We start from the raw sequence: 72,089 nt of genomic DNA, 5'->3' as shown, positions 1-72,089 counted from the left end.
TAAAGAGAGACTTTACCAGCTGGTGTTTTGAAAAAGATTAAACTTGTTGCGTCATATCATATTATTTCGATCGCTGGAAATCACATTAGCTGATTAGCTGCAAATATTTGTTTAGTGCCAAAAGCAGATAAGATATCTAACATGTACCTATTTAAGTATAATTTATTACAGTTTTCAAATGAGATATGCCAGCATATCCTGCGGCGAGGGAAGTGATTTAAATATTTTAGCAAAAAATTGTCCGTCGGCCCGATTCGAAGAATGATTAAGACACGTTTAAGATCTTGAAAGGATCTTTAAAAGATAGATAGCTAAACGAAATTTCAAAATTGACGTTTAATTTCGATTCCGCTGTGATCCTAATAAGATCTATCGAGGATATTTCTAACGTCAAAATGACGAAAATCGAGCTGCTTCTATCAATTATACGACATACAAACGATATCTAAATGAGAACTTATCTAAACCAGAACTTACTGTTATCGCATCTCATTCTTCGAATCGGGCCGCGTGTTGCTGTCGAGTGCCTTGTATTAAAGCGACAACAAACATTTGTCTGAATAAGGCAATACGATAACTTTGTTTTTATTAAAATTTTGCTTCAAGAGGTTCCAATTCCAATTCCAATTCCAAATTATTTATTTGTTAAACATAGGTATGTACAACAGTAGGTCTTAAATTTATAATAAAGTATCACTATGCTACGCCACATGGCATACAAATAGCTACAGAGGACATGTAGCACGCATTTACAAACTAAATCTATGGTGAATAATGAAGACATGACATACAATATAACACTACATATTAAAGGGTAATAAAATTTCCTGAGTCTGACAAAAAATCTTGTATTGAGTAGTACGCTTTAGTTATTAAGAAATCATACAACATTTTTTAAATTTCTTTAAATCATTAATTTTTAAAATCTCTTTTGTCAGTTTATTGTAAATTCTTGGTGCCATTCCAAAAAAGCTTTTTGCTAGTAATGCTGTTTTACATGACCTAGAGTTTATTTTATATTGTTGGCGATAACTATTGAAATAGGAGAACTGGTTAGGGTTATACTTAATGTATAATGCGACTTCGTATATATAAAGACAGGGAAGGGTGAGAATATTTAACTTAATGAAGTAGGGTTTACATGATTCTGTGTTTTGTATACCACATACTGATCGTAAGCATTTTTTTTGAGCTCTAAATACTAATTCTCTATCAGTACCATTACCCCAAAATATAACCCCGTACCTCAAAGTTGATGTAACGTGAGCGTTATAAGAGATTAAAACAGTCGACTGATTTACTACTTTTCGTAAATTATGCAAGGCAAATGAATATTTGTTTAACTTTTTACAAACGTTATCTATATGGTTGTTCCAACTTAAAGTACGATCTAAACTTAGCCCTAAAAAAGTTGTTGCATCCGTCTCCTCAATGTCTTGGTCTTTGTATGTAATTTTTAAATCAGAAATAAGTTCTTTTCGCTGTTTAAAGGTCATTATTTTGGTTTTATTTAAATTGATAGATAGATTATTTTTCTGTAGCCAATCAATTATTAGTTCTATTGTTTTGTTGACGTGTGGTTCAAATGATGATGGGTTTTCGCTAGTAAAAATCACTGTACTATCATCTGCAAATAGAACTATCTTATCTGTGATTGCTTCTGGCAGATCATTAATGTAGATTAAAAAGAGGAGCGGGCCTAAGACACTTCCTTGGGGGACGCCAGAATTTATTTGTTTTAAGTCTGAAGAAAACGTGACTTCTTTCTTAGACTTAACACAAATTCGAGTTATCTGTGTGACTTGCTCTCGATTCATCAAGTAGGATTGTAGTAGATTGTAGGTATTTCCGCGGATACCATAATTATATAGTTTTGATAATAAGATTTTATGATCTACAAAATCAAAAGCTTTTGTTAAATCCATATACAATGCTGTAACAGGCACTTTTTTATCTAACTGTGTCGTAATTGTATTGAGTAGATCATAAATGGCCATATTTATGGATTTATTTTTGCGGAAACCTTTTTGCTCGTCAGCAAAAAGGTTATGTGTTTCAAAAAAGCTACTTAAATTGAGATAGATTACTTTTTCTATTATCTTGGAGAAAATAGGAATCAATGCCACTGGTCTGTAATTATTTATATCTTGTTTGTCTCCTTTTTTATACATAGGTCGAACGATGGTCGTTTTTAATTTGTCCGGAAATATTCCATGTTCGATACACATGTTAATAATATAACTAAGCGGTGTTGCAATAATTTCTGAAACTGTTTTAATTATTTTTGTGCTTATCCCGTCGTTTCCTGTACTATTGGTGTTTTTCAGAGAGTTGATAATTATTCTTATGTCATCTGGATTTGTTGGCTTCATAAAAATCGAATTAATAGAAGTGTACGTCAATGTCGTGTTACTTATGGTAGTTGAATCAACACCTATTGTATTGAGATGAACATAGTGGTTATTGAATGCCTGTGCTATATCTTTAGGGTCAGTTATAATTTTTCCATTCAAGTTGATTTCTGAAATGTTATCTTTTATGTGTTTCATTTTTGAACTATTTATAATATTCCAAGTGGCTTTAGACTTATTTGATGATTTTTTTATATAGAAATTATTTTGAGATTTTTTTGTGAGCAACATTATTTTTTTAAGTTTTTTAGAGTAGTGTTTAAATTCATTTTTATTGTCAGTGGTTGGCTGGTGTCTACTTTTCCATAATAATTCTCTTTTCTTTTTACAGCATTTCCGTATGCCACGGGTGATCCATTTTGGATTAGTCGAGGAAGATATTTTGCATTTTAGAAAGGGAAAACATAAGTCGTAAAAGAGTGAAAATTGTTCGTTAAAATAATTAAAGGCTTCATTTGGGTCATGAGACATGTAAACTTCATTAAAGTTAAGGACATTTAAGCATTCCGTAAACTTAACAATATTCTCTTTGCTCATATCCCTTTTGGGACTAAACCAATGTGACAGCAGACACGTTGGTTTTACCGGACATTTTATTAGTTGGGCCGTGTGGTCTGAAAGGGCAAGTTCTATGACCTGTGCTTTCCCTCCACGAACGTTGTGTATGATATTGTCAATACAGGTATTGCTTTGTAGTCTTGTAGGCTTCGTTATACCGAAACGAAGGTTGTAACCAGATACAAGATCAATAAAATCAATTGAGTGTTTCGTCCGCTTTAAAGTATCAATATTGAAAATCACCGCAAATTATGATTTTTTTCTTATTATCAGAAATGCGGCTAAGTATATTACCTAATTTGCTGAAAAAAAATGTCTACATCAGAAGCGTTGTATGTAGGAATTCTATATATACAAATAACGATTACGTTGCTTTCTGTAAGCTCGATCGCAGAACATTCAAATAAGCGTGAAACCGAAGTGTCTGAAATATCGGTGAGCACTTTGTATTTATGTATATTTCTGACCAATATACAAGAACCACCATTTCTACTATTTCTAGAGTTATATGCTGCCAGTACATAATTGTCTATAGTTAGTTGGTTTTCATCTCCTTGTTTCATATTATGCTCAGTGATACAGATTACATCAATTGGCTGTTTAGATATAGATAACTCATGCAAATTTACAGATAGTGCGTTAGCTTTATTAATTAGACCGTTAATGTTCTGATGAAGTACATGTATATGTTTATACACGAAAAAAAAGTATTATGGTCACATTGAACACAAATGTTACTATTATGGTACTTATCCGCTGTTGGTGTACTAGTCGGTACGTTGTTCACGTTGTCCGTAGATGCTGGTATCGCTGGCGTGCTGAACTGTTGTTTGTCACGGGGAAAATGTGTCGACATATTATCCTCTGGTGAGCCCATATTTACAGGAGATTGTTTAATTTCCTCGACCATTCTTTCAATATTTTTGAGTATGCATTCCATTCCCATATCTGTGATCTTGCCTGAGCGGAATGAGAACATGTTTAACGATAGTTCAAAATTTGAATCTAAGAAGTATGCATAATTATTTTCTTGGATGTCTTGATTTAAGAGTGTATTAAATAACTCAATTCTATAATTATATATTGGAGCACCACAAATGTAAGTAGGTGTGCAGACTATTACATTCGTATGAGTTATTTTTTCTAATGCAAGCTTTACTTTTTGCACTAGTGCTGACTGATCATATTCTTGAGATATCTTAAAATCTTCTTCTCCAATTATTAAAATGAAGTAGTCTTGTAATGTGTACCCTTGAAGATGATCGTACACGTTAGCTACGAGTTCTTTAATTCCACCGCCAGGAGTTGTAATATGTAAGCACTGATATGTATGAAATATATTTAGCATGCTATTCAAGATTTTCCTACTTTTCCTGCTACTGATGGAACTAATGACGCATATTCGGTTTTTTGTGCTTTCTTTGTTCTTGGTTGTGTGTTGATTTTTATTCTCGGGTGTGCTGTAGTCTGTCTGTTCTATAGTACGATATTTATTAATATCGGGCGCAGTCTGGTTTGCCAAGTCATCACATTTTTTCATTGTTTGTGGTTGTGGTACATGCTGCAATGCTTTCTGTTTTATTTTTCTATGTTTTGGTTTGCTTATAGTGGGCGACAGTTGGTATTCTAGTTCATTCTGAATTTTATTGGGTGAGCCAGTTTCTATTTCTAATGAGTTCGGACACGGTGAGTCGATTCTGCCTTTTGAGCTTTGTTGTGGTGGCATTTGACGCTTGTTACAATGGCTTTCAGTCATATTTTGAATTTTCAAACGTTGCTCTTCTAATACCTTTTTTAAGGCTATAGACTCAGAGTTTAGCCTGTCTATCTCTGTGTTGGCATTGGTCAACTGTGTAATTAAATTCGTGACTTGGTGTTTTAATTCGGTCACTATAACACTTTCCGTCATAGATATATTAGGTAGGCTACGGCATGTATCATCGCCCAAAGTGGTATTCGGGCTGTCTAGAGAGTGCTCTGAAGTAATAACTCTTCTTACTGACGGGGATAGCTGTCTAGATTCCATTTTTATCGTATGAACCAGCGATTCTTGCAACCTTATTTTACTGGGGCCAGCTATGTTGTTAAGAGTAGACTTTAGTTGTGACAATTGCGATGCGTTATGACAAATGGAACATTTCCAATTTATTTTGTTCTCTTTTGTCATTAACTGATATCTTTTAAAAGTTACATTAGTATTCAGTATATCGTAGGTTTTATGACATGATGAGCACTTTAAGTAATCGTGCGACTGAATTTTCTTTGGATTCATTTTACCTTAAAATATGCAGATTTACTCGTAACTCAATATTTCTTCTTGGTAAAATTATTACGGTTATTTGCTGTTTACTTTACCTCTTAAGTAAGAAATAGTACCAAGAGCGCTCTCTGTTGCATTCATTTGCATAACTTGTATCTCTGTGTCTAATGGTATTTTCTGTGTCCCTCTAGTAGAGGTAATGATAACACTGCCGGATTAAGCGTTAAGCAAATGTAAAATAATAGTCTGTCTGTAATAGTGTCAAAATGCATTAAAATTATAATTACACTATACTTATAAACAATGCTGTCCACCTATATAGTACTATTTACAATTATTCACAAAGTTTTGGGTAAAAGTCATTGACCCTTGTAGGTAGCGTCCATTCGGCAGCAGTTATTTAATTTGTATTTTTTCGATATTTACACTAATTCTGTGTATAAATCCTTGTTTATGTAAGTAAGTGAACACTGTTTTTGATCACTGTAATGAGTAATTACGCAAGGTTTAAGGTTTAAGCGGCAACTTTAAGTTCAATTTATCAAATGTTTAGCTTGGATAATTCACTTTATTAATGATGTCAATATTGCCAAAACACTGAGATTATAACTACACTGCACTTATAAACAATCCTGTTCGCCTATATGGCATTTTTTTACAATATTTACAAAATTTTGGCTACAGGTCATTGACCGTAGTAGGTAGCGTCCTTTCGGCGGCAGTTATGTAATTTGAATTTTTTCGATATTCGCACTAATTTAGAGCATGAATCTTTGTTTATATACGCATGTAAACACTATTTTTAATCACTGTAATGAGATAGGTGGAATAATATTATAGTTTTTACGTAAAAAGTCACAATTTGAAAGATTTAAGTAAGGGCACACTATTTGAACCAGCAGCGACGTTGTAACACTACAGTTTATTGAGATAACATTTACTGTTATCAATTACACTTTAGTCTATCATTTAAAACACTTTTTTGTCACTTTAGTTTAACTTTTACTATTTTTACGAATTAATTAACGCGCGGTTTGATAACGCACGGCGTCAGCAGCGCCACCCTTAATACCTTGCCTTAATACCTTAATACCTTGGTTGCTACACAAGTATTTGTTTTTAGGGTTCCGTAGCCAAATGGCAAAAAACGGAACCCTTATAGATTCGTCATGTCCGTCTGTCTGTCCGTCACAGCCACTTTTTTCCGAAACTATAAGAGCTATACTGTTCAAACTTGGTAAGTAGATGTATTCTATGAACCGCATTAAGATTTTTACACAAAAAAAAAAACAATCAATTTTGGGGGTTCCCCATATATAGAACTGAAACTCAAAAAATCTATTTTCATCAAATCCATACGTGTGGGGTATCTATGGATAGGTCTTTAAAAATGATATTGAGGTTTCTAATATCATTTTTTTCGAAACTGAATAGTTTGCGCGAGAGACACTTTCAAAGTGGTAAAATGTGTGTCCCCCCCGTAACTTCGAAAATAACAGAATGAAAAATCTAAAAAAAATGTATGATATACATTGCCATGTAAACTTCCACCGAAAATTGGTTTGAACGAGATCTCGTAAGTAGTTTTTTTTAATACGTCATAAAATTATTATTTTTTTGTAAAACCACCCAACTGACGCTCTGAGATGACCAATTAAGACTAAGAATTGCTAAGAGGTACAATTAAGACGTAATTAAAGAGCCAGAGAAAGATGCCCACAATTTGTGAACTTCGGTTTTCGCGGTAGGCCCCTCTGGAGTCAAGTTCAATGCGTAATTAAATATACCAATGTGTTTTTTGATTTTGTCTGAGTTTTTTCTTCCATTTATAAAAATAGTTTGCCAGAGAACTACGGCATTCATTAATATCACGTCGATATCATGGCCTTAAACTACTATTTAATTTACTTAGTACTTATTCTGTGCTTAAACCCTTAATATTCATAATCATCGTACTGCGAAAAAAAAAAAAACAATTTTTTACATTGCATTAACATTTGCATGCTGTTCCATATGAGCCTATCGAATAAAACAGTAAATTTTACTTTTCCGGAAAGACAGTAAATTTTACTGTGTGGAGTATCTAAAATGTAATAGTGATTGTTCGTTTATTCTTAGAAATGTTCATACAGTTAACGTTACTGTTTTGTATTTTACTGTACTGTTGATATTGTATAAATCAGTTAATCTTAATGAAAATCACTTTAATGTGTGCTCGATAGATCATATTTTTTTCAGTGCTGTATCATATTCATAAAACCTGAAATTCATATCAATATCATAGGTATTGAAAACAAGACTAAAGATAAGTATAAGCATAATGAAGCAATTCGCAATGCCGGGCCCGAAGAAATAACACTAAAACATCGATTCAACATCCCGCATCGTAACCGTAGAAGCCTTTTTGCTCTAGCGCCGAAATCGCGCAATTCCGATGTCTAGGCAGCTGTGGAAGCAAATTGCAGCCGCACCTTGCACCTCGCCCGATTCCCACGCTAGGGTGTCCACGGGTAGGTATAATAATGGTTGGGTTTTAGCAGGTGTACTTAGGTATACGTCGTTTTGCCGAAATTTGTCCCAAAACCCTTTCTTCTCTCTGTGGCAGAAGTACCGTTTTTGCCTACGATACGACTTCGTACGTTTTTGTACGATAAAACAGGCACCGTCATTTTTATTTGAAAATAATATTTTAAGTTTAATAAAATAATTGTAGCGATAACATTCATGTATTTATATTCATATACGAGTATAATACTATAATTACAAACTATTTGTTACTGTATAAAGTTTTAAAGTCTCAAAAGTAAGAGTTTACTAAATATTAATTCAAATTTCCACTCTGCAAAGATACATCTGCCATAAGTTACGAGTAAAAAACAAACTTACAAAATATGTTCATCACATGTGATAAAAGATTTATATGATTTTTGTCACAAGTCACGATACCACCTACAATTAGCCATCCATGACAACTATTAAGGCCGCGTTTCGTGAAGTTTGAATGGTATTAGACTAATATTATTAGTGCACGAACTGGGGCCCACTTCTCGAACGGTATTAGACTAATATTATTATTCCACGAACTGTCAAGTCGTGTGGGTTACCATGGCAACACACTAATAATATTAATACCGTTTGAGAAATGGGCCCTAAACTGCCGAATCCGACACATGACCAGACGATTCAACGAGGCCACGCCGGTTTGCTTCTAAATAGTGTTCAATTATATAAAATTATATCTTAGTCTGTAACGTATTTGTAATAAGACCCTTGTTGTCTGATTTAAATTTTAAATAAATAAAAAACTATTTACATACTGTGAGTAGAGTCTAGTGTTATTTGGCTACGGTTTTCTGTAAGGTGCAGGTACTTCCCCAGTTGGGCTCTGCTCTGATCTGGAATAACTTTTCGAGAAATGCGCGAATGCCCTGTACATTTAAATGGAGGTGTTCACATATAGAACGATAATCGTCCTATTGTCCTATCTGTCGTTATAAATTTGAAAGTGGAATGAAAAATATAAATAACATAATGCACGTATTTCTAAAGGAAGCACAAAATATGACCACCCCATATAACCCGGCTGGAACTAGCCACCGTGAAATCCTGCAGCTATAATAAATAGCAGCGCTGCTTATGAAAACGTTTAGCTGCATTAGCTTTGTCTCTGGACGGTTTAATTACAACCAGATATTAAATGTAAAATGAAAGTTGCCGAATAAGAGTTATTTTGATTTTCTGCCTGAGATATAATCTGACTAAAGAAATCTTTATTCTGAGCACCATTACGTATTTATACATTTTAATTTAACTTTCAACTCATTTGTAGTTCGGTTTGTGTCATTCTGGATTCAGGAATATTAATTTCATAAGTGTTCGTACATTGCATACATCGTTTGGTTGATGAAATTAAAATGACAGTGTTATTATTAAAAAAGTCTTAAGTATTTATTGTGAACATATATTACATAATATTGCATAATAATCGATGAAATATTGTAAGATTTAACTTTGATGAAGGATCCAAATGGCGCATAGAGTTAGACCAAGATAAGTCTGCAACGATTTTGATAGCACACGTAGTGCAAGTGTTATTTATACGTCATAATTTCATAGAAGTTTGACGTTTGACACTTGCGCTGCGCGTGCTGTCAAATTCGTTGCAGAATTGTCTTGGCCTGACTCTAGAAAAGTGTGTAACACCGAGAGGAATCGTCAGTGTATTTGCGTTATGCTTGCGTGCGGAGCGATCCGCACTGATTAGTGTTTAGCACGAGCTTATACATTTGCTACTAGACTTAAGTACTATCTTATGGAAGGTAGAGGCAAGGAACAGAAACTTCTTAAGCTGAATCGTTGTAAAAGTGTCCATCTGCCAGCTATAAATAATAGTTCCAAATCTCTCAGAGTAGCGCTAGAGTAGCTAAGAACCTAGGCGTTATTGACGGAGTGAAGTGCACTGTCTTTGATTAGATTTTTTTCTCAAGTATTCTAGGTATTGTAGCGCCACCTATTTATGGTTTTTTGTCGGACACTTTTCGGTATATGGAGATTCTGTTCCTTGCCTCTACCTTCCATATACTATCTCGAACGATTGATGTTCGAAATGACATTGATATGTCACAGTTTTCAATTATTTGGTTGAATTAAATATAATGCCCGTGTTACAACAACGCTAACATGCAACATTTAATTACTCTTTGTAAGAACAAAAACATATAAATAAATTTCTTTTTTTTTACTATGCCATTTAGTTTCCTTAAACGTACTAACCCATACCCTGGAATTAACGGAATTCAATAAAAATACAGTGTACATGTAGGAAACATTTATACTTAACCCAGAAAAAGTATTCGAGATTCATGCTCATCACGCACATATCTATATCTTGTCGGGCTGTCAGCGTGGTAACTCGAACAAATTACTAATACCTCTTTTATACCATATAAATACGTTAATCAGCACAGATTGATGGAATACGCGACCACATCCACAGAACATCCATCATCTACAGCCCTGAGACATCGAGCCGCCGGTATTATTGACCGATGATGAATTATTGGTTTTAGCGCCAGATTCACTTATATTCTTGGATGATATAAGGTCGCGATTGTACTAAATTAGAATTGAACGTATTTACACGCTTTTCAGTCAGTTAATAAATTTTACAGTTTAACTCACGTATTCATATGTGATACGGCTTTTTTCTATCATCTACATTTATTTAGGAACCTTTGTTAACGACACTAAGTCGGCTCCGATATGCCTTTAAGTTCAGTGAGCTGTGAAATAGTAGGGATAAATTATGAATGAATTCATTGATAAAGTCGCCATTCGCTTTTACAGCTGATGGTACATTGCATAAATCCAATTCCAACGTCCAAAACCATACCGACTGAGCGTTGGCAAAAATTTTCGTTTCAGCTTGGGCATAAATGCTTTCGTATGTGCGGATGTTCTTCTTTGCAGCGGCGGCAGCATGGTACCATTTTTATCGCTTGTCACTATGCCTGTCACTTTCGCATTTACATACTTGCTAGAACGTGACAGGCATGGTGACAAATGATAAAAACCCGACCATCTTAGCCCTACTGTAATTTTGTGAGCAGGTTCGGTAGTTAGATAGTATTTTTCTGTCGTTTCGTTACTTGGAAAATGCAAAAAATTTGCCTACAGGATTTAAGCACCTCTATGGCACCTAGGAATATTATGTTGAGTTATCTGTGATAGTGACGCAACACAGTATTTTTTATTTTTACATCTTTTAAGCTTATCGCGAGGTCTACAGCTCACAGAGAATGAATTATATAATTTTGACATTTTACTCTGCATTTTAACAATAAAATCGTGCACCAAAATTTGACGCAAACTTGTTTCATATCCGTAGAACGTAGTAAAGATATTACAGGTATTATTATTTCATTCAAATAGATAAGTACTATCGCGTATCAAATTCCTCTATTACGGGGGCCGGGATGACGAACACCCGGTCTCGACTCGATGGCTCAGCTCATCCCTTATCAGCCTCTCCTAATAATATAGGTCAGGTGTGACGTGTCGTCTAGGAGTTCATATATGGCCCACATTCGACCTGATGCGATGTCACTGTTTAACTGTAAAATTTGGCATTTTGGCACGATATAATCACAAACAGACAAATCTGTCTCGAAAAATGTAGGTAACCATTTTGCCACTACGTTAGTGCCGCATATATCTAATCTAGTAATCAAGTAACTTTGTTGCCTTTTGTAATGGGGTTCGTTTGCGTCAAATCCAGTAGTTCAAATTTTTTGCAGACTTGTTTATGATGTTGGCTCAATGGATAATTCAAGTTTGTGACCTCAAGTGCCGAACGCAACTTTGTCTTAAAATGAAAAAAAACACGATTTTTTTTTAGATTTGGGCGATTATAACCCTAAAGGACTCGTTTTTGATATTACCTTCTTAGGGGATTTTTAAAGTAACTAAATTTGCTACAGTAAGAGATTAGAATTGTCTCTGTAGACCACTAATGGTTTCGGAGATAAAGCCTTTCAAAGTTTATAAAAGAGGGGGAAAGAGTCGCCTCACCAGGTCCAATCTAAAATGTGCAATAAATTCTCTCTATGATTGAAAAATATATTTAACCGAATAGAGGTTCTCCTTTTGAATTTTCAAGTCGGTTAAAAATACTTTTGAGATTCAAGCTTACTTAAAATCAGTTTACAATTTTGAAACGTTAATTTAAAAGAGTGACTATTAAAATTTATATTTAAAAATTATTTTCAAATCCAAAATTAGTTCCGCAATGAGCAGATGCTCGCAAACAGGCTTTTGTTTACGACCTGATGTAAATACCTCAACGCTGCGGAAACTAATCCATTTGGAATAAGTGGATAGCCACAAACCGGATACTGAACTTGGGAGACTGAGGAATACGTAAGGATATTTTAATGAAATTCTTATTGTTACCTTATCTGCAGGCGTGTTATGGATGGCTTTATGCACGTGATGAAATAAGTGTCACTTTTTAACACCACGCCATTGAAAAGACAGACGCTGTTATTATCACGCTGTCACGCAGACAAATGCAGCCATAATATGCGTATTGGCTACGATTACTAGTCTACAACTGAATTAATCTTATAAATTGAAATAAATCCAGCCTGGCTAAAATGGTCGGTTTTTTATTATCTGTCATCATGCCTGTCACGTTCTAACAAGTATGTAAGTGAGAAAGTGATGCATGACATGACAAGCGATAAAAATGCGACCATGATACCGCCGCTGATCATTTTGTTACAAGTTAACATAAAAAAAATCCCCTATCACATTATTAGCAATACGTTCCTCTATCTTAGTGCTAATGAGAAGCAGTAGGTACTCATTTGGTGAAGAAAATGATAATAAATAAAATTAGTAACGTAGTAATTAGGTGGAGCAATTACCTAGACAAACACTCATACCCGAAAACCAATCAATTTTATAAAGGTTTATTTACATGAGTACGAGTAAACTAACTTTATAACTAAATGTGCTTCCGAAATCTGAATGTGACTTTTTATATATCAAATAATGAAAAGCATACTAATGTTACATATCTGTGAGAATATCCCATCATTGTAATAACTCTTCATTATTTTCTAGAATTGTCTTCAAATTACGTTGAATGATGACTCTACAAAACTCTTAATCGTATAACGAACGTGCGATTTCTTGGTATCAGTAAGCGCCTTCCCTGGAGGGTTCCGCGCAAAACTGTTTATGTAAATTACAATGAGAATCCTGTCGGCTCCTCCGTATGCCGTAGGTATGGGATAAACCTGAGGGTCCCTTTCACGCTCGCCCTTATTCGGGGGACACGATTGAGGGTACGATTTTTATAGCACGGATACAGTAATCTAGTTCAGGTGCGCTCTCGAAAAATCCGGGATCTGAGGTCGCATACGTTACCCGTTTTTATTGCATATTGAGACGTACTATTCGTGTGATACTTGTGATATATTCCCCCAGCCCGATGTTATATGGAGGTCGGACTGTAAAACTATTTGGGGGAAATACTGACGCAATCTTCACTTTTCTTGCGATTCTGAAATTTAGCGTGGAAAAAAGAAGATACCTACCTACATAAGCGCCTATGAGATTAAGAGGCCGTTATCGATTTTAGTCGCAAAAATATCAAATTGATAGATTTAGTCGATGAAATTGTACACCTTTTGTTAACTATTAGAAATAACAAGTAATGGTTTCTATTAGCACGTTTTGATATTTTTCATTTCAATATTTTTTTTAAAACAGACTCACTTAAGATTTTTTTTCTGATGGACGTTTAGGTAAACGCGCGTAAAGCACTGATTTTAAAGCTTTTATTTGTATATTTCGTAAAGTTAAAAATGCTAATTTTGTATTACACATATCCTGTACTTCAACTTTAATACACTAAATTTTTTTAATTATAAATTTGAAGTAGTGTAAATAGAAGCTAGACGAAATCAATTTTCTTCGGAAATTACTTCAAAACAAGTGACAATTTCTCTGAAAATCGACTTAATTTCAACGTAATTTGGATACAATCTACAACATTTGCTGAAATAGTTCTTATACATCATTTTGTATAATTTGGAATACTGTTCGCATCTGTGGGATGGTTCAGCAAAATACCAGCTTGAGGCGCTCGAGTCAGTTGAGAGGAGAGCCAAGAGAATCATTAATGATGACGATCTGACGAATGCTCGACTCCAAAGTCTGGAGCATCGTCGCAAGGTTGCCAGCCTAACGATCTTTTACAGGATACATTTCGGAGAGTGTGCCGAGGAACTGCACAACCTTATTCCTCCGTCCCCATTTCACCATCGGACTACCAGACAATCGGCACTCCGGCACCGCTTCATGGTAGGTATTCCACAAATACGCACGAAGCGTTTTGCTTCAACATTTCTTATGCGAACTGCCAAGGAGTGGAATGCCCTGCCCGAGTCTGTGTTTCCGCATGAGTACAATCTGGGTCTCTTCAAGGCTAGGGTAAATAGGTATCTCATAGGTAAGCGTGCTCCACCGTAGACCGCATCATCACTTACCATCAGGTGAGATCGTGGTCAAACGCTTGCCTATCGTTATAAAAAAAAAAAAAAATTTACCACCATTATATATTTTCTGATGAATTTTTAAAAACTGTCCGTTCTCGTCACATATTACCGGGGATGCACGCTTGCGACCTCATTATTAAAAGGCAAGATGAGAAGATGTGCTAATAGACACCTAGACTTGTTATTTAGATATTACGTAACAAAACGTGTACAATTTCAACGACTAAATCTATCAATTTTACATTTTTGCTCTAAAATCGTTACCGGGCTCTTAAATTGTATAGAGTGTTTGACATGCTGTACAACCTAAAGAAGTGGAAGGATTTCATGTCATGTATTTAACGTAGTTCAGTTGGATTACAACCAACTTGTTTATAGAAGCAGCCTCCTGCTCCTCCTCCCACCTATGTATCTGAGTAAGTGAGTATGTACTTATCTATACAAGCAACATGTATAAATGTATATAGTCGCCTTGTGGTTGCAAGTTTTTCTTAGTTCGGGGCTAGTGCCCTGCTGCAAGTGGACCATACAGCCACAGGAACAGATGTGCCGTACATCCGATCTCTGACGGCGCACAGACCTTTTATCATCTGTCAAGATGATGGTTTATACTTACTAGTGGTATTGGAACGCAAGTATATGTGAAATGAAGTTTCAAATTCTAAATTTACTAGCGTGGGTAGCGTGGGTGGGACTTTACCCCAAGCCTGTGCGGTGGGATATTCAGGCTGAAATACGATTGGTAAAGTAATTATCATTAATGTTACCTAGTTAATATACAATGTGTTGGCGTTGCTCAAAATATAACAAAGGAAGTATAAAGAAATCGTATTACACCACTCCGTTAGCCCGTTCGAAGTGAGGTGAAAATACCGGTGACGTTTACTCTCGTCACAACCCCGCCGTCCGACACTTTGATGCCGAAATAAAACACCCACGTTCCATTCTATATTCTCGGATACTTTCCCGAATATAAAACAAAACCCGAACAGGCTGTTACGAGGAATATATTATCTAGGTCTATACATAGTCGTTTGCATGTGACGGTATCGTGTAATAAAGTTGGGCCGCGTTCGTTCTTGGCGCTTAATATTAAAAGCTCACCTCTCTTACCTATACGCTACGTACGTCCTTTGCAATCTTTCCGTTGTTACCACGACCTGAATCCGCTTTTGTCCCTTATGAAAAGAAGCGGGGCCAGAAAGCGGGTGTGTACGTGAATAATTGAGAACCGGCGCTCGCGCTACGGCGTGCGCTGAGGAATCTTAACAAAACTCATTGGAAAGTCCCGCCCCGGGCACACGTGCGACTACTTTACACTTTTATAACAATACTATGTGCTTTAACAGTTATATCGCTTACTTACGTAGCTAAAGTAGGTAATGTCAATACGTTTCAATGCCTACATACATTATTGGTACTTACCTATATATTAGTATAGAATGCTCGAGAAGGTTCACTTATTTGTTTTAACATACAGGAAACAGGTCGATAACCACATGTAACAATCCTACCGTTCCTTTTTCCTTTCCAGCGGTGACATGGTGTGACAAATATCTAATTAAAAGTAAAATATTAAAACACTCATTCTAAATGCATCAGTAAAAGGAATTAATTATTCAGTGGGACAACAAGAAAGGAGACTTACCTAGTAATTATTAAAATCTTATTGCTTCTAAAGTTGTATATCAATTTTGAAAATAAAACTGAGATTATTTTCACCAGCTAACATTTCAACTTCATAGACTCATAAAATATAACCTCAAATAGTATCTCGTTCAATGAACAATGAATAAACCTCTAATTGTGTTCACTCCGGCAAACGTTTACAAACTACGTTTTAATTAAAATGGACTATATTGTGTCATCTTCGTCTAGACTAGGTTTATTCTAAAATTATCATCAAAGGTCTTTGAATCATTTTAGTAAATGCATTCCAAAGAAGATTGGAAATTACGGTCGGGTGGTGTTGCCTCGGTAAAATTTCTTAGTTTTCTGCTTAACAAGTAACTTAGCCAACAAATTATAGTATTTTACTGTTATTTGCTCAGATAAAGTGTTCGGAAATTCGGTTGACTATGGATTTGTCCCACAAGCTCTGCTGCCCCGTACCCGAGCAAAACACTTCAAGATATTTCACTCATATTAGGAAGGGTGTAATTGTACAATTGTGAAACCGTGAGAAACCGCGGCTATCGGGTGCATGCAGTTGCACCTGGCCGTTCACCGCAGGACTATCGATTCGCGTCCTTGTTAATAGATAATGAAGGAAATACTCTTTCCTATGGGAATATCTATTCTGTAAGTATAACAGCTTCTTGTAAACTTTGGAAGTACTAGTAAAGCTTTTCTTAAAAGTCTGCGATATAAAACTGTCTTTATTTTGAAAGTTAGCTTTTTCAAAAGAGCACATGTAGGTGTATCCAAAGTTAAAATTCAATCCCGAAATACTTAATCATATTGCAGCCGACATCCGGTTTTGAAGTATTTCAAGCAGGTAAAAGGGTTGATTCCTTCCGTCATACCAAAATTTGGCGCACCGTACTTTCGGTCGTATGACGTTACCTAACATTCAATTTGTTTTTCATCAGGGGTGAAATATGAAGTTTTGCGAGTAGTGGTTTTGTGAAATGGGTTTGATTTCGTAGGATTGTTATTTTTGAGAATTCTGATAAAACATTGTGATATTGGGAAACTAATGAAATATAATATTAACGAGTAATTATTGAATGAATGTAATTAGTTTCTATACAGAGGTACGAGTATAATTTTTATTTAATCTTATGGCGTATTAAAATAAACATTTCAAAAATATATAGCAAAATAAAATAATCATAAATCTACATTCAGGGTCTCAAGCCACGAGATTGCGTCAGGTGTTAATTAAAACAGATCTTCCGGGGGGCCTGGAAAAGAGTGCAAAGGGCAGCGCTGTATAATATGCTCGATGGTTTGAACCTCTTCACCACAGTCGCAGAGCGCAGAGTCCCGCCAGCCCCATTTATGGCGAAAATAGTTACAGCGCCCGTGACCTGTCCTCAGTCTGTTTACACGACACCAGAGCTTTCGTGACAGGCCAAAACCGTCTGGTTTCGCTGTGGGATCTATGGCTTGTAGGGTAGCTCCAGCAGTAATTTTGCTCCACTCGTACTTCCAGCTCTGTCTGACGTCAAAATTCCTCAGTTTTTGGGCTGTAATGCATGCTGGGTGGCGAGACTTAAGGCGTTGGGGTGGGGGGTGGCAGACGAGTATAATTATAAAGGATATCTAATCGTTATTTGAAACTTCTTTAACTGCCTACATAGTTAATGGCTACAATTAGTATAAAACGCGCTTATGAATTATGATGTTTGAGGAGCAAGATTGAACTAACTATATAACATTAACTTATCTGACTATGACGTCTGTGTGTAAGGGTATGGTTACGTATGCGCTATGGTTACCCTTTTTGCAGACGATACACATGTGGGCTTGAAAGATACAGACCTAGCTAATTTGGAACAAAAAATCAAGAGTATTATGATAACGCTTGGAAAATGGTTTAATGCTAACGGAATTATTTTAAACTCGAGGAAAACTACACTATTGACATATCATAATAAAAATATAATTGACAGCATAAACATTAGTGACATAGGATTAACTTAACAAATGTAACTAACACAATATTTCTAGGATATCACATTGACAATAAAATAAACCACTCATTTCACATTGAAAAAAATTGTAATAAAATTGCTTCTGGTAATTACGCGCTATTAAATCTGAGGCCCTTAATAAATCGTAAAACACTTTTATCGGCTTACTACGCACTTGTTCACGCTCATCTAAATTATGCCGTAACTACTTGGAGCAATGCGGTTGGAATACAAAGAATTCTTATATCACAAAAACGAGCTGTAAGAATTATATTTAGCTTACGCAAAGGCAGTACAGCCAGAGAATTATTTATAAAAAGTAGAATCATGACAGTAGTTTCATTATTTATATTTTATAGCCTGTTAGAAATCCACAGAAGTAAAAATGATTTTAAAACACGGAAGGACATTCATACATATAACACGCGTAATAAGGATAAACTATGCGTTCCTTCGACGAAGCTAGTAAAAACATTTAAGCAAGGTATCTCCCTAAAAGTTACCCTTTACAATCTATGGCCTCTACACATAACCAATTTAACATGCATACAATTTAAAAATAAGCTTAAACGTTTCTTCCAAATAAATCCATTTTACTCAATCAATGAATTTACAGATAAAATGAAAAAAATATGATTTTATTATGTAAAATAATTCTAAGCGTAGGTGCTTTTATACCGTATTATATTGATGTATTTGATCATTTACCATTTAATATATTTTGATTTATATAATTTTGTCTGCCTATATACCTAATAAGACATTGCATGATTAGTTTTAGCAATGTGCTGTTGTTACTTGGCCAAATAAAGAAATTTGAACTTGAATTTGGTATAAAAAATATAGCAGTCATAAATTATGCAACCAATGCTACGAGTAATAACTATATACCTATATTCTCTTTTGATATTACTTTAAAAAAATAAAACTTTAGATATTATATTCTACATAAAATACCATTATTTTTCCTGTTTCCATTAAGCCCAAGATCGTTTTAATTTCCTCAAACATTTCCCAAAAGCGAAAAGAAACCAGGCACGGTTAATTTAATTTTGATGAAACATTTTTCAACCAAGCAACTGAACGGGTCAACTTTGAAGTGTTGTTTTTTCCTTAATAAAATTAAAGGCCTCATTATTTTAACCCAAGCACGTTCGCAGTAGCGGGAGGGTTCCTGAAAAGATCTTTTGTTCGGCAGCAAAACACTTGGGGCAAGTCAATCGCCTAGCAAGCCCGTTAGGCTTTGTGTTTTGCAAATTAATGACTTAAGCTCACGAGCACACCTAGCGAGCTGTTTGGGCCCTCCTTGATTTTTACACAGCTGTGAGTTCTGTGCACCTTTCATGTTTTAGAATTCCTTATTGATTTAACTAGTAAGAGACTTTGGATGTAATTGGTTAAGATTACCTATTTGTAGACAATTAATAGTTGTTATGTGTGTTTTTACTTTGTATTTCATAGTTAGCTATGGGATCATTTATTCATAAATAGGTAGAGGTTACTTCATGAAACGTATACATTTACATAGGTACTCGCATATTGAGTTATACTTATTTCCAGACAGTATTTTTTTATTACTTAAGGAAATTTTTTAGGGTTAAATAGACTTTACTTTCCACCAAATGTTTAAGAAAAAATGAAAGTGAAATAAAAAGCGGCCAAGTGCGAGTCGGACTCGCCCAAGAAGGGTTCCTTTATGACGTATTAAAAAAAACTACTTAAACTACTAGATCTCGTTCAACATTTTACCACTTTGGACACACATTTTACCACTTTGGAAGTGTCTCTCGCGCAAACTATTCACTTTAGAAAAAAAATATATTAGGAACCTAAATATCATTTTTGAAGACCTATCCATAGATACCCCACACGTATGGGTTTGACGAAAAAAAATTTTTTTTTAATTTTATGACGTATTAAAAAAAAACTACTCACTAGATCTCGTTCAAACCAATTTTCGTTAGAAGTTTGCATCGTAATGTATATCATATATTTTTTTTAGATTTTTCATTCTGTTATTTTAGAAGTTACAGGGGGGGGGGACACACTTTTTTTCACTTTGGGAGGTTCTCTCGCGCAAACTATTCAGTTTAGAAAAAAATGATATTAGAAACCTTAATATCATTTTTGAAGTCCTATCCATAGATACCCCACATGTATGGGTATGTTGAAAAAAAAATTTTTTTTTTAATTTCATGACGTATTAAAAAAAAACTACTTACTAGATTTCGTTCAAACCAATTTTCGGTGGAAGTTTACATGGCAATGTATATCATATATTTTTTTTAGATTTTTCATTCTGTTATTTTAGAAGTTACAGGGGGGGGGGACACACTTTTTTTCACTTTGGGAGGTTCTCTCGCGCAAACTATTCAGTTTAGAAAAAAATGATATTAGAAACCTTAATATCATTTTTGAAGACCTATCCATAGATACCCCACATGTATGGGTATGTTGAAAAAAAAAAAAATTTTTTTAATTTCATGACGTATTAAAAAAAAACTACTTACTAGATCTCGTTCAAACCAATTTTCGGTGGAAGTTTACATGGCAATGTATATCATATATTTTTTTTAGATTTTTCATTCTGTTATTTTAGAAGTTACGGGGGGGGGGACACACATTTTACCACTTTGGAAGTGTCTCTCGCGCAAACTATTCATTTTAGAAAAAAATGATATTAGAAACCTCAATATCATTTTTGAAGACCTATCCATAGATATCCCACACGTATGGGTTTGATGAAAAAAGTTTTTTTGAGTTTCAGTTCTAAGTATGGGGAACCCCCAAAATTTATTGTTTTTTTTCTATTTTTGTGTGAAAATCTTAATGCGGTTCATAGAATACATCCACTTACTAAGTTTGAACAGTACAGCTCTTATAGTTTCGGAAAAAAGTGGCTGTGACAGAATCGGACAGACAGACGGACATGACGAATCTATAAGGGTTCCGTTTTTTGCCATTTGGCTACGGAACCCTAAAAATGGACATGGGTCAACATAGGACCAACAAACAGGCTACAATTAAACAGTCGTTACGACGCGTTGGTCACATTCGTACTATTGGCAACGAGGACCTTTTCAGGTGGCAAAGGAATTGTAATAAAATAAATTTGGAATGGAATGAAATAATGAGAATATTTTTTAGTTTATTTTGCAAACTGTTAGTTTTCTAGTTAGGATTAATACCCTGCAACTAACTCTATACTGATAAAAGATACTGGCCACTTTTCAATAACTAGCCACTTTATACTAAAATTAATGATGTTCATACATAAGTAAACCGAATTTTTAATAGGTATATATAAGGTGGCCAGTTATTAAAGAGTGGCCAGTAATTGACGATTTACCCTACTCAATTTACGAAAACTGAAATTAAATCCTGAAAACGATACAAAAGGTTTTCCTTCTAACATTTTGAAAGATCACAAAGCGGAATTTACACGCGCCACGACGGTATGCAGAATTAGCTTGGCCCGACTCTTAGAGTTCGATATTATGCAAGCGTGTTATAGATGGTTTTATCCACGTGGTAAAATAACCGTCACTTTTTAACACCGCGGGATTGTAAGTGATGAACACCGTTTTATCACGCTGTCACGTAAGAACGACTTTTTTTGTTTATTTTTTTATTTATTTTTTTAACACAAAAACATATATTCTCAAAATAATGCCAGCGAACAAAGCTTCCTACGACTTAACTGCCGCTGTAATCGCTCTTACACTCTAATATTATAAGTAGGTTTATTGTTTATATTTTAAAGCCATACCTTATTCGTACTGATTGCTAATGATTTAAGGAGGTATTTTTTTATTAGGCTATTTGTGTGTCCTACTGCTGAGCAAAGACCTCCCCTCTCGCTTTTCAATCCTCCCTGTGCTAAAGAGGTAGAGTCTATTCGGAAAGAGAAGAGTCGTGGAATGTCTTGGGCCCCATACATTCCACGACTCTTCTCTTCCCGCACAGATTCTAATAAAGATATTTAATTGGTTTTGGTAAGTAGATATTAAGTAGGTACATTGAAGAGTGTTCGCTGGTGCGTTGATTTAAAATACGACAGCATGTTGAAGAATATAGGTAATTACCGTGTTACCCAATAACATCGAATTTATTTTAATACCAGCTTTGAGAAACATTATTATTGAACATAACGTATATTATTTACATGACAATGACTTCACCGTGCGAAAGTTTGAGCGACTTACGGACCCTCTTATAAAAATCACATGATTACCGTGTACAATAATTCAAATTCAGTTACGTCTATTGCGCAGTTCCCACCAGGCGAGATTTCTCCCCTAAGCAAGTACGTACAGGTAAACATAGATAGAAGGAAAGACGATCGAGGGGTCGAAATCAATGCGCATAAAGAAAAGGGAGGCATTGTGTGCGTATACGCAAGGAACGGCGAGTACACGTGCGCGCGCGCTCCCACGGTCACTCGGGAGCGGGGTGGGACTCGGGACCCATATATAAGGGTGCTGGGCTCACCTACAAATCACTTCACAATTGGCACAGATACAGTCATCGTCTCCGGGGTCCCCTTGGACCCCGGGAGAAGTGTTCAGTAGCGCCGAACCGTGTTTATGTATCGGAAAGTTTACCAAGTGGAAGTATTATTTCAAAAATTAACCGAAACAGTAACAACAGTTGAGTGGAGTTTTAACAAGTTCTGAAGGTGTATAAGCAGTTCATGGAATTCAAAATGGTGAGTAAACTATTTGTTTGTGCCTTTATCACTTGTATATTGTGCAGTTTTAAGGTAACATTTCCCGTGCACACATTAAATGAATTGCAGGGTATTAAACTAATATGCATTTTATTGTTACAGATATTGAAACAGTTGGAAAACCTTCCAATAAATTTGAGGAATTTCTTTTGTGTTTCCCGATGTTGCCGGTTGACGGTTCCAGCATACCTACAATTGAAACGAGAAACACATTTTCCATCACTACCTTTATCGACCAACACTTTGAGGACGCATTCAGGTGAGTTCAAGTGTTTTTCTCAAACCGCTATCTCCGTAGTTTTATAGAGATGTACCTAAAGTCAAGGTATTAAATATCGACATGGGTAAAGTGACTAAAATATGTACACACAACCTTAATGTATGGGAATAAGGTCGTGTATACATATTTTTGGCACCTTAATCGTATCGATATTGAATACTTTTACTGCACTTAGAATAGATTACTAGGTTACTCTAACTTAAGGGACCTTCCCTTAGATTAGCTTAGTTGACATTAGATTTTTCATTTCTCATGTTTTGAAAGTGGGTCATTATTGTTGTATAATTCCAAGTAGGTTTTTTTTTTTAATTTACGATGATTAATTAAAGTTTGGTTTTATATGGATTTGTTGGACAATTTTCATCCTAATATTTAAGTTCCATACATAACGATATTTTTGCCTTAATTGCTAATTGAAAGTTTTACACGAAGTACTGTGTAAGTTTATACTTAGTTATGTTTTCTTAATAAATATGTATTTTACTTTCCTCGTATTCGAAATGAAAAGTAGAGTGCTTAACTCGGGTGAAAGGCACTATTTCAGTCCCCGACTATTCACTCACTGCGCTCGAGCGCCAAACAACCTCGATAGAAATGAGTGCCTTTCATCCCTTGGTTAACAATCTACTATTATAACTTTTCTAGTTCTAGTTAGTTTCCGAGCAGCAAATACACTGCATGCCATTTACTGCTATGTTTTAAACTATGTTTTTTATCGTTGCAGACATTAAAAGCGATGGAAAAGTCTCCAAAGAATTTGACGAATTTCCTTTGTGGTTCCCGATCCCGATGTTGCCGGTTGACATCGGATTTCAACATACGAGTACTTAGCATCGAAACGAGAAACACATTTTCGATCATCGCCTTCATCGACCAACACTTTCTGGACGCATTCAGGTGAATTAAAGTGTTTTTATCCAAAAAAAATCTCCGTAGTTTTATAGACATGTAATTAGGATAGATTAGCAGGTTACTCTAGTTAGGTTCCTTAGGTTAGCTTGTTTGAAAATAGATTTATAACTTTTCAAGTTCTTAGATTAGGTATACCGAGTTAGTTCATACCTACATATTTCTGTAAAAGTTATTCATGATATAACTTGGTACGCGGAAAAGTTCGAAAGAACATCTCAATTCAAAAGATAAATTTGACATGCCTTAATGTTCGGTGCACATTGTTGTGTTTGCAAGTTACTTTCCCTGTTATCGTTCTTCTTGTTAGTTCTTGACTTCTTAATGCATTGATGTTACCATTGTTACTTTGTGTTGCATTTTAGTGTTTTCATCATTGAGACTGTTAACAAAAATTCCATCATTAATAACATAATGATTTAATTCTTTGGCATTGTTTTTGATAAGTTTTAAAACTCATTAAGTTTGATAAAAATCATCATCGTTAAATTTACTGTTTAAAAAAAGAGTAACGCGTTTTACGTGCTACGCAACGTTTAGAATTCTCAAGTTGTTAATTCCGTAGGTACTGTTACTTGTTACTGTTCTCTGTTGTTAGTTGTTATTGTTATTTTTTGTTCCAATGATTGTTTACATGTGTAACAAAGTTTGATGTTGAAAATCAGTTAATTAACGTGTTGAGTTACCATTGATGAAACTTGTAACCCTCATCAAATGCACTGAGCAATTACAAGCCTTCTGTCATTACATCAGCTGCTCCAAAGTTATTTTAAATTAAGAACCTTAGGTAACTTGTTAATCGTTATTGTTCATGTTTTCTTAATTTGTTGATTTTTTGTTTATTTTTGCATTTTGTGGTAGCCAGCTGGTCTGACTACACTTTGTTTCGTTTTAACTACTCCACTGTTCTCGTTTTGTTCTTTACCGTTACTTGTTATAATGGCTGTTTTTGTTTTTAATTTATTGTGTAATGGGTTAAAGTTCTTGTTCTCAATAGTTGATTTTTTGTTTTGTTCTTTAACGTCCCAAATTCACGTACCAAAATTGCCTTAACCAACTTACTGTTAATCAAATCCATAGTTCAGTTTATCTGGCATCGTTTAAAAGTTGAATTTTTGTTTCATTGTTAGCTTATCATAAAAGTGTTAAGTTTTTGTTAATGCCGTAATTTGTTTGTTGATTTCACTGTTAGCCGAAAGTTGAGTTTTTGTTTTGTGTTTCAAACTGAACTTTCATACCGATAGCCCATAAACCTCCGTAACAGCTATCGTTCCGAAAAAAATATACCACTTTGTATCTTTCACTCCAATATCTCTAAATGATTATTTGCTTTAAGTTCAGTACAGTTCTATTTCACATATAATACAATCATAATGTTTAATATACTACGCTGATATTGTATTTGTTATTATTTGTTTGAAACAATCACGATGTGCCTTAAATCAAGTGCCTGTTGTTGTTTCACCTTATTTGTAAGATTGTCTTAATTTCTCCTGCCAATGTTTTTCCTTATACGAAAAACGTTTTCGGGACAAATTCTTGTTGATATGTAGGTATAAATAAACTTTTTTGTGCTAATCTACTTAGCTTTCGCTGAAGTAGGTTAGAACATTGACCAACTATTTGCAATTTGTTAAAGACATACGGCTTGCAATGTCATATTCTGAGGCCTCCTATATAGACCAAATGTGTATCAGAGACGCTCGATAATAATATCGTAGACGTATGATTTTATCAATTACCAAATATTTGGCTTTAAATGTACCTTGTTTCAAAAGCCTAACGATGTTTTTATCCTCTATCACAGCTTTAAAATTTTCAATAGAAGTACGAATTTTGATCGTTTGTGCGTTACAGATATTACCAGGAAAAGCTAACCGTTTTTCCGGTTGTATCTCGGTCCGTATCTACAACATGTAAATACGGTAGCATCCACATATAACCCTTGAAACAGAATGGTAACATACAAAGGCATTGTTCGCGGGGATAAAATAATCGTTACGTATTCAAATTGTTACTATTGTTTACGTTAAGCCGTTGTTAATATCGTTAAAGTTAACTAGTTTTAAGCGTTGAATTGTTGTTAAGTTTGATTGTGATATTATTGTTAAAATTTCATGTGGCTGTGTATGTTAATTTTATGTTAAGTTTTCGTTTTAACTGTTCATTTGTTCGCCGCCGGCATTAAGGCTGAAACTAAAAGCTGTAAAACCAAAACATTGTTATTTAACTTTAATTTAAGTCTCTTATAAGTGTTTTGTATACTAATTAGGTTAAAACTGAAGCTTGGAATAAAATTAACAACTAGTTAAGTGAGTGTCAGATAATATAAGGATAATTTATTAGAGACGAATGGGAGAAATCGTGTTTGTGAATTGTGTGAAATAAAAAGAGAAAACACTCGATTATTTGTTTTATTAAACACTACACTGTTTCTTCTTTCCTGTATTTGTACCTACAAAAAAGATTTGTATAAATTTACACTTTATTCCCTTGTGACAGGGTTGCAAATACTATTTACATCGACGGAACCAACCCCTTCAGTTGAGGCTGCGGTAAGCGAGCCACCTGTCAGTCAGCTCGTACCAATTTAATGCATTTCTATTCTAATCTCTCTCTTTTTGTAATAATTTATTCGTACTTTGCAGCTTTTTTGTTCTACTTGTGTTTGGTTAGAATTATATTATTAAAGCGGGTTTAAGGTTTGACTTTGTGAAACGTGCGTATGTAATTTATAAGTAATTAGAGTCAGCTTCTGTAACAATGTGTTTACATTGTGTGTTAGTTACGTGTATGTAAAAAATTATCAGTGAGTTTTTATACGTACCATGACCGGATGAAAGTTAGACAAATCTATTTTTTTACTTATAGACATGCAAAGCAAACTTGAGGGATTCGATAAACCATTTAGTTGCCATAATACCGGGTGGTTTTAACATTTGACATTACCGAGGAATTAAAGCATTCACTTCCAAGCGCCCTATTTCCAATCATATAAAACAAAGTCCCCAGCCGCGTCTGTCTGTATGTATGTATGTTCACGATAAACTCAAAAACTAGTGAACGGATTTTCATGCGGTTTTCACCTATCAATAGAGTGATTCTTGAGGAAGGTTTAGATGTATAATTTGTTAAGGTTTTGTGTAACCCGTGCGAAGCCGGGACGGGTTGCTAGTATTTAATAAACATACCTAGCGTATTTTTGGGAATGTTTAAGAGGGAAGAATAGCTTTTCTCTAACGAAAATCGGTATTTTTGCTATGAAATACCGTTTCGGAAGAAAACTGTGTCCACTAACTAAATCTTAACAAATTGCTTTTGATGTCGTTTGCTTCAGCATATTCTAGGTTTCACATTATAAAAAAAAATAGTTTTGCAAATTAACTCTTTTTACTCTAGTTTTGCTAACCTAACCTAAAGCTAGTGTTTCATTGTGTCAAAAACATACTAAACATAATGGATAATGGAAAATATTTAGAAGTGGTAAAACGTTTTCTCTTTTTGTATGGACGATCATACTTCAACTTACAGCAATATTTGTATTCCTCGTAAACATTAGAAACCAAAAGATACCTAATATTACTTAGTGCACCATTTGCAGTTAGTTGGAGGCTTTCCAAGTATTCCAGTCTTCCAGTATATCTCTAAAGTAAATGTAGGCACGGTGATTATGCGCAGATACATGTGGCAAAACATTGTCCAGCGATACACAGCGCTGGTGTAATGAAGATAGTTTTAGGAACGGAAAACAAGAAGTTTCGATGCAATCTCACCGCTTACTCTGCTCTTAATTGCTTAACTTTAACTGGAGCCTCTTACTGTCGCAGATTCGTTTTAAGTTCATGCATACTTCACCCGTATAAGCAAAGACCACCTTGATAATAGATGGAGCATGTGAGTGAATCAAATTTTGTTTCTCTTTGCCATGGTTACGGTTATTGCACAATACATGAAGGTACAAATGGCGGACTTAATGCCTAAAGGCATTCTCTACTAGTCAACTAATCGTTTAAACCAGAAAGATAAATTAGATGCAGTGTCTTATAAAGTAAATGAATTTGTAACCGAGACTATATAGTCTGTTGAATAGAGTCTGTTCGGAAAGAGAGTAGTGGAATGGATTGGGCACCACAACTCTTTTCTTTCCGCACAGGTTCTATAAACTAAATTAGTTAGTTAGTTGTCCAGGGGCAGGAAAAGTCTCAAAATCCTGTTGCTATAAGGCATTTTCGTAATCAGGCATCTATGAAGCATGTTAGTAGAACGTGGTGCAATTTTTCTTCGAACAAACTGTGCCGTCCTAGAGACAACCCTATATAGGACAACGGGATAGTATTATAACACAAAAGAATAACCCTCTTACTCTTACTTATATTTGGTGAACACATATTGGCGACGCCATACTAGTTTAGTAAGAGCTCTTTCCCACTATCGTCCAGTACGGTTATCTGCAGGATCCCGTTTTAGTAGTATACCACTATACTTGCTAATGTAGTACCGTTCACGCGAACATTCTGTTTGCGGGATACTGCAGGCATACTAAAGAAAACTGGATCCTGCTGAAAATCGTACCTGCAAAAAACTTGACGTCAGAGGGAAAGAGCTCTAAGGGAGCGCTACCACTTATTCTAGTTGCCATCAAATTTATGCCCTGGGTGCGTAGCGAACATGCCAATCGTTTACGCTCCGTAGCGAACGAAACGCAACTGTCACTGTCGCACTAATACCTATGGAAGAGTGATAGTAGGGCCTGCCATCTTGTGGCCTTAATCGGAACCATAAACATATACATTTACACGTCACGTGTTTTCTTGTGCGTAGTAGGTTCTGCCATCTTGTGGGCTACATCGGAACAATAAACGTCACATTTACGCCTCGCGTCAAAAATCTGACGTCTCCTGTGCTGCCTCCTACAGTTCATGCACGCTCCCTATTATGTTGCTGTGCTAAGTTGTATGTTGGCTACGCACCCTGTAGTCATGTAGCATCACGCTCGCTCCGCGATTGATGAGGCATTTAGGGTCCTAGCTAAATTGGCTATTCAATACTTACGCTATGGATTGTCCAATTTAGCTAGATCCCTATTGTACATATGTGCAGTTTCCTTACAATCCAACACGAAATTTTAAAATGAGAACACTCCGTTTGTATGGGAAGGTGAAATTCGGCCGAGCTCGCATAAAAAAAGGTTGTTTTTTATTTACTCAATTACGCATTGAACCTGTCGGGACCATAGTTGTAGTAAAGGAGTTGGTCGGTTTCACGGTAGATTAAAAGTATCAACAACATTGAACAGCGGCGCTGGATGCAACTGTATTTTACGAATAGATAAGTGAAACGGAGTCTGAAGGTGGTGGTTCTACACGTACCGTACTACGAGATACCAGCTGCCCCGTTCAGAAAGTCGTATAGGTTTAAGGCTAAGTATATTGCATACGTTCTTTTTTAATCGCAAGATAGTGAGTCTGTTCTCGCTGGTCGTTTACTGGCGACGGTATCTAGGGGCCAATTCTGAGTTTTGCGCTAACATTTAATACAACTATTCAGATTCAGATATCTGAAATTGTTTTAACCGTGCGATACGGTTCAGAGGAAAAAGACTGCAATTGTATAGCTGCTTCGAACAGTTGTGTTGTCTTTAAACTTTGTGAGGTAACCACTCCTTTAACTCTTTTTGTTATAAAATGATAACCCCTAACAAATAGTTATATCACGTGAAATCAAACACTAATTTCCATACGTATTGTTATCGTCACAGTTTTTCTATTATACTTACCCTTTTTCTTTAAAACACGTAAGATAGTGAGACTAGTTAACTTAATTTTGAGAATCGCTAGTATGTTCTAAACCAGAAGCACTTCATATAGATCGGGTCATTCACGAAGACGCGTGCTTTGACTCGTATCGTCATGTTATTAAAGGTTAGATTTGACAAATCTGCGCGTCATCGTGGATGACACGAACTACAGGATGGGCAAATAAGAAGTATACATTTTGTTTTTAATTATTTTTACTATATTTAGTTCAAAGGTTATTAAGTATTGTTTTAAAAATATATTATTCAGGGTTGGCAAATACATGCGGAACATAATGTCTGCCAAATGTCCACCACTAACAGCAGGCAAATGAGAGCCCTTATCATCGCAATTTACAGCATATTTTCGCACATTTTCGGCGTAAGCTTAGTAAATTAGTGTCGAATGGTCGGTTTTAACTGTTTAAATTTCATCAGCTTGTTAGAATAGACACGTAATTTTCATAACCCCACAGAAATAAGTCAGGAGCTGCAAAATTTGGGGAATTTGAGTGCCAATCACTGTCACTGTTTCTCGAAATTAATCAAGAAAACAACGTGTTTTAAACAACACAAATTGAGAAAAAAATGCTTGCTGCTGGTATTTGGCAGAAATTATCTTCCGTTTACATTTGCCAACCCTATAAAAATAAAATTATGAAATAATATGTAATAATTTTTGCACTTAATATAATTAAAATTTAAAAGCAAAGTGTAGCACTCTTATTTGCCCACTCCGTATAATTTGGTAACACTTACGCCACTACAAAGCTTGCCAAGGCATTATTGTTTTTTTGCTTGAAATTCACACATTTAAAAGTTATCGATAGATCAGTTATACGATTTTTATATCGCATTTCGTAGTACGAACGTACTAGTATTAGTATTACAAAACAAATCCCTCCGACCGTGACTCGCGGGAAGCTCTGAAACTACTGAACCGATTTTATGTGGTTTTCAATAACGTATAACTTTATTCTTGGGGAACGTTTAATATACATACAGGGTTTATGTAAGTTATAAGTATATGTTATGTTGGTGTTACAGAAATTCGTTCAAGCGAATGAAGTGAGTCTTACGTGACAGATAGAGCTGTACCTGCCTATATGTTCATGGTATAATATGGTAGGATGTTTAAGCAGTACGTACGTGCAGGCGCCGTCTATACCAGAATAATAATTTGGAACATTTGAGCACATAAAGGCGGGATTCCACCCAGTGTGTGGACTGATGTGCGGCACATGCATGTTTGTACTGAATACAAGATGTAACGAAAACAGTGGTGATCTGTTTAAGAGCATATCGTTTTCTGATTAGGAAATAGTAGACATTTTTTTTGATGCAAACATTGTTTTTATGGGGCCGGTTGTCCAAGCCGGCCAACCCTCCATATATAGGACAGAAAATTAAAAAAAAAAAATTCTTCTACTTTTTCCTCACGATACCGGAATATTATGGATATGGATACCGGATTAAACAGATCCTGACTATTTTTGTTACACCATGCTTAATTATTTTTGTTATGCTTGTGCCGCACAGTGCCGCACACTGGTAAAATCCTGTCTTTAAATAAAATCGTGAACAACGTTGTTATTTTACAACTTTTATTAAACTGACCGCAAAAATAGTTTCAAACTTATTTCCATTAGGTTATGTATTATACATGTATTACCTGACGGAGCTCCGCAGTCTGTATATCTTTCCGTCGAAGTGTCTGCCAGTTGCAAGCGGATATGCCCGAGGGGTTCCTCCGCTGGCTAGGGTTGTTTTATGATCGATTTTGTTCTCTAACACTTGCTAAACATTCATGATAGTGCTTATAAATAGTTCTATGATTTTTCTTTCGGAATTCTTGGGAAGCTGTTGCGTAGCTGTTCGTCGTTGGCTTTTTTTTCAGCGTATCGGACGAGTTCCTGGACTTGACGCATGTCATCTCGAGCGACCGCGTCCCGGAGCGCCTCCAGCATCCTCACACCCTGCCGACTCTTCATCAGCTGCTTCTCTGTCCTCTCTTGCATGTTCATCAACCGACCCTCGTCTCTCTGCACTAGCTTCACTTTCTTCGTTATCAAACTCATGTAATAATCAATTTGTTGCTGCATTTCATCTACATGCGAGTGGAACTTATAGTCGAATATAATAATCAACAAGTACACGGCATACAATAAGAATAAACCGACTCCGAAAAAAAACAGTGTGGGACAGGTAGATGAGAGAAACGGGCAGTCTTCTTGCAGAGTTAGGCAGCTCCAAAGATACGATTTGTGGGGAGACAAACCCGATCTCTCCATGGTGATAACAATTTCGTTTATGATACTACGCGGACATTTTGTGCTAAAATTATTTTGATTGGGGTTGTCATTTTGACATCAACTTTATACAGATATGTTTGATTCAAGGTTTAATTACATTCATTCAAATAAGATCAAAATGTTTATGATTTTTTTTTCTGGTATACATGCAAGTTTTTTTGAGTATTAATAATAAGAACCATAGGAAATGAATTTAATTTCTAGATTAAATAGTTTAATAAATACAGAGTATCTGTAATTACCAGAAGTTGTTTAGAGGGTGTGTTGTTCAAAATTATCTGCACACACCTTTATGGCGTTATTAGTAAACGCTTTACAAGCTTAAAATAGCTATTAATCGTTCGTCTTAACTGTCACATATGTTTTTGTAAGAAAGGGATAAAACATAAAATAAGTAAATGAGGCTTGTAAAGTTTTATGAATAAGGGTGTCTCTTTCTCTCATCTCTTAACAATACAATTGTGTTCGATCATCCTGAACAACTCACTTAGTTACTTTTGCAGATGATTTTACAAGTACAGTCGCCGGCAGATATATCGGAGCGGCCAAGATGCTCACAAATATCTGAACATGCCTCTATTTCTAAGGCGTTAGAGAGCGTGGTCAGATATTGTGTTCTTATTATGGTAGTCACCCAAAATTTAACCACATTTAGAGATTTTATACCAAAAAGCGGCATATAAAGCCTGACCAGATTCATGTATAGTCGGTACAGTGTGTATCAGATTCGTGTTAACATTTTGTAGAATTTCAAAATATTGTTATTAGAGAAAGTTAATTCATTTTGCTTTATAATAATTACGTATTCACCAAAATCTGATTCCAAATATGTATTCAATATTAAAATATTCTTCAGATTCTTACTCCGTGACGTTAGATTTTTTACGCGGGACCTTATTTTTTGTACTGGCAAACATACACTTGAAAACTTGTAAATGTAAGCTATTTGTCAAAACGTTTAAATCAAAACCCAACAGGGCTCTTGAGTTAAAAGAAGCGACAGCCCTATTATAGTAGTTACTTATTTATGGTTAACAAAGTTATCATTTCACAGAACACTTGGCTTAAAGGACTTGGGTACAGGCCGATGTTATAAAAAATAATTTGACATGTTTTTTTGACATCTGTATAAATAAATCATTTTGTGCATTATTTCTGTTGCAAAAACAATGTAACAATTCTGTTCAATTTGAATATTTTTAGCTCTTACACGCCTAAACTTATAACAGTGTAAAGAGCCTGTTTCACAATGTCCAAGTAAAGTATTGGAAAGCTAATTGACAAATAAATTAACTGCCAGATAAAACTTCCTGCAAAACTTTGCACTTTATCTACCAGTTAAGCTTACTCGTAGATTGTGGAACGCCAACGATCACTTTCTTCGTCAGATTAGTGGCAAGTAGCTTATACAGGACTTTACTTGGATATTGTGAAACAGGCCCTTAGACTTGTTTAAGATAGAAAAAATAAATTATCCAACTTTAATAAGAAGTATCACGTTACGGCAACACAATGCGATAGCCCCTCCTAAGTGAGTGTTTTCTAAAGAATACGATACCGCTATCATTGAGGCGGAGTGGCATCGCTGACTGACAATAGCGTATAAAAGTGCACAATGCTCGCAAACGCTCCAGTTCACGCAATATCGGATTGCCTCGCCTGGCGAAAGACGATTCGCTGCACGACCTCTACAAAGAAATAGTGCAATGCAATGCCCAAAAGCGGTAGCTTCGGCCTCGCCTGACTCTGTAAACAGTCGCACTGGAAGTAAGGGATTTTAAACTTGAAATTTTAGTTTGAGTCGGTTTTATAGTTTTATATTCGTTTAGGCAGGTAAATATATAAATGAGACTTTATTTAAGATTGCATTTCATTAAAGAGCAAGCTAACGGGGTATGAAAATGTAAAAAGGAGCAAGAAAAGTTAATATGGGTGCCTAAATACTGTTACTAACGTAGAATAAAACGAAATCTCCGGCTTCAAAGTTACATGTGTCGGATCTAGATTCAGATCCGGATAATTGTATATCAGTTGGATCCCTAACTACCACTTATCAATAAGTATTTAGATATATTATAATCATCATCATAATCTTGCCTTATCCAATTCACTTAGGGCAGCGCAGCATGTCTTTTTTTTAAATAATACAATAAATAATTAAGTAATTTAGATAATACACAGCCATAACAGTTTCCACTTATAATTAATAATATTTATGATAGTTCGGACAAGACTTAATTAATTAGGTTACTACAACATCTATATATTTCTCAACATCTATACATTCTTCAACATCTATTTATTGCTTTACATTACAGACATAATTCTAACACGTAGGTATAGTTATCATTAACATTTTTACTTACAAGGATTTTTTTAAATCTTTTTTTTTTCATTCCAGGATACTTCTCTGTCGCCCGTCATCTAATCATTCACTTGCGCTCGATTCATATCATCTCTCACACAGTATGTACACACACAGTCCGATTATGATATCAGCGTAAAAATATTTGCTGAATGTTTCTGCTTCATCGTGTATCAAATACCTACTATTTTTAACGTAGGGTAACGGCGCCTATTAACGCGGGTATCAAAATCGACGTCTAACACCGCGGTGTTTACAAATACGCAATTTGCAAGCAAACAGATCTATTCTCTAAGAAATAAAGCATACACAAAACAAGCTCATTCATTGGTCTATCGTGCCCATTAGTGTGCATTTGTGTGAGTGTAACAAAAAACTCGCGATTCGTCAGTTTGTGCGACGGCGGCGCAAGAACCGGTTGTTCCATACAGACGCGTGACTCCACAGGTAAGTGCACTCCAATCTTACTTAGTGTTTTACGTAATAGTTATGGCAAATAAACTAGTGCAATGCCTTTTAAGAGGTTGTGTATTGTTTTCTACACGATTTTGAATTACTTTTAACTTAGTTTTTGACCGGGAAATACGTTTAAAACTGAAAATAAAATACAGCGGTGATAGGCGCCAATTACTTCTGTGGTAAGTAATTCCGTGGTATGCCACGTTAATAGAAAAAGTGGTAGTTTTGTTATTTACTCTTTAGTTTTGGTACAAATTATCAATTTTATAATTTCTTTTATTTATTCCAATCTTGATCTATTCACGCTATTAAAGAGCTATTTCCGTGGTATGGGAAGTATTCAACTAATCCTTAATTTTTAACAAAAACTTCAGCACCGATTTCCTTGTTTCTATGGGAACCCTTAATCTGTCAACTTTTTTTTATTTTGAGTTAAAACCTAAAATTTACTTGCCAGTTATGTGATTTTGTCTTTACAAGAAGCTTGTAATATACGTGTTTGATTTGATTTGAAAAAACATCTGTGTTTTATTCTTTTTATGGGTCGGAATTAGGTTTAATTAAACTCCAAATTAAGCCTATTACCGATGGTATGATCAGATTACCCTCGGTAATAGAATGTATAGAAATCTATTACCGACCCAGAGAAATATCGAATGGGTCGGTAATAGGCTCTTAAAGAGTTGTCTATTACCGAGTGACTATTTGGTATTGTATTGAAATATCGCATTTAGGGTACCGCAAGTACAGATTTCGTTGATAAAATTTAGACTTCAGTTATCATTATCAGATTTAAATTCTTCTGTTTTCTGATTCAGTTATTACTCTGACAAGGAAGGGTACCCAACTGCCGGACATTTCCGATTAGATTTTTTTTATATAATTTTATTTATACAGTAGTCCAAAATCTCAGACATGATTTTTTTAGCTATAAGAATCAGCAATAAGAAAAGTACTGTGATTTGTTAATTATAAACGGGTAAATTATAACACATAATATGTGAGAGACTTCATTTAACTTAATTACCTTATCAAAAATATTAGAATTAAAAAATTCCATGTTTTTATATATAGTCGAAATTTTATAAGGTGGACGTTTACCATTTCACTGTGATAAACTTTCACTCAGGTGGTAAACGTCCAGCTTATAAAATTTCGACTATAATTTACGCTGTGCCTTATGAGTAAATGTTACTTACTTGTTTTTTTTTGTGCAGCTAATTATGTCAGTAAGACAAATTCTTATCAATCTTTATAGCATTTAAAAATTACTTTATTTAATAACAGGCAGGCCTATTTGTCATATACGTCCTTAGTAAAACTTTACTAATAGTAATTTTTGTTGTTTTACATGTAAAACATTCAACTTATAACTTGTTATACAGGTACTCGTGGGTACTTGGTAAGTTAACTATTTAATAGTATTTGATTGTGCCAAAGTGTAATTATAATCTCTTCGAATATATCTCTTATTTTTAAACATACTCCTATAGTTTTATTTTTTATTTTTGTGTCATTATTAAACTTAATGACACAAAAATAATATACAGAATCCACGTCGTTATTATTGTTTTAACCCTCGGTATTAGGTTTAGAATTTTGAGTTTGGTTTCTGTTAACGAGTGCAGAAAAATCATGCCAATTGTACCCTCGGTAATGAAAGCTCAATTCGCGATAGTAGAATCACAGCCTGTCCCTTGCCACGGTAATAGAAGATTTGGTAATTTTGGCTTCAAAAAATATTTTAATACATATAATAACCCAAAATGAATCCAAAAACGTGTGAAACGGAAAGTTCATTAAATGCTCTGATGAAAAAAAAATTCCTGGCGTTTAGACAGCATTGATACCCTTAATTTTTGGATCTCTTTTGAAAAGTTCCTTAACTACCACGGTAATAGGTGCCTTTACCCTATTTAAGGTTAATTTACTTCCTAACCTGACTTAAAGTAGGCACCTAAGAACTCAGTTCTTCACACTTTAAATATCCAGGATATTCCGGCTTTGTTTTAAACTGGACTCAAAATATTTGAATAATAAAGTTCACTAATATATTGTAATGTAAGTATGAGCTGGAAAACGGTCCAACAGATAGGTTGAAATTTAACGTAGGACTGCAAAAAACTTTTCGTATATTCGAGAGTTAGGCGTTCAACTCTGCTGTCCCCATTTTTCGACGTTTTGCTGGCGTTTGAGTATATTTATAAGTTTTGCTGATATTTCATCGATGTCAAAGTTTTGAACATAAAAATGAGGTTCTCTGTCATCGATGTGATTTATAATTTAACTTAGAATATAGTTTCATTTGTCAATTTATCTTTACCTACATGTTAGATATCGTCAATTCATCATGATGAAACAGAATGTAAATGGAAATATTATAATTTAACTTCTAACTATATGTAGCTTTCAATGACCTTTGAAAATATGTAAGTAAAAAAGGCTTTATATCAACTGCTAAAATTAAAAAAGTTCTTCACCAGACTCGATGTAAATTGTTTTCAAAAATAAGCAGTTCAAAAGATACGAACATAAAAATTCAATTCTTAAATGACATCGTGGCCATACAGGTATCTATAGCTATTCGAGTCGATACGTACAAGGGGGAGAAACTGTTCCTTTCGGATATTCTCGGCTCCGTTCGGCTCAGCATTGCTCCGAGCAATTATTAGGGTTCGCACAACTTGACGTCCCTTTTGCGTGTACGACCACAGCTAAGATAATAACTTGAATTTTGACAACCCTAAATAGCCGAAGGAGATAGTACCATACATAAGAAAGAGACAGCATGATTCGTCCCTAAAGGGGCCCACTGATTACCAGTTCGCTGGACGATATCGGCCTGTCAGTTATTTGCAAAGGCCGATATCATCCGGCGAACTGGTAATCAGCCGGCCTAGCCAAGGTGAAAATCGCTATCGCTTCGACAACGAATCGCTTAGTGCCTCTCTATCACTCTTCCATATTAGTGCGACAGTGACAATTGCGATTCGGAGCGTAAGCGATTTGCACGTTGGCTACGCGGCCGCGGCCTGTCCCCCTTAAATCGCTGTTAAACTTCGGTTTTGTAGGAAGTTTATTTTCTGTACGGTAATACTATTACTTATTCTGTGACGTCACGTAAAGTTATTAAAACAGATTGAATTTTGCGACATGTTGTGTACCGACGGATTCAGGTGAAAGTTTGATGTGTTGCACAACTTGCACAACTTTCCTTTGTGGATAATGGACCGCGTTACAATATTTGACGTAATCCAAGGGGCCTACCGCGAAAACTGAAAATCGCAAATTGCGGGGATCTTTCTCCATCTAATGATGGCATAATAAGACTGACAGAGAAAAATGCCTGCAATTTGCGAACTTCGATTTTCGCGGTTATAGCTCAGCTGCGCGTGGTTGATTCGCTCGCGGCATTTATACACGTGGAGTCATTTCTGAGCTCCAGTCAGACTATAATTATTCTAGATCGTTGTTCAAAGTCACATAATTACTCGTACACTACGACATTAGACCTATTTACTCGTGCTGTCGATCTTAAACACCGTACAATAAAATTATTCATTATTATGTATGTGTAATGAGATAATGACTGGATGAAAACCACATATATTATTGCCCGTTTAGTAATTCCTATGCATGCGGACTGATTCCACGCGTGGATAATACTTATCTTTTTTATCGGATAAAACATGTGTACAGCGATATAAAACTGATTGATATTGCGGTAAATTTAATTATATTTACTTAAGTGTTAAAAAGCAGTGTGTCCAGGAATCATGTTTTTAGTCACATTATTAATTATAAATTTAATATTTGCTGTTATTGCATGGGTGTACTGTAAATTGACTAGCGGTATATGTAAAAGCAGCAGGCATTTGGTGGGGAAAACGGTTATAGTGACTGGAGCGAATGCTGGGATCGGGTATGAAACGGCCAAGGATTTGGCGGAACGAGGCGCGAGGGTGATACTGGCGTGCAGGAGCGAGACCCGCGGCCTCGCAGCGAGGGATCAGATAACCGCTGCTACTGGAAACACTGATGTCCACTACCAAAACCTCGACCTCGCATCATTGAAATCAGTCAGATCATTCGCAGACAACATCCTCAAAACCGAAAGACGCCTCGACGTCCTCGTGAACAACGCAGGCTGTTATGCATCAAATTTCGAGAAAACTGAAGATGGATTACTCGTCGACATGCAGAGTAATCATTTCGGACCTTTCCTGCTGACTAATTTGTTACTTCCACTACTTAAATCCTCAGCACCAAGTCGCATAGTAAATGTTTCATCAGTCGCACACATGGGGGCTGTTATTGACTTCGATAATCTAAACGCTGAAAAGGAAACTAAAGAAACCTATAGCAAAATCACAGTGTATTGTAATACAAAAATGTGCAATATCTTGATGACAGTAGAATTGGAAAGGCAGTTAAAAGGAACGGGTGTGACGGCTAACGCTTTACATCCTGGAGGTATCGCAACGGGGATTTCAGCTCACGATCGGCTAATGCAATACGTTTTGTTTTTCTTGAAGCCATATTGTAAAACGCCGTGGGAAGGAGCCCAGACCACTATCCACCTAGCCGTGGCGCCGGAACTCTCTGATATTAGTGGTCGATATTTTAGAGACTGTAGAGAAGTAAAACCGAGCAAACAAGCTCAAGATGCTGAACTGGCCCGAAGACTTTGGGAAGAATCGGAGAGACTCGTTAAATTAAAAACTGCATAGTCAACTAGGTATTATATTAAAATAAACAAGGAAGGTGATACTTTTATTTCAAATTTCCGAGCAATATTTAGGCCTTTCTCAATTCAATTTATTTATTGCAATAATGTTCATTGTATACAGATGGATAGGTCTTTTCTTTACCTTAAAAATTATTAACAGTTTTTGCACAAAAGTTAAACATTTATTTTTCCGTTGTTTTCGATAGTTCTAATAAATATCATCTTTCTTTCTCCTTTCACAATTTTTACATGTCTTTGTTTAGCCCGGTGGTTGACTGGCAGAGAATGCTATTAGGCATTAAGTCCGCCATTTGTAATTTTTTTTTTTGTGCAATAAAATTTAAATACATAAAAGCTAAAAATATGAAAATAGCTACCAAAAATGCGCATTTTTATTTTTGATCGAACTCATCGATAAATTTTTTGTAAAAATTAAAATTCAAAAATATGCCATCCACGATCCAGGGCATGTACAGCCATCTCGCTCACGCTTACGCTCAGTGAGAGTGAGAGAACCTGAATCGGCGGGGACTGAAAACACGCATGCTAACCATAATACAAGGACAAGGCTGCTAGTTGTAAAAAAATAGCTCGTTGCAGTTTACATTGTCACCAGCGCGTAATTAGAGCACCTAATAACTGGCAACTAAACGGACCCTACCTAAGGCCTGTACCGAAAAAAAAAACTGTAAATTTCAAGCCGCTGTAATCTTGTTTCTAAGCAAGATGGCAACGGCTTTCTTACCGCGATAAAAAATCTTATTATATATTCCAATATAAATAATTCTGGTTTTACGCTGTGTGACGTTACACCAGTAAATAGAAGATATCACTGAAAATTGGTCTTTTCCAAATAGCAAGAAAATTTGCAACATCCTATATGCCTGATGTCGAAACACAATTACCTCGAAGTTTCGTGCATTTCATAATAAATAACTAATTTAGTATGTAGTGTCTTGAACAGAGGCCTCGAAACGGCAGACCTCTAGGAACAAGTCACGCTGGGCCCATCACAAAGATTGCTAATAGAAATGCGAAAGCGAAGCATGCCTGTTATAATTATCGTAAAAACTGGGGTACATATGCGGCTAAAGCGGAACGAACTACGAAGAAAGTACGAAGGTTAGGATAGCTAAAGTTACAGAAAATGTGTGTTACTTAATTCTAGGCCAAGTCGAAAATCATAAAATTTCCTTCGTACAAAAATCGCATTTGGTAGTTGACATGGAATAGAGCTCTAAACGTCCTGCAGTGCCGTTCTCTCAACTATTATTGGGCTCAAATCAAAAGTGTATTAAAAACGAAGAATGAAACAGCCAAAAAACATTAACAATTCCAGCAGGTGATGGGCTGATGCAGGAAAATGTGAAAAACGGGTCCGTAAAAAGCTGTCACTGAATGCGCTAGGAAGAAGCTGCTTTTCACTACTACAGAAAAATAAATAAATAAATAAACTGACAATTATCTAAATTAAAAGTAGATTTTTTATTGTAGCTATTCGGTACACCCCTTACTAATGTGAAAGTCAGCATTCAGTTAAATAGTTACGAATATTTTATCATTTTATCGTTATCAATTATCACGTGCTTGTGTAGTCAATACCGATTGTTTTTTATGGTTTATCTTTTGTGTATTTTTTTATCTTTATCTTCTAAAGAAAAAAAAAAGTTTCTACGAATAAGATTATGATAATATATCGAACTATGCTTTCGGTAGAAGTGTCAAGTAATCATTACTTATTCCCTTAGAAAAGTATTGAGGTTTCAGTAAAAGGCGCCTTCGTTATTTAAATAAGCAGTCATTGGTACGGCGGAAACTAACAGAATAATAAATCAAAGGAAAATAGGAAACAAGGATCCAAGTATGGCGACGAATTCAAATTGTTCTATTTAATTCAGGTTTTTTATTATAAAATCATTGTGTGAATTGCCCGTAAATTTAATGCAAGTAGAGTCTGTGCGGAAAGAGAAGAGTCGTGGAATGTATGGAGCCCAATACATTCCACGACTCTTCTCTTTCCGAACAGACTATAATATCACCAAGTACGGTCATCAATAAAATCCCTAATACGAGTATATAAATATGTGTCTAACATATGCATGCAACGAATAAGAATATTCGTAGTCTCCGAATATCAGCCTTTTAACCAACATTCATCGTCCGACTTTCAATCCGAAGGTCGCGGGTTCAAATTCTGGCAATACCAATGGGTTTTTCGGAACTTATTTACCAAATATCATTTGATATTTACCACTAGCTTTTCGGTGAAGGAAAACATCCTGAGGAAACCTGCATACATCTGCGAAGAAATTCAAAGGTGTATGTGAAGTCCCCAATTCGCATTGGGCTAGTGGGGACTATATTCCAAGACCTCTCGTGCATGAGAGGAGGCCTGTGCCCAGCAGTGGGACGTATATAGGCTGAATTATTATTATAAAAAACCTAACCTAGTGTGCCGTCAGCAGCGGAGTAAGGCCCAAGCTGCCGGTAGTCAGTGCTGCAGAGAGAGGAACCGTCGGACTATCCGCGCCGTGTCCAAGATTACCGTCTTCTGCATCTGCCCCTTGATCCAACCACCTAGCGAGTCTCTCAAGGTCTCTCTGCACAAAATGTCGTTATGCACACCGATTTAAAAAAAAGTAATCTTTTCCGATCTGCTGTGCGAATATTGTTTTTTTTTAAACCGGCTCATTCATTCCGATTTTCCCCTACTTAGTAATGACTTAAAACCAAGAAATTAGGCATAAAGGAATGTCTTGTATAAAAATAAACAATGAATTCCTACATCTATTCGTTAAGTACGTATAGGCTCTTCATTGATGACAAAAGTTACATATATTTGCATTTGGGAGCCAAGTTGGTGTATAGAGACAGCAAAGTTAAGTTTGTACTTCAAACATAGCAGGTAGGTATACTATTCGTATTTGTAGTAGTAACATTCTGAAACTGATATTCGTATTCGTAAAACTACTCCTATTCGTTTCACCACTAATAAAAATGTATCCGATTTTCTCAGAAATTTTCCCGTTTATGTTTCAATAGGGATACCTATGGGTTTTCGTTCAGCGAGAATAAGAATTATTACTTTATTCCTTTAGATACTCCGATATGTTGTAACAGCGGTGAATTATTATAAAATAAAACCCGCAACGTTAACGAATATTGAACTGAAACTGTTAACCATCGTACCCTATCGAGACGCGTCGTACGAAGCCCGTCAACGTCTCTAATTAATTTCCTCTCCGCTTTTCAGCGGCGATAATAAAAACTCCTTCAAAAACGATGAATAACTTAGTGAAGTATAAAAGGCTAATTAAGGTGTGCTTGGCTAATTAGCTGTTAGATAATCGAGTTATGAGGAAAACTGAGCGGAGCCGGGGGTTTACGGGCCCGTTAAAGTCCTATTATTGTTGAACTTTCGGTCGTAACTCGGGAAGCGGCAATTACTGGTTGAAAGTGGCCATTCTGTGTGGCCTATATTTTGCATTTTGTTTCAGTATATGTAGGTATAATTACTATAATTAGACACGCAGGCAAAGTAGCACAGAAAAACCAGGAATGTTATTGTACTTAGGTATCGGATGGCATTTTTTAATTTATGACTCAGGAAACATTCTCTAATTCATATATTTTATTATCACGATACGATGTCAAATTCACCTCAATTTATTTATTATTCGAAGAACCAACAGCAATCAATTGCACACTAGTTTTTTAGTAATTTGGCATCGAGAGTGGCTAGCGAGATGAACTGCATGTAATGATTTCTTATCGATATGCTTATGCACATTCTGGTTTTATTTTCTCTGACCCATGATTATATGTTTGGCGTTTCAATTCAGGACAAACACATAACATGACACGTGGAATTTGTTATACGACCACTTGTGGTAAAGGCCTTTCAACGATATCCCATGAACCGGCCGTGTACTGCCCTCATCCAGCAGTTTATTGCGATCTTGACCACCTCTATCTTGGAGTTCCAACTCAACGCTACCTAAGTGGCTGCTGGGCTATGTATGTGTAGTAGTAGATGACGCGCAGATTTGTCAAATCTAGCCTTTAATAACAGAACAATACGAGTCAAGGCACGCGTCTTCGTTATATAAATGATAAAAATACGTAAGAGAAATTTGAATTTAATGATAAAATAGCAGTGTCAAGGCATTTAGGCACAATTAACTTTCGACTCATTATAAGTTTTGACATTTTGTAAAGGGGTCACTGATTACCAGTTCACCGGACAAATTATTTTTAGGGTTCCGTTTAAAAAAGGTACAAAAGGAACCCTTATATGGTGCAATTCTGTACGTCCGTCCATCCGTCTGTCTGTCACATTGCTAAATATCTCGAGTACTACTTGAGATTTGAAATAAATAAAAAGCGGCCAAGTGAAAGTCGGACTCGCCCATGAAGGGTTTCGTACCATTTATGACGTATTAAAAAAACTACTTACTAGATCTGGTTAAAACCAATTTTCGGTGGAAGTTTGCATGGTAATGTATATCATATATTTTTTTTAGATTTTTCATTCTGTTATTTTAGAAGTTACAGGGGGGGGGGGGGGGGGGGACACACTTTTTTTCACTTTGGAAGTGTCTCTCGCGCAAACTATTCAGTTTAGAAAAAAATGATATTAGAAACCTAAATATCATTTTTGAAGACCTATCTCTAGATACCCCACACGTATGGGTATGATGACAAAATTTTTTTTTTTAATATTCTGACGTATTAAAAAAAAAACTACTTACTAGATCTCGTTCAAACCAATTTTCGGTGGAAGTTTGCATGGGAATGTATATCATATATTTTTTTTTGAATTTTCATTCTGTTATTTTAGAAGTTACAGGGGGGGACACACATTTTTTCACTTTGGAAGTGTCTCTCGCGCAAACTACTCAGTATAGAAAAAAATGATATTAGAAACCTAAATATTATTTTTGAAGACCTATCTATAGATACCCCACACGTATGGTTTGATGAAAAAAGATTTTTTGAGTTTCAGTTCTAAGTATGGGGAACCCCCAAAATTTATTGTTTTTTTTTTATATTTTTGTGTAAACATCTTAATGCGGTTCATAGAATACATCTACATACCAAGTTTGAACAGTATAGCTCTTATAGTTTCGGAAAAAAGTGGTTGTGACATGATCGGAAAGACAGACGGACATGACGAATCTATAAGGGTTCCGTTTTTTGCCATTTGGCTACGGAACCCTAAAAACAAGGCTAACCTTTGGAACAAATCGTTTTTTTTATATTACTATGGAAAATGCTCAATATGAGAGGGGGGGTCAAAATTTCAAAGATTAGTTACTGGGTCAAGTCATTTGAAAGAGCTCAAATTGAATATTTTAAAACAATTTTTTTTCATAGTGGCAAAAAACACGTTTTGTGAAAATAAAATACTGATGGTATTCTATCCTCCCTTATCTTCGAAGTTTACGAACGAAAAATATCACATTTTTACTTAACATTAACATTATCATAAATATCACAGGAAAAATATAAACAACAATATTATCTAAAAATATTTTCTGAATTTATTCCCAATTTAACCTGCTTTTCGGGTGTTTATCATACTTGATATTTCTATAAGATTACATTAAATAAAAACAGGTTTTTTTTTCAATTAAAACAAAAATTGTTGAAATTGGTTCACAAAAAAAAAACCAACATACACTCAGGGCTATAACCGCGAAAATCGAAGTCCGTCAATTGCGGGCATTTTTCTCTGTCACTCTAATTACGTCTTAGTGAAAGTAAAAGAGAGAGATCCCCACAATTTGCGAATTTCGATTTTCGCGGTAGGCCCCCAGGTCGCGCAAATTAGTTACCTAGCCAATTTAGCGATAGAGGGCGCTGTTTACAATTACGCTTAGTTAGATGAGATGAGTGAAAGTTTATACGGAACCCTCGGAGCGCGAGTTAAACGGACTTGCACTTGACCGGTTTTTTAAATGAGGTACGTCAAAGCCAACGTGACGTTTATTCAAACGTAACACCGCTGTAACCCGGCATAATAAACGCGGGCGCCAGCTCCGTTTGACCGGCAGGTCGCAGGTAATTAACATAGGTATATTTATTTGTTTATTTACTCAACGAAATTAAGGTGATGTTCAAAATCGCACGCCTCCCTGGGCCCCCGTTATAATGAGATCGTTTGATGTGATCTGATGCGTCAAATTGCGGGCCTTTAATGGAAGCGAAGACCTCTTCAATGCTTCAGACGTTAGTAAAACGTCAAACGGCAAACCGGGAGTTAATACAGTCTCAGTCTCAAAGGAAATTTAACACATGTAACATAATAATTGCCACTTTGGTATAACTATCGACCTGATTTCTCGCGTTTGGCGGCTGGGAGGTGTTGATTCATAAGATATGAATATGCAATTGCGGTCTAGACACTATCAGTAATCATGGCATTGCTTTTAAGTAATGACACATTATAACACAGTGTAGTGATTGAAATGAAATGATGACATGACAACGAAGTACTGACATTTTTATTGTACTTGTCATGTATTTTTTACTAATCCAGCGTCTGGCTGGGCAGCAGGTAGACAGTTGATCAGTTCAGATAAATAGACTAACTATAAATGTTACTCGTTGATAATTTAATAAAACGTAATAATAAGCTTTCCCAGCCTTTTTGGCATCCACTCACAGCACGTCTGGTCTCATAGAGAATGTCTTAAGGGCTTTGCCCACAAACTGTGAGATTGTGGGCTTTGAGGATGCTAAAAATGCTTTTAAAATTGCTTGCCCGAGCAAACAATTTCCAGACAACCCAAAATCACAAAAGAGCTGGGAAAATATTTACTGTGATTTAACTTACAATACTCTTCTAAACAATTGTACGAGTACAGGTCCAGATCACGCGAGGCTTTTGGCGATCGGAGCCCGGGAAACCGGCTACTGGCTACATGCCCATCCTTCACCTAATACTGCAGGTACTATCTTGGATCCGACCTCCCTAAGACTGGTGGCTGGTTTGCGACTCGGGGTTTCGTTATGTACGCCACATATATGCTCTTATGGCACGAACGTGGACCGACTGGGACACCATGGATTATCTTGTCAAAAAAGTGCAGGTCGTTTTTCAAGACATGCGTCACTTAATGACATAATCCGTCGATCTCTTGCCACCATCAATGTGCCTGCTCTTCTTGAGCCGACTGGCATTATCAGGGATGATGGTAAAATCAGGCGATGGGGTGTCCTTAGTTACTTGGAGCTTGGGACGGATGTTAGTGTGGGATGCTACCTGCGTAGACACACTGGCACCATCCCACCTCCAACGGACTAATGTAAAAGCGGGCGCAGCGGCGGAAAGCGCCGAAATTTTGAAATGTAATAAATATAAGAGCCTCGGTAGAGAGTACCATTTTGTACCATTTGGCGTTGAAACTCTAGGTCCATGGGGTCTCGGCGCGCACAAGTTTTTTGGAGAAATCGCGAAAAGTCTGGTTGACGTAACTGGCGAACGAAGAGATGGCGGCTTCCTCGCACAGCGTATCAGTATTGCGAAACAACGAGGAAATTCCGCCAGCATCCTTGGTACAATGCCTCAAGGGCCTATTTTAGATATAAGCTAGTTATAGTAATCATCTGTATATATCCATTCTGTATATTGTTATTGTAAATAAAACGTTATCAATCAATACTAATATTATGAAGCTAACTCTATCCTGCTGTCCTTTTTATCGCTAGGCTTCTGAACCTATTTTTGTTGTAATTAGTACTACTCTGTGATCCAACTCCCGGAAAGGGAGTCGTAAGTACTTAATAAATAATACTAAGCAGTGGAGCAATTAATTCTCCTAATATATAACACATATACAGCTGTGTGCAATATAATGAGAACAATACATTAAATATATAATGTTATAATGAAATATATATTGGTTGACTGGTAGAGAATGCCTTAAGGCATTAAGTCCGCCATTTGTACCTTCATGTATTGTGCAATAAAGATTAAATAAATAAATAAATGTCCAATACATACAATTTATTTTTAAGGTAAATATGACATGTACTTTAAGAATAAGGTATTCTTCAAAATTCTAAGTGAAAAGGTTTTATTTCGTAATGTCAGTATGTATATCTTTCACGCCTCACAAAATTCTCAGTAGCAAATTGATTCAAGTAATCATGAAGTTCGGGTAAAGTCGGAGATGAAAGAAGTTTGATTATTTTCCTTCTGTCCGTGTAGGTAAAAATAACATAATTTACCTCGAGATATTGGTGATTGATTATTCTTTTAGATGTTTGTCAGGGCTCTTTATGTGTATTAGATACCTACGACTTTCTTACCAGTTTTCTATATTGCTATGATAAAATACCAGTTTACAGTATTCGCACTATTATTAATAGTTTCAATACATCAGGCGCCATAATAATTCAATGGCATTCGTTATGTAACCTTGTCACTGCCAACGGCGACGGCGCGTACGCACGATTGAGCAGCGAGTTTAGTTTAGGATCGACCAAAATACAACACAGTGACATTATTTTAGTCAAGACGACACAAACTGTGGAAACAATTAGTTCGTTTCCGTATTTTGTAATCAGTGGCTCGATCCAGATTTTTTTAAAGTCAGTGTTTTACACAAACTAATGTGATTAGATTTCCGCAATGATTTGGACGATATTAGCCATAACAACTCTGACGGTTGTCAGCGTAAAAGTGTTTCAAAGACTTACATGTGGCGTGTGTCAATCCAATGCGCGTTTGGACGGCAAAGTTGCGATAGTGACTGGAGGTACGAGTGGCACTGGACTGGAGACAGCGCGAGGTCTGGCCCAGCGCGGCGCCAGGGTCATCATCACAAGCAAAAGCACTCGCCGTGGAGCTGCTGCCGCCGAAGAAATCATACAAACCACCGGGAACACAAACGTCTCCAGCCGTTTCTTAGACCTATCCTCCTTACAATCCGTAAGACAGTTCAGCAAGCTCATAACGAGGACAGAGAAACGCCTAGACATACTTATCAATAATGCCAGCGCATTCGGCCTTGGCAATCACGTCACTAAAGACGGACTGCAAGTCGGTATGCAGGTCAACTACTTCGGACCTTTTCTCTTAACCTGCCTTCTGTTGCCACTTTTGAAATCTTCAGCGCCCAGTCGGATCATAAACGTGTCATCTATCAAACACAACTATGCTGTAGTGGATTTTGATAATCTAAACATGGAGCGATATTGGAGCGATATATTAACTTACGCGAATAGTAAACTATATTTAATCATGACAACTGTAGAGTTAAGTTGTAGATTAAAAGATACAGGTGTAACAGTGAATGCTTTGCATCCAGGGGTTTCTTCCAGTACTATTTTAAAAAATATACCAAATGATGCCGTAAGAAAAGTGATGGAAAAAAGTGTAGGATTTATGTATCAGAATGCGAAGGAAGCGTCTCAAACCACTTTGCATTTGGCTGTGACCCCTGAGTTAGAAACTGTGAGTGGACAGTACTTCAGCAATTGTCGTAAAGCGAAACCTTCCAAGGTGTCACAAGACCCGTTATTAACTAAACGGTTATGGGAAGAAACTGAAAGATTAGTAGATTTTTCATTGCCTGACTATAGTATATTATAGCTTTGGATTTTAAATTTAAAAAACCGGTCGAGTGCAAGTTCGTTTTACTCGCGCACCGAGGGCTCCGTACAAACTTTGAATTATCTTGATAAAGACGAAAGAATTTTGATTAGAAATACCTATACTAAGTATAATTGTGTACAGCGCCATATATCGGCAAATCATCTAATTTGCGCGAAGTAATGCACGTATGTTGGTTTTTCGAAGATAATTCTCTATCATGTGAACCGATTAAAAAAAAAAACTTTTATTTGATAGAAGGGGTTTTAATGTAATCTCATAGCAATTTCCAGTGTAACAAACACACTTATAGTTGGTTAAATTGCAAACTGAATTCGGAAAAGATTTTTGTTAATAAAAAAAAAGTACCTATCAAAATAGCGGTCTGATTAAATTATTCCTGTAAAATTTATAGTAATTTGTAGTTCTTCGGTAAACTTTGGAGATAAGGGGTGGGGCATGACATCTTTTTTCACATTTTCCTCCTTTTTGGAGCGGAACTCTAAAAACGTAAAATACTTATCTTGTAGTTTCCTACATGGGATTTCTCCCATGCTGTGCATATAATATAATATTATTGATATTAAAAGGAAGACTGTGTATATGTATATTATCGTTTTCCCCATTTCCTTCCTGTATTAGGAGAACGACTTATTTCACTATTTTTATCCTGTAATATATTTAAGTAAAAAAACCTGGTGCTGTATTTCAATAAAATTTATGTTCAATAATATGTATGTGCCTACTCAAGGAGAAAAACAATGTTTCCCTTTTATAACATGAAATACGTTATTTTCATATAATTGTCATTATATCTAATTACCGAATATACCAAATACTTCATAAAAGGTATCCTCGGTCATGAACCGTGCTTGAACTCCGTGACATTACAAACGGTACTTCCTCTTTTTACTTCAACACAATATGGGACCTTATGGCGGTTGGCATTTACGTCGTGTAGTACCGCATTAGTATTGGCGCGCCGCTAATAATGGTGTAAACGCCGACCGCCATAAGGTCCCTTTTGATTTGGTCTGTCATTATTATGGGATGTTAAATATCAAATTAAACAAATAGGTATTTACGTTTCATTTTTGAACTCGAATCAATGACGTAATTACACTGATTACTTACACAAGGAACAAATACTGTCAAAAAAGTCAATAGATACAATACAATATAGGTATTTCTAAATTTAGCAACATCAAGTATTTTTTTAAGTGTAGGTAATATGTTGTTGACTATGGGACCGTGCGAAGTGCATGGTGGGGGTAAGTAAAGCGGTCCCAGCGCGTAAGGTGGTAAAAATTAGAACGGATAGCGTCTTAAACATTTCGTACAAGTTATATGGCTCGAAATGAAACTTTAATTTACGATTACTCCTGAAACATTCATTTAAATTGTATTGTGAAAGGCATCATTGTAATCTATATGAAATGCTTTACAAAACTAACGTATTTAATTTGATAATTATTAATACTGTATCCGTGTAAATAGCTTTGCAAATGCCACATACTATGTGATCTTTTTCTAGAAGTTAAGGATGGGTACAGTAAGTTATCCTTAAAAGATAGACATTCAACATCGCGGACTTTTTTGTAGACCCATGAAAGAGAGACAACCTCACCATACATTGTGTTGTTATAGCTCAAACGGATTAGGCAGAGTTTTTGATTAAAGCTCCTAGCCAGCGTGATTTTTTCCGACAACATCGTTATATTTCAACCACTTTACACAAAACCTTAACAAGTTATATACCTAAACCTTCCTCAAGAATCACTCTATTGATAGATCAACGTCGTATGAAAATCTGTTCAGTAGTTTTTAGTTTTGGAGTAGTTTTATAAGATGTAGTGAATTGACGCTTTCCACTAGACTTGCGGACGCGTGACAGTAGTGCACATAGCGACGTGATCCTGAATGTCAAAAATGTGTTTATATGGTCATACTAAACAAATTCTCCCATGGAACGGACTCCCAAATCGCGAAAAAATATGTAACGGTCAAAGCCGCTGAAATAAAAAAAAAACATTACAATTTCAATCGGGACGAGGGTTTAGGGATCTCATCAACATGGAATCCAGTCATTAGTATATGTAAGCGAAAACGAATATTGACAGTCGAAAATTTGATTATCGTTAGTGTTGTGTGTCGACAGAGTAACATCTCTAGTGCGCAACATGTTCAAATTTATAAACAAGACCAAATCTGGGTAGTTCGAAAAACTCGCGCCATTATTAGCCAGTCTTCTCCGAGACCACGAGGACAACGCCGTCCTCGAAACGTCAGAAGTAAATTTAAAACTTAATACGAGTTTTCTATGAGTTTTCAATGTGTAAAAATCGTGAATTAAGTGTTTTACAAAACACGCTCTATTTTTACAAGGTTTTACTTAACTTGCAATGTATGTGTCTAATGTATGTACGGGTCAAATCTTGCAAGTTCAATTGGCCCACTTCCCGGTTTCCGATGAAGCTGAAAATTTGCATACCTAATACATATGTAAGTTGGACGACAATGCAATATTATGGTACAGTCGAACTGATCTGATGATGGAGACAGGACGTAGCCATAGGAACTCTGTGATAAAACAACGCAACTTAATTATGTTTGGGGTTTTTAGAATTGCCTCGATGGAAAGGAAAGTACAGTCAGCGATAAAAGCTTGTATCTAAGCTTGTCAAAAAACTTATTTTGCCACCAAATTTATTTTTGCGAATTCGCGAAGGCGGAGGTCCCAAGAGAGCGATCTGAGGGACCCCAATCACTGCGCCAGAATGAACAATCAGGCTGACCGCATTTACGGTGGAGTACCTATATCTAGCATATGGTTACAGTTGTATACAGTACCAGGTAAGTAGCTAAATACACCTACCTACATGTGACAACCAAAACTCATTAATTGCAAAAAAAATAACCCTTTAACCATTTGACATTCCTTTCTAGTCATTCGATTTCGAACCGTATATTCTTATAGTAGAGATGCGTTTTTGTTTTAAGTATGGTGGTAAGTATGTTGCCGCTAGGGACTAAATGGTTAAACAAATATTAACCTTGTTTCTTTTGGCTGTCTCTTAACTTGTGATAGTAATGAGAGATTTTCGGTTGTCAACCGACGAATTATACCTAACCAGTTGGAGCATTTCATAAATTTGTGTACCGTTGTCCCGTACATACGCGAATTTTCTGCAGATTTGCGGGTATTTTTAGGGGTTTCTTTTTCTGTGACTAAGGAACAAAAAATTGCTTAGAAAAATATCATCGCCTTAAAAAACTGAAAAATAAATTCTGATACACGAAATAAAATGTCTGTGTACGGGATAGCCCAAGGAAAACTTCAGTTTTGTATGATTTGTAAGGTTGAAGGCATAAACAAAATCCTCGTCCATTTATATTTAACGAGTTTAGTACGCAGGTGTACTATAAAAACCATATGGTATATTCTAGTTAGAATATGGCTTTTCAAAACTATAATATCTTAGGGCCTGTTTCACAGTGTCCAAGCTAAGTCCCGAATAAGCTACTTGTCACTTATCTGACGAAGAAAGTCATCGCCATCGTTGGCGTTTCACAATCTTCAAATAAGCTTAACTTGTAGAGAAATACCTTTACAACTTAAGGTTGTTTTATCTGGCAGTTAATCTATTCGTTATTTAAATTTGGACATTGTGGAACAGGCCCTTAATAAAATAAGCTACAAATAAGCGACCCTTTTTAACCATCGCAAAAAAAGTGCCTGATTTTATTCAATAGCATTTGTGTTTCAATGTCATTATAATTTTATGGCACAGGCACTCGTGATATTATCTTGTACTAGGACGGATTATCTACAACTATTATCACAATTAGAACGGCGCTAGGAGCTTACTTATGAATATTTAATATATCAATCAAGGCCTCGGCCAAAGCAGGAATTATTAATATTATATATAACACAACTGTACCTGATCAGATTAGATAATCTGTGCAGAGGTACTTTATTTGATAACGTAAACAGGTAACGAACGATCACACTTTACTAGAAAATGAATAAAGATCGCCGTGTTATCGCTAATAAATAGGTACTTATAGAAAATTATTTATAAGCCAGGCTCCTTAATTTGATTCACTTGATTGATTGCATAAATCATTGCATCATATATTGGTGCGTAAATGGTACTCAACGCAAGCAAAATTTCCTACTAGTATTATTAAATTAGGTATTAATAAATGTAAAATTTGCCCCAAAAATGATCTGCCCGACTTTGTTTCTGCGAGTAACATATTTGTGCTTAATTATCTCTGTATAATTATTTTTCGCTACTTCATTATTGCGCACGTAATTGAAAATATATCACTTTGTTTTATTTAAACGTAATATAAAATAGCATGATTATTACTACCCACTTACTTAGAAATTTGACCGCCTAAGTGACTGATTTACTACCTCTTTTGTGGAGTTCTTGCTATTCCTAAACATAGATAATCGATAAGTTGAAATAGGTAAATTGGATAATTGATACTTTACTATTTTCTGTTGCCGATTTGTGTATTGTATCTTGCATTGACTATTAAAGTGAGAAACGATATAGTCAAGCCATTTGATTGTAAGAATGGTTTTCATAAGTGCACATCTAAATAGGCAATAGCAATTTACTAACTACGGCCCTTGTACGGCTCTTTCTCAGTTAATGGTCGACCTCTATCCATTGTTCTTAGCAAATTGCCAGTAGAACGATACATATGTATGTACAGATACGGTATATTAGGTATAGTAACATTAGCAACACTGTTTGAGCTTGTAATGTATATTGGTACATAAGTCGGTAGTCCTAAGCCGGGTAGGTACTATTGAATAAGTTAGAATCGATTTTTAAAAGCTTATAACAGTGTGAAAGTTTTAGTGCTGTAGATTAAAATCCAAATGGCGATGATGCGTAAAATATCGTTAAAAACATGAATGAGTCTCGCTCGTTCTAGCTGCTGAAAAAACGACTGACAGTGAAATACATGTATATGACATCTTATTCAATCATCATGATTAATCAACGATTAATTGATTGCATTAAGTAGTTATGTGAAGTCTTACACAAATTCGTGCTTCGAATTTCACATAGAATTCAGGAGCTGCCGGCCAAGCTAAGATGACAATAGCTATCGTTTCGACAACGAAACGCTTTGTGTCTCTCTATCACTTCCATATTAGTGTGACAGTGACAGTTGCGTTTCGATCGCTACGGAGCGTAAGCGATTTGCACGTTGGCTACGCGGCTTGTTCGGCTCTGTGCATTATGCAGTTACAAAACATTTCTACGGTTGTGACGTTTGATCTTCTTCTTCCTCGCGTTGTCCCGGCATTTTTGCTCATTGGTGCCTGGGGTCCGCTTGACAACTAATCCCAAGATTTGGCGTTGGCACTAGTTAGTACGAAAGCGACTGCCATCTGACCTTCCAACCCAGAGGGTAAATTTGACCTTGTTGGGATTAGTCCGGTTTCCTCACGATGTTTTCCTTCACCGAAAAGAGACTAGTAATTATCACATGATATTTCGTACATAAGTTCCGTAAAACTCATTGGTACGAGCCGGGGTTAGAACCCGCGACCTCCGGAATGCAAGTCGCACGCTCTTACCGCTAGGTCACCAGCGCTTTTGTTGTGACGTTTGATAATTTAGTTAATTACCGTTACATACTGGGACGTCTTGACTCCGTTGTACGTATATGACAAGGTGGTAAATAAAATACAGATTGTGATCGTGTGTTTTGCGACCAGCTATCTGCTCGCCATGACACTTCACGACGGAGTGTCGACTTGCACCTAGTTCGCTCGCAATCACACTTTTATTGTGTAAACGTCACACATACCAAACAGATCATGGTGCGACTTTGTCTGTCTGTTGTTTTGCCTTTTTTTATTGTAGGAGATATTTTTCCTTTACTGAAATTTGAACATAATGATCACCAACACCACCAGTTCATAGGCGATCTCTATCACTAAACTAAAAGGGCAAAAAATGGTAAAATGGTGTTAGAAAACAATTGGCGGCTAAGCTGCTTTCAAGTGGGCGGCCAGCAGCTAGGGGCTGCAAATAGGCGGTTAGGCGGAAGTGCGGACGTTATTAATGAAACCCATAACTCAGGCGCAGCCAGCGCATTTTTCTCCACACAGGAACTGGAAGGACGGCAGACGCCACTAATTAACAAGATTAGCATATTCCCTTGGAAATGCCTTTTTTGTCCCCCCGACAAAATGACTGTACGTATGGAAATGTCAGGATTACTGCCAAAATGGCGCTTCCGTAAATATTGTTGTTTGCATCTGTTTAGTTGGACGATTTGCTTTGTTTTTTTTTTTTTTTAATTATTAATTAAAAACGTGCGTGGCAGCAGTTGCGTTCACTGAAAAAAAAAAAATCTATCGAGCACACATTAAAGTGATTTTCATTAAGATTAATTGTTTTTTACTTTATCAACAAATGTTTGAAAACAGTTAAATAAAAAAAAAACAGTTCCGCCGCAAAATTACTCTGTTACATATGTGTCAGTAATTTTACTAATTATTTTTATTAGTGATATTGTACTTTTATAAAAATAACCACGCCTATCAATAATAAAATAACTATTTGTTTACATTGTGTTATTTGTATTTTATTTTATTACTATTAGTTCTTCCTATAGATATTATTTATGGCTGTGCGCCGACCACATGATTTGTATGTCAGTATATACAGGTATAATGGTGCACTGTTATACTGTCTAATGTTACGTTTTGCCGCCCTTTAGGATCTATTTTGCGCTTTTATACATATACACATACCACATATTAGTACACACACAAACATACACATTGACTTCACATACACTTTGTATCCAAATCCTTTTGCATATAAAATTAGTACTTAAGTTTATAACATAGCCTTGTCATACTTTGCCATAGCCTTTAATTTATTTCTTCTTTCTTTACTGTATACACTCAAACACATGGGATGTCCAACTATGACATCATGGACCGCGGGCTGAAGGGGAGAAGGATACCTTGCCGTAATACAGTATAAACTAGTACGGAAGGTAGCTTGCTTTCGCTATACCTTGCACATTCATATAAGTATAAATATATATATCCATATGTATAGCAATTTATGTACCTATGCTATGTTCCTATGTAAAATAAGCAATAAAGATATTGATTGATTGATTGATAATTTAATTAAAAATAATCCTCATAAAATTGTTCCAGTAACGCACGAGTTTATCGGAACCGGACAAACAAAGATTTTGCCACAGACATAGCTTTATAATTATTATAAGTACAGAAAAATCATGACCACGAAATTATCAGAGTAAGCTGATAAACATCTGTAACGTTCATGTGCAAGTAATTGCAGCACCATTCCATCGATGCGAATTGTCGGTTAAAGTTTTCCCAATACCGGAAAACATCGTGATACGAGCGCGGCGGATGTCCGCCATCCTACCATCGATGCCGCGATATCCACGCCACCCAATACATCCGGCACCATTCGAATAAATCACGCCAATCTATGTTTAATTGAGATTCCGTTTTTAATTTTAGTCCTCATTGAAAGTATTAACGCAATCGCGATATGATCAAACGATTTATTTCCACCTAGCTCATACCTAGTCTGTCAGATTGGTTTCTTTATCGTAGCACACGTTCGCTCAAGCATGTACAGATAAGAGCACTAGTTTATCGTGTTCGTTGCGCACTATCGTGACCTCTTTACTTCATTTTCTTAATAAAGTAGTCTGCTCCGCTTGCGCTAAAGTGAGACGACGCGTGTGCGTGCACTGTGTGCAGATTTAAAATGTACTATTTAATAATAGCCGCTATTGCGGTTCTAGTGTTCACTTATAAAATATATCAGAAACTTACATGTGCAATTTGCCGGTCGAGCGCTCACATGGTCGGCAAGGTAGTGATTGTGACGGGTGGGAATAGTGGTATAGGATTAGAGACGGCGAAAAATTTAGCAGAGAGAGGAGCGCGAGTGATCCTCGCGTGTCGAAGTGCTCGCCGTGCCCTGGCTGCCAAAGAAGAAATCATCAAATTATCCGGGAATACCGACGTGCACTACGTACCGTTAGATTTGTCATCCTTTCGCTCTGTAAAGGAATTTAGTGAGCACATACAAAAGACGGAGAAACGTATCGACGTTCTGATTAACAATGCGGGCGCCGGGGGACTCGGTAACTACAAAACCGAAGACGGTCTCCACGTCGGCATGCAAGTCAATTATTTTGGACCTTTTCTCCTGACCTGCTTGTTACTACCGAAGCTGAAAGCCTCAGCGCCGAGTCGAATCATAAATCTATCTTCCATTATTCACAAGTACGGCTTAATGGATTTCGATAACCTTAACATGGAAAAATACTGGAGTGATTACCTGGTGTATGCGAATAGTAAATTGTATACTAATTTGATGACGTTGGAGTTGAGCGAGAGGCTGCGAGGCACCGAAGTGACCGTGAACGCCGTGCACCCGGGTATCGCAGCGACGAATATATTTCGAAATATACCGATTGCGATCGTGCGTACTGTGGTCGAGAAGGGAATAGGGTTTATGTTCCAGAGTCCGGTGGAAGCGTCGCAAACCGTTATCCACCTGGCGGTGTCGCCCGAGGTGAGCGGGGTCAGTGGCCGCTATTTCAGTAACTGTCAACAGAAACAACCGTCTAAGATTTCACAGGATCTAGATATTGCGAAGAAACTTTGGACACATTCCGCAAGATTAGTCAAATATTCTGAGACAGACTGATTCAATTAGTGTTCCAAGTTATGGTTAATATAAGTAGGAACTATGTGGTTCAAAGAGTAGTGTTAATACGACTTTATTATCAAATATAAAATTATTAGGAGTAAAGTGAAACTGAATACAAGAATCGATATTCATATAATTTATTATTTCAGTATAGGGATAGTAGGGGAAGGGTCCCTTGGAAGTTGGTTGTGAGAAGTAGGTATAAGTTTTCAGAAAACTTTGTACCCACTCAGCGTGAGTTTTGTGACGATAATTATTACAATGAAAAAAAAAAAGGCAAATGGTTGATTCCCATAAAGATTTCATGCTTAATTGTCGTCACAAAACTAACAGCGATTAAAGTACTCACTCTAATTGGGTACACTATACTACTTAATAAGAGTTTTGATAATTATGTACGTAAATGTATACATTAAGTATGTACTTACATTAAAAACATACCATCCAAGCAAAGGCCATGCCTGGATAAGCTAAATGAATCTGCCCCCAGCGAGTTTTGACTTGTATTTTTTGTGATGATATTATATTAGTAGCAAGTATGCAAAATATCAGCCCCCCAAACGTTATAGATTTTGTAAAAAAAAATCTTTCTTCAATACTTTTTTTCTAGCGAGCCGATTCTGACGTGCGTCACATATATTGTAAAGGCAATTACATATACAACATCAATTATAGAACACATTGCGATACAAAAAAATAAGGCTCGCTAGAAAAAAAAATATTGTAGAAAGACCATATATATATATATATATATTATTTTTACCAAATTCCATAACATTTGGGAGGCTAATATTTTACATACGTATTGCTACTAATGTAAAACCACATCATCAAAAAAAATTACAAGCCAAAACTCATAGGGGGCAGATTCACATAGCTTATCCAGGCATGGCCTTTATAAAACTTGATTTATGAAAATAAACGTTGTTTTATAAGAACTAGTGTTGATTGTAGAGTGGTTCTTATAGAAACGTAATTATGATTACCTTTTTGTGGTAAGAGGTCAACTCTAGAAGCGTATAGTGTATTTTTAGAAATAAAAATAATGTCGGTCGGTGTTTGTAATTCTAAAATAAAAACAGGTTGAACATTTTACACGACAAGTTGTACAAATTGATGTATTGCTAAGTTCTGACATATTAGTTTTATTATGTAAGAACTGCTAGTTATGGGATTCAGGTCAGATTAATATAAGGTAATGGTTTTTACTGCTACAGGATAGACATGATGCTTACGTAAATGACATTTTATAAATACATCTATCAGTTTATACACATTTGTTATCTTAAATAAAAAAAGAAACATTAAAACGCCATATGTGTGTTTTTTTCTTTTCTTTATGTCTTCTGATGATCAACTTTTAGCATAGTGGTATTTCTGTCTCAGTTTGGTAACTTAAAATATAAATACTTTACCAAGATTTTCTCAAAACTTTGCTTGTGGTTCAGTATCTAAAAATTTATAAATTCGAGATCATGTAGGTACGTTAAATTCTATTTGCTAATAAGGCCATAGGTACGAATATTAGATAAAATTACTTAGCAGTAGGAGACAGCCGCAGTCCTGGTGCGGACAGTAGTAGGGACCACGGATACAGCATGCGTGGCTAAGCCAAGCCCTTAATTATATAGGTACCTACCTATTTTATTATAACTTTGTATTTCACTCTTTTGTATTGTATTTATAGAGGAAACCGGGTACACTGTGTTTTTTAAACCCCGTTAACTTCGTGGTATGGCTAAGTACATTTAAGGAAACTGAATGGCATAGATACTCGTAATTTTAGATTTTTTTTTGTAAAAAGTAATTAAAAGCGTGTTACAACGCACATGATATTAAAATCCACGAATCAATTTAAATCTAAGACATTTAGAATATCGATCGTCCGAGATAGTACTTGCCGTTGCGGTTGGTAATGTGCAAACTTATCGAACGAGCGAGCGATGCTAAGAGAAGTTCTTACATTCGACTTGGAACACACGGCTGGCTAGGGGCATGTCCTGGCATTCCAATGTTTTTAAGCTGAACTATCAGGGGATAGTTTGATGGACAGTAACTAAAGTAAATTTGTTCTAATTTAAACGACATTGGGTAAACATGTAGTTGAGGGCATTATATTGTAGTCATTAAATTATGAGCAGGCTCGATCAAGGGGTTATGGAGCTAGAAGAGCTTAGAAGGTCAAAAAGCTATATGTGAGGGTTCTTGCTATTCTAGAAAATACGGTTGAGTTTGCTATCAATTAATGTTTACACATTACTTTTGATATAAAAAATATATTTTATTTTGAAAATTAACTATGCCATTTGGTTTCCTTTAACGTAAATAGTATTTACGTTAAATATAAAAAAATATAATAAATACCGATACCCCGAAGTTAACGTATTTCAATAAAAACACGGTGTATATTTCACAAAATAAAACAAATTCAACTACTTTTCGATTGAAAATGATTTCTGTCATTGGAATACTAATAATTTAAATATCTTATAGTCAGGACCGTCAGCCTTACGAGATAAAAATATGACCTGCCCCTAATTGATGTAGGTACTATATTTAAGTGATGTCGTCAAGAGCCTTTTGATTTGATGACCATTTCTTTATTAACATAATTGAAGCAATAATAACATCAATTATAAGTTTATGGGTGGTTATGTAGAAGACGAAAACTAGGTCGATCCTTATCAATAGGGTGTATGCGAAAAGCATTTCCCCTCTTAAAAAAAAAGGGTACTCAGGCAATTATGTGACTCGTAAATTTTTTTACTCTAATAAGTTTAAGTGATAGGTACCTTACAGTCCGATTATAATTCTTCATTTTGTTTCATATCTTGGTTAACACGATAGCATTAATTAGTAATTCATACTTATTAATACTCACTCTTTTTAATTTAATTCATAATGATATTATGTTAACACTTTTATTGGTACCGTAACACCCGTGATACATAGAATATTATAAAAAGAACTTACTCTGAAAATATCTCAGATCATAGAAAGTTTATAATGTTAGTAGTAAGGCAAAACGAAGGAATACTTGTAAGATTGTTGCCTGACATATCACAACATGAAAACCTACCTACAAGAAGGGTACTTAAGTGTAAGTATGAAAATTAAGGAATATTTAAGATCAAAGTGGTTTATAGAATGCACATTTTAAAATGTAATTGGCAGAATGTTATTTCGAACCTACCATGTTATATTCACCTAACATGGCTCACTTCTGACAACCCAACATACTTTGTAACCAAAACGTACCAGGACTCTCCAAGGTTTAACTCACTTGCGTCTTTATGACTTGCGGAGAAAATAGCAAGTGTTCCGGATTTGTGGAGGCTGTCAGCAGGCATTCTGACGGTAGTTTTCGCTTTTCCTAACTCACCAAAACAAATTCACCGATCAAATGCATTATTGCTTATCGTTAAGGTTCATTTTTGATAATCACTCTGGCAAGAGATACGCGTTCGGGAAAGTGAGCAGTGGTATTCGCAGGAATTTCGCAGCCAGTTTTATCGCAAAATCATGTAGTGCTGTCGGATGTACATACCCGATGCCTGCCTGTCGCAGTGGCAGATTGACAGACGCATCATATTAGTTGTGATGTGACGCATCAATACATTTATAAAGATATTGGCCAATTTTCTTACACTTTTTTACCGTCTAACGAGACATACGAATCTCGATTAGGAAACTATTCGTAGAATATCGTAATATACCTAAAATTGTCCGCGGTACCTTACTGTCCTACCTATAGTACCTATACTGTCTTTCAATATACATACTCAGAGTTACAGAAAGTACTTATCAGTAAGTCGCCTTCAGTTTATATCGAGCAATAATTCACTCAAGTATGTACATCTTAATTTACGAACAACCTCTAATTTCAAAATCCGAGGGGTAAGGCATCTCTAAACTTTAGTTCTTACATGAATAAACATATATTACATTACTTACATATTACATAACATTAATCTTGATGTAGTTGACCCTAGTTGTGAAGAAAAAACTACGGTTAGTCAGACCAAGACAAGTCTGGAACAATTTTGATATCTATAATAATTCAAAGTTTTTTTGTGAGAAGAATAATAACTGCATCAATAAATTGCTCTGATATTTAGATTAAGATGATATTATTAAAATTTGACGATTTAAAAGTGCTTGTAGCTAGGCCTATTTGAATAAAGAATATATTGACTATTGATAGCACACACAGTGCAAGTGTTATTTTAAACGTCTATCATAATCGTTGCAGACTTTTCTTGGTCTATCTCTAGTCATCAAAATGAAATTCCTAACCTAAGAGATGCCTAAAAGTTCTTGTGGCAATTTCAAATTAGTTCAGTTACAAGGCACGTTGGCTGTAGTGTGCTTTTATAAAAAAATAACCTGACCTATTTCTGTCACGTTTGCGTGCCTTGGCCTTTATATCCGGTCACACAGAAGGTAACACGATAAATTATTTAATACCCCGCTTTATGAATATGACATCGTTTATGTTTTAGTTTGTATTTTACAAGACTTTATTAAACTTACAATATTTAAGGAGCGTATTTATCTAAAAATCAATTTGAGCAAATATTTGCGTTCGAGTTCAAGATTCGTGAATTACTCGTAGATCGAAAATTACTCGTATTTTTCGTAAGAAATTTAATTTTTTTAATGTTTCAGTATATGTCTATGATTTGTAGGTTATTATTTTCGATCGTTGTGCGGCTTAGTTAATTTTGACATACCTAATTATTTTCATTGTGCAAATTTTAAATAGTGTGTGTAATAAATAATGTGCTGGGTCATAAAAATTATACCGAATCCTTACCTACCTTATAATTTTAAGTAAATTTAATAAAATATGTTGTACCTTAAGAGGCTGTCAACGTCCAATGTCCTTGAAATTGATGTTACTTAAACAGTTTTTTAAGAAAGACTATTTGTTTTAGTCAAGTAAGAAAAATATATGTTCATATTAATTATATTTCAAAGACCGTAGTTGTACTCGATACATGATTGAACGAAATCGGCTCGATAGAAAATAATTGCAAAGCTTGGTCTTAAAATCACAATTAAACGGTTTTATGTCTTTATTGTTTTGACTTATGGGTCTGCAATTAAAATCACAATTTCAAAACATTTATATCTAAATTGCAATTGCGTAAAATATTACACTAATAATCCACTTTTTTTATCTAAATAATTTTCTTATTATTCCCTTGCCCAGGCCCAGTAACATGCGACAGCGCTTTCTCATTTACTCCGATACAAATAGACAGTGTGCGCGCTTTAGGTATTGACAGCCTCTTAAATCATTAAATCAAGCGTAATTAATACTACTTACGTAGGGGGCATAGGTACTGGCGGAGTGGTCCTTTAAATTACTGAGGGACGAACCTTCGTGGCATCAATTTGCTTCTGATGATATTTCGTCACTTTGTGTCTCTTCCTATCTTCGGCGAGGTTAAGTGCATCGTGGAACCTATTTGTAAAAAATGTAGACATTTAAAAACATAAACGATTATACTACATTTTTTGCACAAACAAAACATGAGTCTTTCTTGAATTCTGTCTTCTCGAATTCCTTAATTTGATTAGGTGACGATAATATTTCGCACACTTCAACGAGCTTTTATAAAATTTCGTCTACGATCCATCTATTACTTATTCCTCGAATAATTTTTTTGTCTGTTTTCGACCTGTCCCCGGCGTGATGGAGGTTGAACTGTCTGAAAACTTTTCGGATTTATTTACTTTACAGGGCTCCACATCTTTGAAAATGTAATATTATAAAACTCTGGTATTTTTTTTAGGAAGGCCACTTATCTAATTTGTAATATTAGACATAGCGTGATATCATCAAGCTCCTCGCGTTGTCAAGGCATTTTTGCCACGCTTCATGGGAGGACGGAGGAGGAGAGCTCCACTCATCCCAAGAAATGGCGTAGGCACTAGTTTTTACGACAGCGACTGCGATCTGACCTTCCAACCCTCACGATGTTTTCATTCACCGAAAAGCGACTGGTAAATATCAAATGATATGTCGTAAAATAACGATAAATACGATATACGATAAATAAATGCGAGGGGGGGTTTGAACCCGCGACTTTAAACCCAGCGCTTCATTTGACATAGCGTGATATACTGAACGTAAATGAATATAAAAATAAATTGGATAAAACTTTCGAATAAAAACCGCAGCATGCTTTATATGACTTTCCTGTGGGCTGATTTTTGAATTTCGAGCGCTCGAGTTCGTCACTCGAAAATCTGTGGAAAACGGCGAATTGATATTTTAGAAATATGAGCAATAGAAATTGGGAATTTAGTGGTATTGACCACTCGTTTTCAATTATATTAGTAGAATTTAAATGCCTAGTAGTGGAGATAAATTGAAGGGAATTACACGAAATCGAAATTCAAAAATCAGCCCCCGTTCCTGAGGTCAAACACCCACAAGATTTTTTGGATATACAGGATGTTTACTTAGTCACCTGCAATAATTTACGGGGTGACTATGTAGGTCGTACTGAGCAACTTTTACTATTACTAAATAAATACTTTGCTTGCAACTATCGACAATTTCGCAAAAAATCTATGCGTCGTCCTTAATTCTTATCTTATGACCTTAAGTTTCCGATAAATCTTTCTTAATGGGCGACTATATAAAAATTATGGGAAAACTATTAAGAATATGTATGAGCTCGGTTGAATCGGTAGACAGTAAAGTTATGTGGCAGGTAATTTTGGTACTATGAAGAATGGAGTCTATTTTTACGCTGCTAAATAAATTTTCTTCAAAATATGAGGTAAAACTTAAATGTTAAATAGGCAGAGTCTAGCAGACTTAGGTATTTTATTAACGTAATCATTACTCATCAGATCAGGGCCCGTAGCCAAGACGACATCGGGATGCGACGGAAAATCATGTCGTCATTTCCATAGTCCATTATTTAAATATCGATTGGCGTTTACTAGAAACTATAGATAGCTCCCATATATCGCACATTTAGTCATTGCCCAAACACCAAGGTAAAACACCAACAGTACTGATCTAACCTAGGCACGTGCAGGCAGGCGAAGGAAGCCTTCCCGACAATCAACCCCGGTTTGACAAGGAGGCTGAGACAGCTGAATAGGCCACCGGTCCGGCTTCTGACTGGGGCCATAACTGGCCACGCCCGACTAAACAAGCACCCGATAGCCCTTCGTGCTACAGATAACCCCCTCTGCAGGGCGTGCATAGAGGCAGAAGAGACAGCCGCTCACGTTATTCTAGAATTGCAGAGCAGGATTGCAGAGTACCGGGCACAACACCCCGGGTTTCCGGGGTCTCTCCCAGAAGTCGTCGGCAACATCAAGGGTCTGCTATTGCTAAGCTTCTTGGTAGAGTTGGGTTGGCAAAAGTACTGCCGACAACTCACCACGCAAAATAGGCGCAGTTATATGACGTGCGGAGTTGCGGAAACCAAGCCCACGAGTACCTATTGTTCTACCTATCTAAGTCATCGCCCAGGTATTGTCTGCATTCAGCGAGTACAATTAATTTGAATAACCTATCTATTCTGTGACTTATTAATATCCTAGTGTTTACAGACAGTGCAATTCGCGCTCCAATCGAAGATTCTCAAAAACGGACCGAAACATCTCGAGCGTTTATTCGACGGCGTCGACGACGTCAGAGATAGTTACAGGATAGAATAGGTTATTCATATTTAATACCTGATGATACGTGAGTAACATATTTAAAATAATTTTAATATGTTCGAGTCCCACGGGAGTTTTATAGTTAAAATTTTAGTACTTGTAGTGCTCATGGAGTTCGTTCGCCTAGGAGTGCAAACTTTTGGTAGGTGCTTGAAGCTTAACTAAGAGTTTATCATGGCACATGGCGTGCGAGTATAACAACACGCCATTGCCAAGTCACGTCAAATCCAGCTTTGTGTTAAGTCTGGAGAAATGTGTCGGCCTGAATGAGGAACTAGTGTAGATGGTACGTAGTTATGCTGTTATTATATTACTGATTTATTTTACTTTAAAGCATAAAGGTGACGTTTGGATGTCAACTAGAGCTGGGTTGCGACTGTTGCTGTTATTGGAGGTTGTATATGTGTATGCTGGCACAATAGTAAACTTATTACGACACATATATGACACTCGTTTGAATTTGTTATGTTTTTGTGATTTGTTAGACCTGTACCCCAAAAGCATAAAATTGTTGTAGTAATTCACCGAATCGCATTTCACCTTGAATGAAAAAGATATCACTAGATTTTTTCACTTGACGCACTTTTTCCCGTAGCCTTTGACATTAGTATAATTAATTTGTAGTATTTAATTTTTCGTGTAGTATGTTACCGAAGAGGCATTTCGCCGCGATCGACGTTTGTTTGGGACTCTATTTAACTTGATACGTTAATTTGATGCTTGCACTAAAATTAAGTGTTTTTTAAACACGTTTTGTACTTTTAGGATTAAGCCTCAAGTGCTATCAAACTCATTAAAATTTTATCTATGTGACGTTGACATTGCGTTGAATCACGTCGCCAATACAATACACGATCGAGGTGAAATGCGACTAAAGTAATAAACGATTGAGTCACAACGCGATGTTTAAATGCACGGTCGAGGTGAAATGCGACTAAAACTTATAGTCACTAGAAAAAAAAAAACTATTGAGACACAATGCGAAAATTAAATATGAGATCGAGGTGAAATGCGATTCGGTGAATTACTACAACAATTTTATGCTTTTGGGGTACAGGTCTAACAAATCGTTTTTGTACAGCTGTCTGATGTCAATCACTTGCAATATAATATTCACCACGAGAACTAGTGTTTTAACTATCAGCTCCACAATTCTGCTTAAGAGCCTAAACTCGGGTTCTTCCAATAGGTCATGTGCCTCACGCACTGATAGTGCTAGTTTAGTAAAAGTGTGGTAGAAATATTCGAGTAGTTGTGAAACTTGCGTAAATTATGTCTGAAGAGAACGGCATAAGTGGTATCAAAAAGCTGAAGGGATCGTCGGACTACCCTAATTGGAAGTTCCTGGTACGTAATTACCTTGAGAATAAAAACTGGTGGGAGGTAATTTCGAAAGACGTAGTAAATGCTGATGCAGACAGGAAAGCACGAACAACTATTTGCCTGTTGTTGGAGCCAGAGTGCTTTACCCACGTCTACAATGCGAAAACTGCTAAAGAAGCCTGGAAAAACCTACAGAGCGCCTACGAAGATAAAGGTTGGGGCAGACGTATCCACATACAGCGAGAGCTCTTCAACTGTAAGTTAGAGCATTTTAGTTCTATGGAGAGCTACATATCCAAAGTGACGTATCTTGCACAGCAATTGGATGATATCGACGCAAAAATCCCTGAAGATTGGTTGATATCGATTTTGCTTGGTGGTTTGACGCGTGAATACAGCCCCCTCATAATGGCTGTAGATAATAGTGGTCAAACAATCACATTAGAGCAAATTAAGACGAAATTGTTACAAGAAGGAGGTCGACAAAGCAAGTTGAACACTGACTACGAGCAAGCATTAGTGACACATAAAGCACGAAACGATGCCAGATCTGCACCTAAACCCAACGATCGTAAGCAGAAGTTTATCTACAAGTGCTTCCGGTGCCACCAGCAAGGACATAAGGCGTCCGAATGCAAGGAGCGTACCAAGACCGCAAATGTCTGCCTGAATACTAAGGAGGCGATTGACAAAGATAAGTGGTATCTTGACAGCGGGTGCTCCAACCACCTTACCCACGACAAGAGTAAGTTATTGTTGTATAAACCTGAAAGAGGCAACATGAAAATATCGGTAGCGAACGGTGAGAAGTTATCAGTGAAAGGACGAGGGAACGCTGAGCCCCAAGTCAGCGAGAACGAATAATTTAAGTTAGAAAACGTTATGCATGTTCCCGATTTGTCCATGAATTTAATTTCGGTAAGCGACTTAACCAAGAAGAAATGTACCATTATATTCGACGAAAAAGGTTGCGTAATTCAAAAGAAGAACCGAATTATTGCAAGTTGTCAAGAAGTCGATGGCATTTACGAATTGACAGAAAAGAAAAACAATATCGTAAATTTGACACTGTCAAAACGAAATGAAAACATTTCTAACATTTGGCATAAGCGTTTGGCACATTTATCCCGAAATTATATGTTGAAAATGAAAAACATCGTGACCGGTATGGAATTTAAGAGCACAGATTTGTGCGAACCGTGTATTCCCTGTATTGAAGGAAAGACGTGCAAGAGTCCCTTTAAAAACAAAGGTACGAGAGCCATGGATGTTTTGCAAATCGTTCATAGTGATTTATGCGGACCCATGGAAGAGTCGCCGTTCGGAGGTTCGAGGTATGTTTTGCTTTTTATCGACGATTATACTCGGAAGACTCATGTTTATTTTTTGAGGAATAAAAGTCAAACTTTTGATAAGTTCCGTGAATATAAGGCGGAAGTAGAGAATCAGACGAGTAAATCGATTAAAATTTTAAGATCGGATGGAGGTGGAGAGTACTGTAATGCAAAATTTAATGCTTTTTTGAAGTCTGCAGGAATAAAACACCAGACGACTGTACCCTACACACCTGAACAGAATTCTGTTGTCGAGAGAGCCAATCGTACGATCATTGAAAAAGCAAGAACACTACTGTCAGAATCGAACCTGAGCAAAAAATATTGGGCGGAGGCTGTTAATACTGTTGTATATTTGAAGAACAGGAGCCCCACAAAAGCTTTGAATAATGCGGTGCCTGAAAAGCTTTGGACTGGAAAGGACGTGGATGTCAGTCATCTGAGAATATTTGGTTGTTTGGCTTATCGACTTATACCAAAACAAAAGAGACGTAAATTGGATATGAAGGCGGAACCAATGATTTTTATTGGATATCCAGATAATCAAAAAGGTTATCGTCTGATGAATCCAAAGACAGGTGAAGTGACAACTGCGAGAGAAGTCAAATTTTTGGAAAATGTGTTTCTTTAAAAAGAAAACTTCGAGAAGTCGTCAGAAGTCATCATTAACCTGAGTACGGACTCTGATGGTCAGTCCTGTTTACCAAATGGATCCACGAGTTTTCCAGACGTATCGGAAGCGCCTGAGAATGAGTTTCGTGACGCTGTAGACGAGAACATAGAAGTACCTGAACCTGAAGTACCTGAGCATGAACACGTACCTGATGAGGTGGTCACTAATGGCGAAGTGATAATACCTGGCCTATCAGAAAGGAGGTATCCTCAGAGAGAACGCAGACAAGTTGATCGGTACGGTTGCAATGTTATGTATGCCAAAGAGAGCAATCTTGATGGAGATCCTGTAACCATAGAGGAAGCATTGGCGAGACCGGACAGTGAGTTATGGCAAAAAGCTATAGATGATGAGCTTACGTCACTGAAGGAGAACCAGACCTGGACGTTAGTGGATCTACCAGCTGATAAGAAGCCAATCCAATGCAAATGGGTGTTCAAGATCAAGAAAAATAGCGACGGCGAGGTAACGAAGTACAAGGCTAGACTCGTAGCGAAAGAGTTCACACAGGTATGTGGTGTAGATTATACGGAGACCTACTCTCCAGTAGTAAGAAGCTCTACTCTACGATTATTGTTCTCGCTAGCTGCTGAATACGATTGGTTTATTGACCAATGGGATGTCACGACTGCGTTTTTATACGGGAAGATCAAAGAGGATATTTACATGGTTCAGCCGAAAGGAGCAGTCACCAAAGGTCAAGAAACCAAGGTATGTAAGCTGCAGCGATCTCTGTATGGTTTGAAACAAGCCTCAAATGCTTGGTTCAAAGAGTTAGATAGTGAAATGTTAAATTTAGGCTTTGTACAATCAAAAATAGAACCGTGTTTGTATCATAAGCAGCTTAAAGGTAATAAGAAGTTAATTGTCGTGATTTATGTTGATGATCTTTTTATATTCGGCAATTGTGAACAGGAAAAGCAAAAATTAAAATCACGTTTGCTTGACAAGTTTAAAGTGAAAGATTTAGGCGCGGCTAGGCATGTTTTAGGAATGAGATTGAGACGAGAGAAGGGCCTCATTCATCTTGATCAGGAACAGTTTATTTTGGACTGCTTGATTGACTTTAACATGACAGAAGCTAAGCCGGTAACAACTCCAATGGAAGTAGGGATGAAATTAGAGAGATCGACTGATTCTCACTGCCACCTACCATATCAAAATTTGATAGGTTGTCTAAATTATTTAGCCTGTAATACGCGACCAGACATTGCACACGCGGTAAGTGTACTTTCTCAATTTAATTCATGCTATGATGAAATACACTTTAAGTGCGCAAAACGGGTCTTAAGGTATTTAAAAGGTACGTCTAACCTGTGTCTCATTTTTAGAAAAACTGGTAATTTAGACTTACGTGGCTATGTAGACGCAGATTGGGGTGGCGCGCTCGATCGCAAATCTTTCACGGGGCTAATTTTCAAGTTAGGCTATAATATTGTTTCTTGGGAAAGCAAAAAACAGGCGACAGTATCTTTGAGCTCTACAGAGGCAGAATATGTAGGGCTCAGCCAAGCTTCAAAGGAAGCATTGTATTTGCGTAGTTTACTGAACAGTTTGACTACTGTAGAGAGTAAACCTGTAGTCATTTTTAATGACAATCAGTCGGCACATAAAATTGCAGCTAACAAAATGATGCATAATAGGACAAAACACATTGACATTAAGTATCATTTTATCCGTGAGTGTGTACTGGCTAATAAGGTCGAAATAAGGTATATGTCAACAGATAAAATGATAGCGGACATCTTAACTAAGAGTGTTTCTGGCCCGAAGTTAAAAGGTTTTTTGAAGGATTTATCTCTGTCAAATTATCCTATTAAGAGGGCGGATTAGAGTAGTTAAGTGTTTGATATGTCTTATATGTTTTTTAAATGTTTTGTGTAGGTAATAGAATAATTTTCTAGTTTTCATTTTTTATGCGATTTAATTTGTTGGCGGTTTTCTATGTTTGTGTACAGTCAGGCACAATAGTTTGGAATTAAAATTTTATTTTATGTACCGAGTACAGACAAGTACAAAAGTGACTGTGTATGTCCGTAATAGTTTAAGAGGGCGTATTGGAGGTTGTATATGTGTGTGCTGGCACAATAGTAAACTTATTACGACACATATATGACACTCGTTTGAATTTGTTATGTTTTTGTACAGCTGTCTGATGTCAATCACTTGCAATATAATATTCACCACGAGAACTAGTGTTTTAACTATCAGCTCCACAATTCTGCTTAAGAGCCTAAACTCGGGTTCTTCCAATAGCTGTTACAGAACATTACGGCCCAAAGAATCTCGAGTTTCCTGGTTTCAACGGGAAAAGTGAGCTTTAAAGGACTGTCAAAATAGATCACTGCTTGGTCAACGTGGCACTCAAAGGCCCATAAAACTCTAATACTTAATAATACTTACCGCCTGTTGATACCTGGTTGATTCTATTTTCCTTTAAAATTCATTTGTAGTTTTACATGTATGTAAAATGTATTATTGTTGGTGCAATAAAGAATATTTACTTACTTAATAATAAATAAATAGTTTGATAGTTTGTCATAAAAAAATATTTAATTTAGCTTTAATAATAATATATTCTGTTAAAATAAGAACAGCACCATTTTGATACTTCCCACGTTACAGGCTGAGCCCAGCGTGGGGATCAATGTATTGCTGCTCTTGTAATGAAAAATTCTTGAAATAAATATATTATTTATTATTAAATACTGTTGCTAGTGCAGCGTTGCGGCAGCAGGAACTGGGAGATGTCCCAATCGATATCCTTGATAAATTGAGTGAGTGCACCGGTGTCATTAGTATGAATGGGTAAAAAACGTTTCCCAAAGTACATATCACATCCCAAACTATTATACACAAATTATCATTTCCCACAAAAAAAAAAACACTTCTTGTTTGGATAAGTTTTGCTATTAAAAACGTTTGCTAAATAAGTTTTTGTTTTAACAAAGTTTGACAAAGTAACATAATTCCAAATGTTAATTTGACCAAACAAATTATTTGCGAAGTGTAAATTTGCCCAAGATTCATTTGGGAAATGAAACTACTGCGATTTGTTTATTGGGAAGTGAAATTTGGCCAAAAATATTTGGGCCAAATGTAAGTACACCGAGTGCACCTTTTGTTAGATAACCTTCTATAATCTGTAAACGTGGAATTGAATTTGTAACGATGTAGGTAACTAATTTTACTTAT

The 72,089-nt window shown here is 36.1% G+C and overlaps 4 protein-coding genes and 1 long non-coding RNA gene across 5 annotated transcripts; 4 read left to right on the top strand and 1 right to left on the bottom strand.

The window, feature by feature from the left end:
* The first annotated feature begins 21,937 nt into the window (after positions 1-21,937).
* Positions 21,938-26,253, top strand: LOC133520419 (uncharacterized). The gene is made up of 3 exons (XR_009799756.1): positions 21,938-22,640; positions 22,764-22,920; positions 23,666-26,253. It is a non-coding gene; the product is annotated as an uncharacterized LOC133520419 (long non-coding RNA).
* A 4,978-nt stretch (positions 26,254-31,231) lies between these two features.
* LOC133520418 (uncharacterized) lies at positions 31,232-32,608 on the bottom strand. The gene has a single exon (XM_061854810.1). The coding sequence runs from the start codon at positions 31,933-31,935 to the stop codon at positions 31,474-31,476; it is 462 nt and encodes a 153-aa protein (XP_061710794.1). The 5' UTR covers positions 31,936-32,608; the 3' UTR covers positions 31,232-31,473.
* A 5,778-nt stretch (positions 32,609-38,386) lies between these two features.
* On the top strand, positions 38,387-39,892 carry LOC133520417 (retinol dehydrogenase 11-like). The gene has a single exon (XM_061854809.1). The coding sequence runs from the start codon at positions 38,557-38,559 to the stop codon at positions 39,508-39,510; it is 954 nt and encodes a 317-aa protein (XP_061710793.1). The 5' UTR covers positions 38,387-38,556; the 3' UTR covers positions 39,511-39,892.
* Positions 39,893-44,048: 4,156 nt separating this feature from the next.
* On the top strand, positions 44,049-51,383 carry LOC133520416 (retinol dehydrogenase 11-like). The gene has a single exon (XM_061854808.1). The coding sequence runs from the start codon at positions 48,148-48,150 to the stop codon at positions 49,108-49,110; it is 963 nt and encodes a 320-aa protein (XP_061710792.1). The 5' UTR covers positions 44,049-48,147; the 3' UTR covers positions 49,111-51,383.
* Positions 51,384-54,662: 3,279 nt separating this feature from the next.
* LOC133520414 (retinol dehydrogenase 13-like) lies at positions 54,663-59,184 on the top strand. The gene has a single exon (XM_061854806.1). The coding sequence runs from the start codon at positions 56,916-56,918 to the stop codon at positions 57,864-57,866; it is 951 nt and encodes a 316-aa protein (XP_061710790.1). The 5' UTR covers positions 54,663-56,915; the 3' UTR covers positions 57,867-59,184.
* The last annotated feature ends 12,905 nt before the right edge of the window (positions 59,185-72,089 follow it).

Source organism: Cydia pomonella, chromosome 8, assembly GCF_033807575.1.
Source record: "Cydia pomonella isolate Wapato2018A chromosome 8, ilCydPomo1, whole genome shotgun sequence".
NCBI lineage: Eukaryota > Metazoa > Arthropoda > Insecta > Lepidoptera > Tortricidae > Cydia > Cydia pomonella.
This window is presented reverse-complemented; position numbering and strand designations above follow the sequence as displayed.

What these genes read in the sequence shown, in the direction of transcription:
- LOC133520418 (XM_061854810.1), bottom strand. Translation starts at nt 31,935, where the DNA reads ATGGAGAGATCGGGTTTGTCTCCCCACAAATCGTATCTTTGGAGCTGC.
- LOC133520417 (XM_061854809.1), top strand. Translation starts at nt 38,557, where the DNA reads ATGTTTTTAGTCACATTATTAATTATAAATTTAATATTTGCTGTTATT.
- LOC133520414 (XM_061854806.1), top strand. Translation starts at nt 56,916, where the DNA reads ATGTACTATTTAATAATAGCCGCTATTGCGGTTCTAGTGTTCACTTAT.
- LOC133520416 (XM_061854808.1), top strand. Translation starts at nt 48,148, where the DNA reads ATGATTTGGACGATATTAGCCATAACAACTCTGACGGTTGTCAGCGTA.